Here is a 72,089-nt window from a genome sequence, read left to right as displayed (position 1 = left end):
CTTTCTCACCGGGTGCGCGTATACAAAAGGGAAATTTTTCAGCCAGAAAGACGAAGCCCAAAAGAGACAACCATGCATGTAGATGTTTCGCGTTGTCAGCTACCGGATTAGGAAATCATAAGCAAAACAAGGTACTTGAATCATTTCACAAAAAGGGTATATATAGTTGTGTATTTAAGAATGCAAGGTCTGGAGCCAGACTGCCTGGGTCCATAACACAGCTCTGTCGCTTACTAGCTCTGTGATCTTAGACAATTACCAACCCCCCCCCCGTACGTCAGTGTCCTCCTCCATAAAATGGGGTAATTGTACTCCCTACTTCACAGTTACTTGCATTCAGTGAGTAAAAACACAAAAGCCCCCAGAACAGTAACTAGCACACAGCACATGATCCTTGTACATTAGCTATCATTATTGCTACAGTTGTCGCTATCATTCTTCATTCAAATTTTGCAATGTTATCATTACAACAGCAAAGAGCCCTCCCTACGATTTGTAGGTTTTGAAAAGCAAAGGGCAGGGGCACCTGGGTGGCGCAGTCGGTTAAGCGTCCGACTTCAGCCAGGTCACGATCTCGCGGTCCGTGAGTTCGAGGCCCGCATCGGGCTCTGGGCTGATGGCTCAGAGCCTGGAGCCTGTTTCCGATTCTGTGTCTCCCTCTCTCTCTGCTCCTCCCCCGTTCATGCTCTGTCTCTCTCTGTCCCAAAAATAAATAAATGTTGAAAAAAAAAAAATTAAAAAAAAAAAAAAAAAAAAGAAAAGCAAAGGGCAATTTTACTGCAAGTGTCTAACCGATTTGAAGTTATTTCCAACTATGCAAACAGTCGATGGGAGAGGGAGAGGGGTGCCAAACTTCCCTTTAGTTCGTAGTGGTTCCAGATTTGAGAGCGGGCGCCCACAAGTCTTTGCAAGAGTAGGTGACCCAAATCATCTGGGGAGTTCGGTTTTTGTTTTCTTTGTGCATCAACGCGATCTTGTTTCTCTCTTCTTTTGAGCATGGGTGGGGTGCAGGGGGGGGGAAGAGACGGCGGTTGAACAAACGGCAGAAACTCGAGTTTCAGTACCCATTTAACGCGATCACCCCTTAACTGTGTAGGCGCAAACATTTTTACATTTTAATTCCAGTATAATTAAGAGACAGGGTTCTATTAGTTTCAGGTGTACAACAGAGCGATTCAACCATTCTACGCGTTGCTCAGTGCTCATCACGATAAGTGTGTTCTTCGGGAAGCACATGTTTTGAAATCAGTATTTGCCTAAGGAAACCATTCACGAGATAGGAAGGCGTTAAAGCTTCCTGAAAACATTCTAACCCCACCTACTGTGCATAATGTGCTCAGTCATTGGAAATGTATTGCCGGCAAAGCAGATGATGTGGTGACGGGGACAAGTAGACTCTGCTGTCACACAAGCCTGGATACATTCCTTTGCCCAACATTTTACCGAACGTGATAAACATAGTGCTGTTACTATGCCTGTTTTATGGGTGACCCTTGCTGCCTTATATCAGTGTGGCTCTTCTCAAGCTGCCAGTGTCAGCAGAGTGGGATCTCTCCTCCAGGATTTCAGGGTCAGGCCATCCCAAACTCGGGTCAACATATTTAATTAATGAGAGTACAGCAGATGCTAGTTTTAAGGATTCTATCCCGAGGTCTTAGCCGATTCACTGCTATGCCTCACACACCATAAGCATTTGCTGAATGAAGCCCCAAATTGAACATGAGGGTGTAACATAGCATTGCCCCTGTGAAGACAAGGCTACCTAGGGGCGCCTGGGTGGCTCAGTCGGTTAGGCCTCTGACTTCGGCTCCGGTCATGATCTCGTGGTTCGTGGGTTTGAGCCCCACATCGGGCTCTCTGCTGACGGCTGGGAACCTGGAGCCTGCTTCGGATCCTGTGTCTCAGTCTCTCTCTGCCCCTGTCTGCCTTCTCAAAAATAAGCATTTTTTAAAAATCGAAAGGAAAAAAAAAAGACAGGACTATCTCAAGTGCTCTGGATCCACCAAATGTTCAGGCATAAAAAGGCTGTGTTGTTTGGTCCAGGGTTGCTCAGTCCACTGCTAAAGGTGATTCAAACAGGGTTAAGGGTAGGAATTGGGTCCAAACAAGCAAGTCTAGTTAGAAAACATTTTCGTTGCATGCACACGGGTTGTGTTAAGCTTTGAATTCCGATTCCCAGCACGACCGATGATAATACCTTTAAAAATAAACTGAAAATTGGCTTGTTTAATTGTGCCGAGTGATTCAAACTCCAAGAAGTGTCAAAACGTGGGCCCCAGGAGGAATGATCCGATAGACAGCCTAAAAACAGACTGAAACTAACATAACGTTGTACGGGAACTGTGCTTGCATAAAAACTGAACATCGAAACAGAGACAAACATCTATCCTACTCTAGAGAGTATCCTACTCTACTCTCTTCTGCTGCAGCACCCGTTTTGCCCCGTCATTACAGCAGGAAGCAATGAGCAAAGATTGTTCCGTACGCCACAGGGCTCAGTGTCCCTCCTGCGGATTAGACACCTTCTTTGAACAGGGATTTAACTGCACAACATAACTTTAAAGAAAGATCACCCGTAATGTTACATACCTTTTGAGTAAAACTTGAGTGAATTATATTTAAACCTCCTAAATTAGAGTTTGTCAAGACACCAGACCCCGACATTTCAAGAGCAATGTGGTAGTGAAACACCAAGATGCTTGATGGGTACAGGTTAACTGACAGGATCATGTGCTTGTCTTGTCCGCGGCCCCAAACTATATGGCATTCCCATTGTTACATTTCCCCCATCTACCGGGAAGAGGTGGGTTCCTGGGATGCAAACAGTCTTGATGATATTAAGGCTGAGATGGCCCTTTGGGGTTTGTAGGCATCTTAATTATAGTGCATTTGTTTTATAATTTTAACTGAGGTTACTGGATAAACATTTGTAACGCATCCTCATTATTAGGCTAAGGAAAGAAATCTATTTCTGCCAACAGAGAGCATATAAATCTTCGCTACCTTTTTGGTCCCCACTAGTTTACATTTAGAACATCACACCTTTTCTGAAAAGCTGTTGGAGACATATGCTTTCGTTATTGTCCTTCAGTGATTTATCACTTAACTCTGAAACAGGCAATATATCCAACTTACCCCCTAACTGGTGTCCTATTCCAATTATCATTAATTAGGTCAAAATATGTTACTTTTACACAAAGCATGATTTTTAAAATCTTACGCTTTGAACCACCAGTGAATATTTGTACATTTCTTTAGCTAATATTTATTGAAAACCCATTATGTGCCCAACACTGTTACTCAGTGGTATTTTTTTTTAATTTTTTTTTCAACGTTTATTTATTTTTGGGACAGAGAGAGACAGAGCATGAACGGGGGAGGGGCAGAGAGAGAGGGAGACACAGAATCGGAAACAGGCTCCATGCTCTGAGCCATCAGCCCAGAGCCTGACACGGGGCTCGAACTCACGGACCGCGAGATCGTGACCTGGCTGAAGTCGGACGCTTAACCGACTGTGCCACCCAGGCGCCCCTATTTTTTTAATTTTTTTTAATGTTTATTTTTGAGAGAGACAGACAGACAGACAGACAGAGACAGAGCGCAAGCAGAGAAGGGGCAGAGAAAGAGGGAGACACAGAATCCGAAGCAGGCTCCAGGCTCTGAGCTGTCAGCACAGACCCTGATGCGGGGCTCAAACTCATGAACTGCGAGATCATGACCTAAGCCCAAGTTGGATGCTTAACCGACTGAGCCACAAAGGTGCCCCATCAGTGGTATTTTTTAAGCTTCCCAAATAGATCTCAAACTTCTCATATGAAAAATTTATTCTCAAAGACAGAGAGAGAGAGAGAGAGAGAGAGAGAGAGAGAGAGAGAGAATTTGTGAGAAAAGCCCCAGGGTCAGAAGGTAAATATATAAGATTGTGGCTTTTTATACCAGCTCTGTCAATGATCCGCGTGTGACCCACAAGTCATGTATCTCTCTGTGCCTCTGTTTCTTCACCTGCAACAGAGTAGTAGTAATTTTTTCTTGACCTGATTCAGCTGTTAGGAGAAAGAGCTAATAAAAATTGTTGTGAAGTACCATGAATATTGAAAAGTGCATCATCATCATGATTAATAATAACGTATAAAGCTCAAATATTGAAATGACTCTCTGGCATCATTCCAAATCAAGAAATATAAGCTCTGGCCTTGCATAGTAATGAAGAGAAACAGTGTGAGATACCCTTATTGTACCAGTTCAAATGAACACAGTGATGAATATCTTTAATTACAGTGTATTCTGTAACAGTGTGTGTGTGTGCGTGCCTGTGCACGCATGAGTGTGTGTGTGTGTGTGTGTGTGTGTGTGTTAAACTAAATGTATTGCAGTCCTCTCAATAATATATCCAGGGTTCAAACAGAACCATTCCAAAACCAGGCAGACATTTGTATATCTGTACCTAACCTTAGAATGGGATGCTCATTTTGATAGAGGACGCAAGCAGCTAGCGGTCCTCTGTTAAAGAAAGTTGGCTCTGATTTCATAGATCTCAAAACCTGTCATCCTCACGTTAGCTGACTATCTGGCACCTAATGAGAAAAACAAATTGCTTTTACTTTCCACAAAATACATTTGCATTTCGAACTTTTTTTTGTGACTCGTAAAAGGTTTATAAAGCATCCACTCAAACCCTTCTACCTGCATTTTTCACCTAAAAGGGTCTTTATGAAATCTTACGGTAAATTTAATAACCCTCTTCAATAAACATGAGCTTTTATGAGTATGACATACCTAAATAGACTCAATGGTCTGGGAATAAAATCTGCATCAGTAATATTTTCAGTGCTGTAATATCTTCCATATTAAGCCATGTACCGAGTCGACTCCTCCATAAGAAAAAAAAAAAATTAGTCTCCAAGTTTAAGAAAGCAAGTGGTCACTGAACACTTGGGTGACTCATTAAGTTCGATGTGAAATGTCCTGATGTGTACAATATCGAGCTTCATAATATTCGAACATTAGCATCTTTCATTTCTTCCATTTTCGGCAAATGCACATTATAGAAATAACTTTAGAAACGGCCTTCGGTAATCATTCATACTGAGTTTTTCAGGAAAGGGGCCTTCACATGAAACGCTTGGGGATTTCAGCCGCCTCCGCGGGGAACTTCTGCTTGGGTGAGCTGCTGACGCGAGCCCTATTGCCCGCGGTATCTCATGGCTCCTTTCACCAGGTAAGCTACCAAATTAGGCATGAGGCTGGGACCCTCATTTCTCCTATTACTGGTGTGGATCAGTAAGGAAGACAGGAAAACGCTAGTGACTTTTTTATAGCTGCTATATAACACGAGAATGAAATGTCAGAGCCCTGGAAACTGCATCTCTCTTAGTCCTATCAAAACTCGTCCAGCTACTGCTGATACTGAGACTTGCCCCTCGCCTTCAACGTTGCCTTGTCAGCAGGTAGCAATTTAAAATTCAGCAATGCAGAGCAGTCCAAAGAGTCAAGGCATCCTGATTGGGATTCAGTAGTTACTGAACATCTACATGCGCTAAGGGCTTGGGCAAACCTTCAGGGCATCCCACCTTCACCGTCTTAAGGTAGCACACTTCCCACAATTAGACGTACTCTTGGGAAGTTGGATGTAAATTGTTTCCTCGATAATTAATTCATACTTATAACACACCAAGGGATTGCATTCTAAAATATGATGAACGCTTTCACACAACTTGTTTTCGAATTCTTAAATCACGTCTTTTTTCAATCAAGATTTACATATTTAAATTAAGCTTCGCTTAAAAGCAGAATAGATAGAGCTCGATGAAACCGAAACAAAACCACGGATTCTCGTTTTAGTGCTTATTTCTAGCTCCTCTTGCCCTCTCATAATTTCTTTTAAAGTTTACTTATTTATTTTGAGAGAGACAGAGACAGTATGCGTCGGGGAGGGGCAGAGAGAGGGGGGCAGAAAGAGGATCACAAGCAGCCTCCACGCCGGCAGCACAGAGCCTGAGGCAGGGCTCAAATTCAGGAAACCGCGAGATCAACGACTGAGCCAAAACCAAGAGTTGGATGCTTAACCCACTGAGCCACCCAGGTGCCCTCTCGTGGTTTTTTTTTTAAGCAGACTTTCTAGCCTGAAGCAAATGGAGAAAATATGTCCAACGGTCAAAAAATCTGTTTCCTCTGCTTTTTGAGTTCAGACGTCCTTTTTTCAAATCATTAGATGATAAGAAGCAGAATGTTGGAGCGGAAGAGCGAGGGGTCAACAAAAGACCACAGGAGGAAACGATTCAACTGTGCTTTCCGCCTCCGTACCACACTTATCCTTATCCTGGACTCCACAACTCTGGACACGAGCACTCAGAAACCAAGAGGGACCTTCTCCTTTCCTGCTTACTTCTTCCATCAATCACCTCAGGCTAGAAGCAGCAGAATTGCCTGGCCTGCATGCCCCTCCTGCTCAAGTTCCCGGTCCTCACCTCCTCCCTGGCTCTTGTCCGCCATTTTGGTGACCCTGGAGGCCAAAGCGACTTGTGAATTTTGTAGGACGCTTAGACAAAGCCGAGTTAGGCAATCTCAGAAAACACCCAGGCCTCACCTTGAAATCTTCCTCGCCCCCAGCCTCTTCTCGGCAGACAGGTGAAAACAAACAAAGGAAGCTTCCTTCAAAACAGAGTCGGGAATCCCTGAAGGGGGCGCTCTCACACACATGGCACTCCTTGCAGCAGGCATAACCAGTAGAAAGAAGATATGAATTATCATGCTTTTAAGAAAAAGAAGGAAGACCCCTCCCTGCCCCAGCAACAATGGGCTCACCACAGCTTGTGGCCAATGAGAAACTGCCCCAACTTCAAACTCTTGTTCTTAGCCAATGAACTGTTCTTCAAAGCAACCCTCCGCAGTTTCCTCCTCTCCTCCATCAGAGCAAGCCCCTCTCCTTTGTTCTCGGGGCCTGCCTATGGATCACCATAGTTTCCTTGCCCCACATTGCCTTTCCTCTGTTATTTCCCGAATAAACTCATTTTGCTAGTAAAATACCTTGCTATTGTATTTTTAAGGTTGATAACAGCAGCAACCAAGTGACAGTTGGTCCAAAGGCTGACAAAGAAAACAGAAATAAGTGAAAAAGGCTTCCCGTTAATCAAAAAAAATTAATCAACCGAATAGATCATTGTTTTAAAACTTGTTTGTAAGGCCTTCAGCCGTGCCTGCCACCCACAGAGCACTGGAGGGTATCTGCTGGGATCCTTGCCAGCCTGGACCGGGAACCCAATCTTAGTGCCAAAGAGCTCCCAGTGACCATGAAGACTCTTCCTAAGGCCTGCATAGCTGTACCTGCTAAATGTTCAATTCCCAAGAATCAGCGAAGCCTACTGCTCCAAATTGCTGCATTTTAAAACTACCAAATAAAATGAATGGGGTGATGATACAGAGAAAAGGAAACATTTAAGGATAATGAGCACAGAGCACAGAGCTTCATCCTACGCAGGGGGGAGAAAGGTCAGTAAACGTAGCACACAAATAATAGTCCTTGCAAATCATCTCCTAATTAATCCTCATCCAGCCAAAATGTACTAGTTTAACCTTTTCATTCTGGGTTTCTCACAATATTTACAAACCACTGCCTCTCAACAGGAACGGAAAACACATCCATTCTGGAAGCTTTGGGACTGAGCGTGCCCCTAAATGTGCTCCAACAGGACAGGGGGAAAGGCGCCTGGCACTGCCCCTCCTCCTGCTGAGAACAGTGGAGTCCGATCACGCCATCGGAAGCCACAGTCCAATCACTTAGGACTGTTGTCTCCATTTTCAGTGCCAGAGTTCCATGTGCTTCGTGGCAAAGCATTTTGGGTTTTGTTTTGTTTTCAAATCACAGAAATATAATTGATCCTTCTAAAACAATGGAGCTGGCCTCAATAAAAATAAAAAAAAAACAAAACACAGATCTCTCCCTTAAATCCTCCCCAAGAGTGTAATTGGTGATTAATTAGAAAACTTCGCCAAAAGGCATTTTAATCCATAAGGTAAGTCCACAGCATGGGGATGCTGAGAATACAGAACATTCCAGAAGGTGCGGGGGCAGAATTTCCCAAGCAGTTTTTCCAAATACATAATTTCTCAAGAGAAGCATACTGGTAAGCAACTTATAGCTTTGAAAACCTCAATTTGGGGGCGCCTGGGTGGCGCAGTGGGTTAGGCTTCCGACTTCAGCCAGGTCACGATCTCGCGGTCCGTGAGTTCGAGCCCCGCGTCAGGCTCTGGGCTGATGGCTTGGAGCCTGTTTCCGATTCCGTGTCTCCCTCTCTCTCTGCCCCTCCCCCGTTCATGCTCTGTCTCTCTCTGTCTCAAAAATAAAAAATAAAAAAAAAACGTTAAAAAAAAAAAAAAAAGAAAAGAAAACCTCAATTTGGAAATGCGGCGAGAAAGTGCAACACGCGGGGCACCTACTTAATACCGTCCTTTGAAACCCCTGTAGTGCTGAACTGGCCCCACTATGAACCAAAATTGCGGAAAAATAAAGCAGTAACCTCAGCTTTTACATCACACCCCCATCATTCCAGGGCCACTCCAGCCAGCACACAGCCCTTACCCACAGGGTCTGTCGCCTCCAAACACTGTCACCTGAAGAATCAGAGAGCCGTGGAAGATCAGAGTGTGGGGGTGGAGGGGTAGGGAGGGGAGGGGCTCAGACCCCAGCCCGATGATCATCACTGCGGCGTTGACCGGAAGAATTACAGCAAATAACATTTACTAAATGCTTACTGTATGCCAGGCATTTTTAAGTTCATTATACCTTTCATCACTGATGATGAAACCCCGCTGCGACAACCCCTCAAGGTCAGTGCCATTGCCATACCAGTAATATAGACGAGGGAGCTGAGGCCCAGAAAGATTCAATAATTCACCCGAGGTCACACAGAGTTCGTAAAATAGGAGTTTGTTGCAAAGAAGCAGGCGGCATTGAATACTTTGAAGAAGGTAGAGGAGATTGCCTGGGGCTGTGGAAGGGAAAGGGGGATCCTACCCCGCGAGCAGGAAGTGTGGTTTTCCAATCCCGGCCAGTAAGTAGGGTTTGCACATTCACCGGACCGCCTTCTGTCCAGGGTTACAGCATGCCGGGGCTGCCTCCATCTTCCCTCGACATCGCCCTTTCTCGAATGGTGGGTGACGATTACAAGTGTTACGCAGGCGTCCTGCTACTACAGATTTATTTAAATTTAATTCAACAAATATTTACTGAGCATTTAGGCAAGGTGCTGCACCCGAGACCACAGGCGGCAGACCGTTTGTTCCTGCCCGGCCAGAGTTTAAAATAGAAGGAAAAATGAACAGCTCCCACATCCCAGACACTTGTCCCGGTGGGACCCTGAACTTGACCCATGTGTGGCAAACTGGCTTCTAACTGCACTTCCCACACACCTTCGCCTGAAGAGGAGGGAAGGGCTACGTTGCGGCAGACCTTGGCACTGGAGAAGCCATGAAGATTGACAGAGAGCTGGCAGGAAGCCTGGGGCAGGAATTAAAAAGGGTCCCAATCACCAATGTGCCTGTTGCTGGAGCTGAAGGCTTCCTTGCGTGGGCTTGGCTTTCTAGGCTGCGCGAGGGGCTGGGACTCAGATGTCAACTTTCTGGTCACGCAACAATGAAAATGAGGGGGGAAAACCCACCTCCATACTGAGCGCCTTTTACAACAGCACAAGGCTGCGGCCATGCTTTGGAGGATTAGGCCCTGTCACAGCAAATTGCTGCTGGGGAAATACCGCCATCCGTTACCGGATAAGCTCCCACCAGCGAAGTAACCCAAGAGGGCCCCGAATCCTCACTTTAGGGAGGCTAATTTGAGAGGAGGAAGAGACACGAGGTTATCAGCTGTCCTTGGGGAACAAATCAGAGCCTCAGAGCTGGGATTGGAGAATGGTTCTGATTTGCAGAGGTCTCTGCCTCCTGTGGTCAGGTTCTCAAAACGCAGAGCCCCGAGAGAAAGAACTAAGTAGGTTACTCATCTCTGGTCAAGACTCTAGCCTAGAACAAACCAGGGGCCAGGCATAGAGGCAGCACCCACCAAGTTGCCTTCAGGGTAGGGTCAGGTCATACACAGGCCAGAGGAGATTCCGTGACACCTGGCAGGTGACAAGCGACCGGTGCAAAACCGGGAGCACGCAGGGCTTCCCGGGATTGTGTGACGCAAAAGCCTCAATCTGTTTTGACGGAGAGGTTGAATGATTAGAAGTGTCAGTCCCTAACACGCCTGCCTGGAAACCAGCGATAGGGCCCTCGGTCCTCTGTGAGCCACCGAGGGCTTCCTCTGATGAAGGGAAGAAGCTCACGCCTCCACATGGGGGTGGAGGGGGCCCAGCATGTGGCCCCCGACAGTGGAAGGAAGGTGACAGCCTCTCCCGGTACCTGAGATGACAAGGCAGAGCCAGGAAGGAGTACCCCAAAAAGGGTCTCCGATTTTTAAAAAGTCTGCCCAGTCCCTTGGAATAAAGAAATACGAGCGAGACCTGGATGCCACAGATAAACCGTGTCTTCAGCGGTACCACGGGGAAAGGCATCTGGTCTTTGCCACCGGTTCCTGGCAGATGGTTTCTAAAACCTTTGGAATCTCTGGGGTCGTAAGAGAAGCTTTTGTATGCTGGAGATTGAGTTCGTCCCCAACGACCGGGGATGGAAACGATCATGCCCACTTAACGACACCTCTGTAAAAACCCCTAAACCGTGGAAGCTTCCGGGTTGGTGAGCACTTGGAGGCGCTGGGACGGTCCCGCACCCAGAGAGGGCTCAGAAGCTCCGCACCCCTTCCCGTATAACCTCGCCCTACACATCTCTTCCATCTGGATGTTCCAGACTTGTATCTTCGGCAGTCAAGCCGCAGCAGCAAGTAAAGCGCTTTCCTACATTCTGTGAACTGTTGCAGCCAAGAATCAAACCCAAAGAGGGAGTCGTGAGAAGCCCCCGATGTAGGGCCAATCAGAAGTACAGGGGGCAACCGGGACCAGGCTGATCAACTCCAGGCAGTTAGCACCAGAACTGAGTCAAATTGTAGGACACCCCCACTGGTGTCCGCGGAGGACTGGAGAGCCGCTTGGCATGGAAACCCCCCAACGCTTTTGTCGTCAGACGAGGCGCGAGTACAAACAGCTCAGCTCAGGACGTCTTTTTTTTGTTGTTTATTTATTTTTGAGACAGAGAGAGAGCATGAACGGGGGAGGGGCAGAGAGAGGGAGACACAGAATCAGAAGCAGGCTCCAGGCTCTGAGCGGTCAGCCCAGAGCCCGACGCGGGGCTCGAACTCACAGACCGCGAGATCGTGACCTGAGCTGAAGTCGGATGCTTAACCGACTGAGCCACCCAGGCGCCCAGGTCAGGACGTCTTCTTACATGTGCCGCAGAACGTGTGCGTGGTAAATTAGCAAGGGTGGAGATCTTTTTCTCATGGGAGAAGGTCAAAAGATAGTGAAAATGTTATCCTCCCGGCAACCTCTGCACACCTCAGAGGGGCCCCCCTGTTGCAAAATTCCTGATAAGATTGCTTGGGACGGAAGCTGCCAGGCGGCCCTTCCCCCCAACCCGCCGGCCTGTTCTAAACACGGAGGAGGGAGGTATTGCTCAAGAGACGGAGAGGAAAGATGAGAGAAGGAAGCCCGGAGGCAGTGGCACAGTGGATGGCAGGAGGTTCATTGGCCAAAGCCACCAAGTGCTTTGCGGGCGTTGATTGGGGAAGGGATTGCACCCACCGAGGCGTTGAATCAGCAGATGCGCTCAAATGCCAGAGCCAGAGATCGAAAGGTGGGGCTAGAAAGGGATGTTCGGGGGGAAGGGCAAGAAGGAAGGTGGCTTAGCCACCCATACGTGTAGCGCCCACAGCCCAGAAGCCTCGGGCTTTCTGGGGGACCTATGCCCTTGTCCTCTCCTTGCTCATAGAGATGCTGCATGTGCCCCATCATCCCTCTTCCCCTTTGCCCTTGAACTTCCCCTGCCTCACACTCCCTCCTCACGTTGCCCGTCAGGCTCCCCCAGCCCAATCAATGCTAGCTCACAGACCTCTCATTCCCCCTTTTTATGTGAAGCCGTTCACAGGGTCATCCCGACTTCCTTGCTCTTGTTAGAGAATTCCTCCATAGGCATTCAGATGCTGCATGACAATTGACAATATCTCACGCCACGCAAATGACCTGGTCTTCAGTGCAACCTACCCGCACAGGGGGATGTTCCGGTTTTACAGTTAGTGTGCATACGGAGCAGAACAATTTAAAATAAAGAATCGGAGGACTACATATTATAATTTGTCATTGTTAAAGAATGAAAGCGATTGGATAAGTAGACAGGACAAATACGTGCAAGATAATATTGACAGCATGTTGGCTAATCAAACACCCAATCATCTTACCTGCCACGAGTGAGAATTTGGTTAAACATTTTGATGATGTACAGAATAGCTTGTGGAGGGATTCGTTCCCAGGTAATTGGCAGGAACCGCAGCTCATTAAATTAGCTCTCATCTGACATGCCAAATGATACTCACAGTTGATCCGTTAGATCATCAGCAAGCAATTGTTTATCTCTTCCATGAGCCAGGATGACAAATAAGCAATTTTAGCCAAAAGGGTTAAGGCCAGTGCCAATCATTATTCACACGGCAATTTAACTGATTCTGTGGCAATCAATACCATGCGTTCAAAATGCAATACAGCAGTTTCTTCCACATTGTGGGACCCTTTATGCGAATATTCTGCCAGAATACAAACAAACAACACGCTAAATGAAGACAGGTCTCAAATGTAGTATTTGTCATCTGATTTGAAGGGACTGGGGTGATCAGCAAACCTAGAGGCATTCACATGGGGCAGTTGGGCAACACGGCAGGTACCTGAAGAGAGCTCCCACCCGGATTATTGGGGTAGCCCGTGAGAAATCATGAGAGATGGCAGGAGAAAAGTGGCAGAGGCTGGTTCAGTGCCCACACCGGGCTTCTCGACCTCATCAGGAGACCTGAGATAATGGTGGATAAAACAGCTCTCGGTGGCTACTCTTTGCTCTCTGTTTCCATTCACTTAAAATCAAGGGTCCACTTGAGATTAGCTGAGGAAGGGCTTCTGCATCACCGTGCCTTATTTGCCAATCACCATGGCTGGCCCTTGTCCCATAATAGAGGCTATTTCCTTCTCTGACCCACCTTTTCTCATCTTGCCTAAGTCTCCTGACATTGCGGCAAGATTCTCAATTGTTGGGACAGCGTCTCCCCTCGTGGAACAAATAGCCAAAATAGAGTAACAGGATAAGCTACCACGAATGAGGAGTTTAAAATCTCAGAGCCGGAGCCCGGAAACTCAGCCATCACCCTGCCACTCGGCGAGATAGGCACCAAGTGGGGTAAAAGCACTAAGATGGCCCCGTCTCCAATCTTGATTTCCCTCTCACTGGAACAGGCAGACTCATATCTGGTTTGTGAATGATGTGGGTGCTTTGCTTCTTCTTCTTACCTCGACTGGGAGTTGTGGTCACTTAGCCGTTCCACTCCTCATCTGGTATGAACGTTCAAGAAGCAGGAATTCAAGCCAATAGCAGCCTCCTCAGATGTCGTCTGTGCTGATAAAATATCCAGAGGAAGAGAGGATTGAAGCTGTTGCCCAACACGAGGCTTTAAGGTCATTTCACTGTTCCCAACCCTTGTGTTTTCCTTGGCCTCCCAATCAAGATAATCAAAATTTGGTCATAAATCTCCTTGGTTAAGAGCCCTCTTTATGATATGTTCCAGTAATCATTGTGCTAATCAAAAGCCCTGAGGACACATGGTACAATAGGTCTTTAAAGCAATATATGTAATTAATGTGGCCATAATATTTATAATCTATATTCATAATTAAAATAATAAATACTATACACAAAGCTCTTTCTCTGGGGTCTTGTCAGATACTCAGTGACAAAGGCCTGAACTGAGTTGGTGGTAATTCAGTGCTAGGAAAAAGCTTGGGGTCTGGCCAGATTCACATCGCGGGGAGAAGTTAGCGTGAGAAGGGAGAAAAGTCGAGAATCGGTCCCAAGTCTCTGGCCTGGATTACTTAATAGATGCACAGGTCAGGGAGAGAAGTTCAGCGCCTACTGAGTTTAAGATGCCTTTCGGGTGGAGAGATCCAATAACCAGTTCAACATTTGGGCCTAGAGTTCAAGAGGGATTCGAGTTGGAGGGACGGACTCAGAAGCCGACAGCACATGGTTAATGCCGGAGCCATTACCAGTGAGTGAGGCCTTGGGGGAGCATGTAAAGATAAAACAGGGTCAAAAGCAAACCTCTAGGAGTACTACATTTAAGGAGCCAGCCAGGGAAAAGCAGTCATCCAAAGGAGGCTGAAATGGGATGAGAGACTAGTGCTGGGGAAAACTCCAGAGTCATCCAGAATGGGTTCACAACTTTCTGCAAAAAAAAGTATCAGGCCCCCTACCATTAATAAATTTACCTCAATATGCAACGTAATCAGGCCTTAGCTACCCTATCCCCACCAACACCACCCTTTCTGCTCCTCCCTCTGTAAAAAACAAAACAAAAAAAAAAGGCGGTTCAAAAATGGATAATCATAGTCTTATGTTTCCATGAGTCAAATAAGAAGAATAAAAAGAAAAAGTTCTGGGGCGCCTGGGTGGCTCAGTCAGTTAAGCATCCAACTTTTGATTTCAACTCAGGTCATGATCTCACAGTTCCCGGGATGCAGACCTGTGTGGGGCTCTGCCCTGACAGCCCGCAGCCTGCTTGGGATTCTCTCTCTCTCCCTCTCGCTCTCTCTGCCCCTCCCCCACTCGCGCACTCTCTTTCGCTCTGTCGAACTAAATATACTTTTTAAAAAATTCCACTGACTCTGGAAAAATGGAAAGTATTGAAAAATTCAAAGCATTAATTTCCAGGAAGTAATGAAAGTAAAAGTCACTTGCAACAGGCTGGGAGATTAGAAAGAGGAGAGGGGGAGAAAGCAGAGGGGAGGTTTTTGCTGTTCGTTTCTGTTTTTCGGGTCAGAGACCTAAGCATGTTTATAGTCTGTAGGGAAGATGCCGGTGGGGGCGGGGGGGGGGGGGGTCCTTTTAGAAATAAAGGACAGAGAGATAGATGAGAAAATGAGAGAGAGGTGATAGATGATAGATGATGATAGATGATTGATAGATGATAGATAATAGATAGATAGATAGATAGATGATAGATAATAGATGATAGATAGATACATAGATACATAGATAGATAGATACATAGATAGATAGATAGATGATAGATAGAGATTTAAAAAGAAACAATGGAAGAGGAGCAAAAGCCAGGGATTAACCTTGGAAGGGAAAAGGGCTCCCACATCATGAGCAGCTCCAGGCAAGTAAATATGATTGATAGAACCATAGAGCGATAGGAGAGGAGTTATCCATGCTGCGAGGACTGAGAAAGAGAGAGTGGATCTGGGAGGATGCAAATATTGCCTCCTGGTTCAAAGGGGCCTAGTCCTGCGGGACATCGTACATTTACGGTGACACCAATTCGGGCAACTCCATGAGTACAGCAGTCTGGGATGCGGGAGCAGGGATGACACATGGTCAGCTTGAGCCACACCGGGGGTTCACAAAGCATAGTTTGAAAAAGAACGTGGAAGCACGAACAGAGAGAATATGAGCAGGAGAGAAGGGAGCTATCTAACAAGCAGCACTGCTACCATTCTTGCTACGCTGTTTCTGCTTTGCACCGGATACATCCTCGCAAGCTAGAACTCCAGCAAGTTCCCTTTCTCTGTAAGCCGCTGCCCCTGCTGCTTGCCTCCTCTTAGCCCTTCTCTCCACATTCCCTGTCTACATGCCATCAACCCTCTTCTGTGTTCCAGCAGTGACGGGGATTCTATGAACCACCCTGGCTTTTTGTACCGGGCTATGTCAACCAGAAAAAGTCTCCCCCACTGTGTAGAAATCATTGGCTAGAACACTTCCTGCATCGCGCAACCCAGCATCTGTCCGGCTGCAGCCACCTGGGTGTTGCTGTTGAGCTGTTTCAATCCCACCCCGTGTGGACCAGACATACAAATGAGAGCAGACCATCCGCGGAACCCTTAACAAATGTCTAATGGGTGCTCAACCTTGTGCCAACTGTGGGATTAGCAAGGGAGCCTCCAGAGACCGATTATTTCCTCCTAGGCTTGGCCGTAATCCAGCCTCTACCTGATTCTCTGCTCACCCAGCAACCTTTGAATACAAATTCAGTTTCTCAACTATCTTAATAATAAGAAAAGAGGGCCCTGGATAATGAACACAAAATCAGCCACTTGAAGGGCAGCCCCCATTGTGAAATAAAAAATTGGCATTCTGGTTTATACGTAATTTTTTAAGCAGAGCATCACAACCATTTATGAAAGCTACCACGTGACACAGGATATCTGTTCTCTCCCCACCTTTCTCCCCACAGTTGAACATTTGGGGGCCCAGCGTCCTGAGCACAGATTGGAGACCGATATTCCAAAGCTCTGGCACAGGAATGAGACATCCCTTGTCCAAAGACTGTGTGCATGGAAATGGTTTGAGGAGGTAATAAGGGAAGAGAATGTACTCTAAAAAAAAAAATATCTCAGGGACAGAGCATATGAAAACCCCAAGGACAACATCCAATGAATGTCTATACTGAGGCAGAGGGGAAAAAAATCAGGTATGAAGTAAAAGAGGCAGAACACAGGCAACCTAGACAGGAGACCAGGAGAAGAGACAAAACCTAACACAGAGCCCAGAGCCAATGAGAAAACAGCTTCTGGACCTTTCCTTTCAGTCTGTCACCTGTAGTTGGGGTCGTGGGGGCAAGGGTCATATAACGCAAGGATGTAGCCTAGTTATCAGATGCTTTAGGTATGTATCTTATCTCTAATTTTTGCAACCTTAAAAGGTAAAAACAACAACAACAACCTCTTACCTGTTTCCATTGTAGAAATGACAAAATTGAAACTAAGTGCTTAAGTGACAGAGCCATGATTCATATTCTCATCCTCTGTCTGCTTTAATACTGCACTGTAACCACAATGCCAAGCTGCCTATGGCTTCTTTAAAGTACATCTGTCCCCCACAGCCTGAAAAATTCTCTATAGACTGAAACCTGTCTGCGTCTCTGTGAACCTGAAAAGTTGAGGCCAACACCCTAGACGGCTGTGATTCCACCCAGATGCTCTCTCCCTATGAGGCATAGCCACAGGAGGACATCTCTGCCATCAAGCGACCCCCAGCGGCTTTTCTAGGTATGTCACCATGTTTTCTCTGACTACCACAAAATGCAGAAACTCTGGCGTAGGATAACATATAAATGAATTCAAAACCACGAGAGCTCATTCAAACCATTATCTTTAATTGGATCCGTGATATTGGCTGCTTCCCTAATTCTTAGCTCTTCGATATGTGACCAATAAGGTATAAATGAATCAATATCAATACATCCCCAATAGTAGAAAATAAATCGAGATGCCAAATAAGCCGTGGTAGATATAATCATCTTTTTATATAGTACAATACATTATTATCATCATGTATTATCACTATTATTATTATGCATTACTGTCTAATGCATTAGGGTGGAAAGAATCATCGAATCTCATTGAGAAGTATACTGGCAAAAATCAAAAACGAAATCTTCGTCTTTCATTGGTATTAACTAACAACTAATTTTGGTAAAGATCCTGGCTTTTCAATGGAAAAAAAAATTAGTCTGTGAAAGTTATTCTAATAAAAAAAAATTATGAAGTTTAGGGATAGTTCTGCAATTGTAAACCAACAGTCAATGTTGTATGTAATTGTGAAACATTAGAGCATTTTTTTTTTATTGACAATGGACAGAAGAGAACCATTTAGAGTTTTTAAGAAGTGTGATGTAGAGGGGCGCCTGGGTGGCGCAGTCGGTTAAGCGTCTGACTTCAGCCAGGTCACGATCTCGCGGTCTGGGAGTTCGAACCCCGCGTCAGGCTCTGGGCTGATGGCTCAGAGCCTGGAGCCTGTTTCCGATTCTGTGTCTCCCTCTCTCTTTGCCCCTCCCCCGTTCGTGCTCTGTCTCTCTCTGTCCCAAAAATAAATAAAAGTTGAAAAAAAAAAATTAAAAAAAAAAAAAAAAAGAAGTGTGATGTAGAGGGGCGGCTGGGTGGCTCAGTCGCGTAAGCGACCAGCTTTGGCTCAGGTCATGGTCTCCCAGTTTGTGAGTTCGAGCCCCGCGGCAGGCTCTGGGCTGACAGCTCAGAGCCTGGAGCCTGCTTTCGATTCTGAGTCTCCCTCTCTCTCTGTGCCTCCCCGCTTGCTCTCTCTCTCTCTCTCTCAAAAATAAACATTAAAAAAAAAAAAGAAGTGTGATGCAGAGATCAAAATTGAGGCCTTCATAATTTGAATGTTGCAGTACCATAAAGTATGAACGAAAATGGAGACGGGAATGGAGGCAAGGATGCCAATTCTGAATTTAAGTTCAGCGATTTCCGGCTGTGAAGATCAAGTCGTTGCCACAAACAGCCCTCAGCCCCACCTCACGACCGCTACCACTATGACCTCAAAACAAAATAACACAAGATCAAAGAAGAAGAGTCACTCTTTAAAAGACATTGTTGGGGCACCTGGGTGGCGCAGTCGGTTAAGCGTCCGACTTCAGCCAGGTCACGATCTCGCGGTCCGTGAGTTCGAGCCCCGCGTCAGGCTCTGGGCTGATGGCTCAGAGCCTGGAGCCTGTTTCCGATTCTGTGTCTCCCTCTCTCTCTGCCCCTCGCCCGTTCATGCTCTGTCTCTCTCTGTCCCAAAAATAAATAAACGTTGAAAAAAAAAAAATTTAAAAGACATTGTTACACTTGAAACCAAGGTACATATCTCCATGGATGAGAAACAAGAGGCAAAAACTAAACTCATGAAGGGGTGTGAAGCCTGAAGGGTTCCCAGCCATTGAAGAAAACCAGGGCCGGGATGGGGCTGCCAGGCCCAAGAATGCAGCCGGAAGCCCTGGGACCAGACGGGCAAGATCTCAGAGCAACATCGGTAAGCTGCTCACACAACGTGAGACCTGGTTCTGGGCTAGTCTCCAGGAGACGGCTACGGAATCATTTAATAAAAAAGGATGAGCTCAGGAAGAAAACAGACACAACTAAAATCCAGAAATTTCCACCCAAAAGGGGATCGCAAAGGAAAATTTCAAAGCACATTAAGGCAACTTCGCCCCCTCCAAAACAGCCAACGCGCTCAAAGCGCAAAAGAATTATTCACTTTTATTTTGGAAATGGAAACAAGGGACTAGTTGTAAAGAACATTTAAGATCCTCAGGAATGTTTTATTTTAGAACAGTGGGACGTTATAAAATAAGAACAAGGAGCTCTCCTTCAAGCGCAGGAATATTTCTCAAAGATTTAGAAATCCCCAAAATGAATATAGTTGTTGCAACTTTACACAAGTCCTCAGCAGATGGGTAAATTTAACTGGTCATCGTTAAAACCGGAACTGGTGCATTTGTCTGGAAAACTAGCGCAGCAAATGAGGCTGAAGTTTGACAAATGCCCGAAGCCGGGTGATGGCGACAGAAATGCAAAAACCAAAAAAAAAACGTTCTGGAAACAGAAATAGGCTACCTTGCTGTGAGGTGGTGTTCGCTAAGATCTAACTCTGTCTCCCCACTGAAATAGCCAAAAGTCAGCTGGGATGATGACCATTTGAAATTCTTCTACTTGTGGGGCTCCGTCAATGCCACTGGAATACAGAAGAGGGGTGAAGAGTCAAGGATTAGGTCCTCAGTTCTGTCCATCACCCACCAACCAAAATAAAGTAAGTTTCCAGTACAATTCTTCATCATTCATGTCTGTAACGATAAGAAATCTTTATTTTAGGAGCAAGGGAGTTCATCAGAATTCTCCTGATTATCTCATTGTTTGCCCCGTAAGTCTGGTCGAATAAATTTGCAAATAAATCGTTTGTCATAAAATATTTATTACATATTTCTACATGTACCCTATATTATGTATTTAGCCCATAGATATTACCCTAGTATTTTCTCTTATAAAAATTTCTTAAATAGCCTTCGTTATGTCAATAAAGTGATTACAGAATGATGCACGTTGAGACTATAAAAATCCCTTTGAAAAGACTAACAAAATTACAGTTTATTTGGAAGGTGAAATTTTTAAGTAAGGTTGTGATGGAGAAAATAAGTGTATTTGTGTTAAAACAAAATTGAAAAACACCTTGAATGGCCTTGAAAAAATAATTTATAGTATTTATGTTAAAACAGAATTTAAAAATTTTTTTTTCAACATTTATTTATTTTTGGGACAGAGAGAGACAGAGCATGAACAGGGGAGGGGCAGAGAGAGAGGGAGACACAGAATCAGAAACAGGCTCCAGGCTCCGAGCCATCAGCCCAGAGCCCGACGCGGGGCTCGAACTCACGGATCGCGAGATCGAGACCTGGCTGAAGTCGGACGCTCAACCGACTGCGCCACCCAGGCGCCCCTAAAACAGAATTTTAAAACGTGGTTGAATTACCTTGAAAAAATAATATAACACATGATCTTAAAGAGAAACATTTTTCCAGCTCTACCATTAAACGTGTCCAAGAGGAGCAGCAGTGTTTTTGCCGGCCACCAACTCAACCTTATGGATGGCTGGGGTACTCAGACTTTAGTCTCTAATATTTTTCTTTACTACAGAGAATCAAAGCGCCTTTCGAGGTGGTGATTCTGTATCCCGAGGCAGAAGAAAATGAGGACAGGCTTGGAGCATCCTGTTGCTGCCAGTGAGTAGTCGGGGACGTTCCCAAGGGCATTGGTGCTGAAAAGATAGAAGGGATAGTCTTCAAAGGCCCCCCCTAGGGCCATCACTGGGTGAACAGTCTGAGACGAGGGCCGACAGAGAGAGCAGGAGCCCAAGAGTCAGATGGCTCTCTGACACTGAACAGGGGACTCTTTGGGAGCAGGTGTCTGTCCGGCCTTCCAAAGAACTCGTGAAAGCATCCCATATCACCTGCACAACAGGGCCAGCATTTGGATGGCTGGTCAATCAGAGAAAGAGGAAGAACCGGGGGGAGGGACGGGATCAGTCTGGAGAAGTGCGCGGATGCAAACAGCAACTACCACAACAAAGATTCTGAGCCCTGGAGGCACAAGGAAATGGTTTATCTTGTTCCTCCTTGCCCCTGCGCCAGAGTAGTAAGTACAGAGAAGAGAAAGAGGTGTATGAAGGAGCAAATTGTATCACACACACACACACACACACACACACACGCACACACACTCCAAGCTGTTGGAGTCCCAAGGCTAATCTGTACTGAAGGAAGGTGAATGCTTTCGATCAAATAAGAGATTAAAGTTTTTAAATGAAAGGGGCCCAATTTTAATAACCGAAATGAGTCTCTTTTATAATTAAAAGTGACTGAGAAGGTTGAGAACCAGTGGGAGCGGTTATCAAGGCAGCTTACCATGCAGGAAATAGAAAGATAAAGCCCATGATAGTAGGGATTAGAGTACAGAGCCCTGTGATGGCAGTTTGTATCCCAACAAATTGAAATTCTTCAGTCATACCACTTAAGTATGATGCGTCATTTGAACACTAAGAAAGTGTGAGTCAAAGACATTTGCCTCCAATCACAAAAAAATCTTCGGACAACCCATAAAGCATAACCCATGATTGAATAGCCTCCCATATTTAATGGTCATTTTTAGACAGGTTTTTTTTTTTAATAATTAAAGAGGCTAATTGTGTCTGCTTTCCTGTGCCGTTTGAGGTAGGTTGCTTACTAGAAACTGCAATATTTTAAAAATATATGCAAAATACCTTCATCTATAGTTAAGATAATAGGTAGAAATTAAAATGCACACACACATATGTAGCTTGTAGAATGTATCCCTAAAACTATCAGCCATCTTCCTGCACGCAGGTGTCAACACACTCCATCCTCCCACCCCCAACCTCAAGATGGTCTCAAGTCCAATAAGTTGTCTTAGAATATTGTCTTAGACGTGTCCAGTTCGGCTCAGCGCCCGGCTGGTCCATTTCCTTTTACGAACAATGTGCTGATCCTCCTTTACCCGTGCTCCTTTGACGGTAGAATGTGGATAACAGCGCCCTGGCTCTGTTTTAACATCAATTGTAATATTGTGATTTTGCTTTTGTTGCTTCCTTCCAAGGCATTTTGAGCCTTGATAAATCATAATTGATAGACATTAACCTCACATAACTAACGCAGACTGGCTTACTTAGAATTTTTCTACTAACCACAGATTCACTTGGGAAGCTCTTTGGAAATATATTTTAATTTATTAAAATATACCCTGCTGTACTGGCAGCAGGGTAGATGCTCGAATTTTACAAATATAAGTGCATCCTTTAATTATGAGAAATTATCACGGGTTTCATATATCGGATATATAATTAATAGGTGCGTTTAAAATTCTCTGTTTACAAAAAGCTTAATGCCCTGAGGGAATAGGAGGTAAATGATTGAGCTTGGCAGGAAAACTTGAAAAAGAACGAAGGCTCCTGATTCCTGTGGCTCCCTCTATTCTGTTAGAATGGCTAGCCACACGGAGAGTCTGGTTTGACTTTTAAGTCCCTCCTGTACAACGTGGAAGCCTGAGCAAGTCTCACACCGACCTCAAGCTTCGGTATCATCATCGAAGTAGCCTATTTCACAGTGCTTTTCTAAGGATCAAGGAAGTGACGGTGTTCCAGAATTATAAGAGATTATTATCGTCATAATCACTGTATATAACATATTCCTCCCGCCGATTTCTTAGCTACCGGAAGGTCTCTCGAAAGAAACTTCAATCTGGAAAACTGTTGTCACCATTTATTATACACTATGCGCCAGGTATTGTGCTAAATGCGCCGTCTCCTTGGTTCCCTCCACACCCCATTTTACAGCTGAAGAAACCAAGTTCCGGAAAGGGAAGTGACTTGTTTACAGTCACACAGCTGGTGCTCTGTGGAGTGGGGATTGTGCTGGTATCCGTGTCCTCCGGAGCTGACGCCCTAAACCATCTAAACGTCCCGGGGTGACTCCCTCCTAATATTGACCAGCCCCTCTCAGCATATGCACACTCCTCGGTCATGATTAAGACCAAACTACTCAGGGAATTCTAAACCTAGAAAGGGTACAATCTATCCAGGGCAGAGTCCATCCCCTTGCTAGGCTACCCACCCCCAGCAGTGAACGTGGTGGGCTGGAAGGAGTCACCATCCCACTAGCTAGACTCTGAGCTTTGGGGTGGGCAGGGGGACGTCGCCCTCTTGTTCACCACACAATCCCCCCGCGGATGGCCACGTCCTTTTGGTAAATATTTCATGTTATTGCCAAATTCCTGAAAAGCATGCGCGCCGGCGGAGAAAAATTCTGGTCTGGCTACTCTTCACATTACTAACAGAAGAAGTCAAGTCTGGAAGACGCGATGGAACAAAACGGACTGGGTTGCCTGCGAGCTCAGGAGCCTTAGAATGGAGGCCTTCCCACAGCTCTTTGGTCCCAGCAGCCTGTGTTTTACGGATGTTTAAGACACACCAGGGGGATGGAATCAATGAAGGGCCCCTTCCTCTGGGAGGCAAGGATATGAGCAAGAGAGGGGGGAGTGAGAGAAGCCATTTCTCTTCCTTGTCCTAAGTGACCAGTGCAGCAAAAGACTCTGTGTCATGGGACACGCTGGGGGAAAACATTGATTGCAGAACCCAGATGCCAAAGTGAAGAAGAAATAGAGCCCTTCCGGCAGCCGCATCTGGCTTTTTGGCAAGCTTTCCACACTGTGGCACCGATTCCCCCTGCACCTGCTCCTTAATTGTTTCACTGGTTACCGGTGAGCTAAGTTTTACCCACCTTGACCACGAACTGCTCAGGACTTGGATCCATGTGCCACCGTTATGTCTGTTTTCAAGCTGCCGTGAACCTTTGCATAGAAATCAATATCAAAAAAAAAAACAAAAAAAAAAAACCCTTTTCGCTGTAGGAGTTAAAAAAAAAAAAAAAGAAGAAGGAATTCTCTATTCTGGACCACTGGCAGCTAAGTACCCTGATCACGTACACATATAATGATTTTGAAAATCGAGATAAAACTCTATCTGGTCCTAAAGCAAGCACTCTCTTCCTGTAAATGAGCACAGGGTTCAAATGGTTAATCCAGTGGCTGCACAGTTAGGTAGGCCCTTAGGAAATTTAGTCTACGAGGAGTCTTCGTTAAAACCCTCACCTTTAGCAGAGCTTTTCTGCACATCAGAAAAGTGAGATATGTTTCGTGGCTTTCCCTCTACACATTTTTACGCTACACCTTTCAGCAAAAGCTTTTACAATGATATTAAACATTAACTCTGTATGGGTTAATCCCAAGACACAGCATCAGCCTTAAGGTTAATAGTCCTTTTAATTAAAGGATAAGTCAGTTATTGAACACAGAAGCTAATCACAAAAGGATTACCACTGAAAATGAACATAGTCTGTGCAATTAGTCTGATAATTAAGACTTAAGTACTGGACGGAGATCAAAGTGCTTGTAATATGCAATAAAGTTCCTAGAGTTGTAAGGATATTCAAAATGTTAGCTTGTGCTTTATTGCACCTTCCATTCATCGTGTACCCATGATAGCAGCAAACACATTTCCCCGATGGATGTCAGCATGGGTAGCTACAACAGCTGTTACTACATAAGCCTGGTGTTTCTCACAATATGATTACTCTGTCAACGACGGCCGTAAAAGGTGGCATCTGCATTCATCAAACAGAGTTATCAATAAATGTAAAACCATACAACAATTAGAGATCTCAAAGGAAGAACAAATCCAACTAGAAAAAAAATGTCAACCACACTCTTTAATTACGAAGATTGTTAATCAATAAAATGCCTTCATAACTTTTAATTAAAATTTTATTTGAGCTGGATGTTTGGAGAATCTGATTCTTTGTTTTCATTACATTTAACAGTTGCGCTACAAAAATCCTGGTGGCATCTGTGAGCGGCCATCCCCTGGGGGACACTTTGTATCTGTAATTGCATATCGTCACCTACAGAGGGTGTTAAGAATCCTTGTTAAAAATAAAGGAAATAGTTAGGAGACATCTCACAGTAGCCATTATTATGGAGCAAATTACTAGGTAGAGCAATCCAGAAGCTGTCAAGAAAGGTTAGCAAACAGGGGTGTGAGGAAATCAACCATTCGGCAATGCATCATGAACCGAAAACTAGGTCTGAAGTCAGACCAAAGCAAAAAAGGTCCCGGTTTTAGGAAGTAAAGACATTGCCTTTGTTTATAACAATGAATAAAGATTATAAGAGGCTACTGATGAAGGATGAAAAGAGGAGATGATAAAAATCGAGTGCTTTGATCACACGGATACTCAGGCAAGATACAATGAGAACAACAAGTTAGAATTCCAAAGCTTTGTGCTGTATACATTATGTTTACTTTAACTTTAATTTGTGTTCCTAAGAGTGTGTGTAATTTATATATCACCAGCCCCGAGTGTTGACTGGTGAATTCCCATATCTTCACGTCAGTCTCTTCAACCTGCACGTAGGCCTCGCCGTTAACAATTCTAAATGGTCTCTTTTTTTATTTCTAGAAAAAGAAAATGGGTCTTGAATTTTTTTCTCAGTTGAGTTTCCACGTGACTTGGATCTCATTCGGCTCTCAATTCCAGCCTACATAAATAAATGAGATGGCCTGTTGCTCATTTCATTGCCGAAATAATTAGCCGTCTCTCCTTTCACACTTTTGAGTGCTGATGAGATATAGAATTCGGTGCTCAGGGCTTTACTCCTGGGCTTCCCTTTCCTCAGCCTCAGCTGGGTTTCCTGGATTCCCATCTGAGTAGGAATGGTTGTGAACTATAGCCAGTCAATACACCCAGTGCTCCGCAGGCCGCCATCTCTCCGATTCAGAGCTCAAAGCGGATAGACTGCAACCTCTGTAGGCGCCAAGGGAAGGCTGCCCCAAGATGGGTCACCTTGCCCAGAAGATTATTTTGAGTTAAAAGCCATCAAAACCCAGCAGGTTTAGGAAAAGCTCTTTACTTCCCCCTCACCTGCCTAAACACACATGAGAAAAGAGCCTGTACCAAGAAGGGAGCTCTTAGAAGCGACTCCATTTTACCTAAGAAACCTTTGTTTTCCAAACACCGCCTCTCACCTTCCTGTTAATGGCCTCCCTCCCCTTTCTATCCCCACCCCTAGCTTTCTCCTTAGTTCAGGATGCTCTATATACCTCATTTTGCCTATCTTTGGAGATTCATTTCTGTACGGATTTCCCGTACACCTGAAATTAAATTTTATTTTCTCCCGTCCGTCTATCTCACATAAATGTAATTCTTAATCCAGATAGAAGAGTCTTGGACAGAGAAAATTTTCTTCCTCTCCAACCTCCATGTTTTTCTTCTCTCAGGAAATGTTAAAGAGCAATCAGCAGAGCACCACTTGAAAGATCAGCCAAGGAGGGCTGTTTTTGACCAACAGGTCCCTGGCCCACCTTTGGTTCCAGCCACTGACAATCCACTGTAACTGAGGCACAGGGGTCCAAGAGCACCTGACTCCAGAGATCCCAACCGGATCAAATTCGGCCACTTGCTGCCGACAAAACTGAAAGGCAGAGAGATGAGTGGAGGTAAAACAAGAAAAGAATTTATTTTAGCAAGACCAACACCAGGAAGACAGTGCCCTAGCATCTCGAAGCCTGTGTCCGAAGTGCTGAAAATTCTTCTAGGCGTGTAGAAGGAAAAGGTGGGACATAGATCAGTGGGCACATGCAGACAGGCAGTAAAGGTCAGCTCGGTCGTTGTCTTGGGGTCAATCACACAGGGTCTTGGGGGTGTCAGGACGCTCCTTTTTTTTTTTAAAGATTTTGTTTTTAAGTCATCTCCACACCCAATGTGGGGCTCGCTCTTACAACCACAAAATTGAGTTTCACGCTACCGACTGAGCGTAGTGTGACGTAGTGTGACGCCTGAGCCAGGTGTCCCAGGACAGTCCTTATTGCGTGAGGGGGTACTTTTGCTTCCCTTCTTGGGATGATTTGGTTACAGGGTCTTTTGCCTGAGGTAATAGATAAGCTGGAAAGAAGAACATAATCAATGGGGTCAGAACGGAAATAGCTGAAGTTCTCTTACACTCGTGAAATCAGGGTCACATCTTAGAGAACGAAGAGGAAAATAATAATACTTCCTTAAATAATGCTTACCAGATGTCAGACACCATCCTGAGCGCTTTATAGATATTAACTCACGTAATCCTCACAGAAACTCTAGGAAGTCAATTATTATTATCACACCAAGAGGTTAGGTCACTTGCCCATGTCACATAGCACATAAATGACAGAGCTGGAACCATGAGCCCAGGCGGTCTGGCTTCAGAGTCTATGTCCTTAACCCCTGTCCTATGCTACTTTTAAGAAAAAAAGCACTTAAAAAACTAAAAAATCATTTAAAAATAAAAATTAAAAAATTAAATAAAATTTAAAAAAAATTTTTTTTAATAACAAACTTTAGGGGCACCTGGGTGGCTCTGTCAGTTAAACATCTGACTCTGGATTTTGGCTCAGGTCATGATCTCACAGTTGTGAAATCGAGCTTGGGATTCTCTCTTTATCTGTCTCTATCTGCCCCTACCCTGCTTGCATGCATGCATATTCTCTCTCTCTCTCTCTCTTCCTCTCTCAAAATCAATAAATAAACTTAAAAATAAATAAAATTAAATAAAATTTAAAAATTAAAAAAGAAAGAAAAAGAAAGAAGAAGAAAGAGAAAGAAGGAAGGAAGGAAGGAAGAAAGGAAGGAAGGAAATAGCACTTAATGTGCATCTATTTTATGTCAAGTGTATGCTAAATGTTTTATTTCTGTTTGCATAATTCTGCAAAGTGAGTGTTACGGATGAGGAAATTAAGACTCAAAGTGGAGAACTGAACCTGCCCAAAGTCACACAGTAAGTAGTGGTGCCTGGATTCAAATCCAGTTCAGTTAGAACTCTAAAAACTCATATGTTGTTGGAGTAAGAAATACTCACTGGATTTTAATTCTGCTAACATTCAATGATGAATAAAAAAGTGGGCTGGGGCACCTGGCTGGCTCGGTCAGTAGAGCATGCAACTCTTTTTTTTTTTTATATTTTTTTTAAGTTTATTTATTTTTGAGACAGAGAGAGACAGACCATGAACGGGGGAGGGACAGAGAGAGAGGGAGACACAGAATCGGAAGCAGGCTCCAGGCTCTGAGCCATCAGCCCAGAGCCCGACACGGGGCTCGAACTCACAGACTGTGAGATGGTGACCTGAGCTGAAGTCGGACGCTTAACCGACTGAGCCACCCAGGCGCCCCGAGCATGCAACTCTTGATTGTGACTTCAAGCCCAACATTGGGCATAGAGCTTACTTTAGAAAAAAAAAAGAAAAATATTTTTAAAGAGCAGCTTTAAAGCATAATAAAATAAAATAAAATAAAATAAAATAAAATAAAATAAATAGCGGGAAACATGAAAAAGGCAAAAGAGGAAGAGGCTACATGTATGTGCTACACTCTTTCTCTCCTAGCAAGGTGAGTAAATTAGCTCTAAGACAAATAGAAGATCAGACAACATGTGGAAATTTTCCCAAAGTATGAATGGTTATCAAACAGGGTTTGAATACAGCAGGGTAGATCTAACTGGAGGAGAGTACATTCTAGTAATGAGAACTTTTGTTTCTAAGGGAATCTGAGATCTAGAAGGGCAGAAGGCAGGTAAATAACATAAAAGTTTACATCAAGATGCTCCACAGAGCATGAAGGATCGCCCTTAACCCTGGCAGATGTCCGTGTTTTCACCATTCTCCTCAAGGATAAATATTAGGGTGGCAACCCAGGTTGGGGACAATGCAGTAGAGGTCGATAGGGGGTTAGGGGTGATGCTAAAGTGAGAAAATCAGGGTCTGATACCTATTTGAAAAAACCACAATACCTTGCATAACAGTAAACTCTAACAAACATTCCAGACTGGATGATGGACCTCCTCCCTCTCTCTCTTAGCTTGGAGATAGTCATTCCAACCTCTCCATAAACAGTCTCAGTACCCGTTTTCAACCTACCAATGACTGCACTTTCCCATCTTTTTCACCTTCAGCATTTGGCTTTTTCCTGTTTTTCACTCCTGTCGTTCTTAGAAGTTGTTAGACGTTTCCCCCTCAAATGGTCAACACGTTAGGATGGGCAACAACTTCGCGTAAAATCATCGAAATGTAAATTTCAGGTATTACAGTAGGACCCTTGTTTTCTTTCCCAATGCTTGGTACGGCCTAGTGTGAGTATGTCACAGACAGCAGTCAGAAACGTCAAGGGAAACGGTGCATATTTATGAAAAATGCTTTCGGCATACTTAGTATTTTGTTTCTACCTATAAACAAAGCGGGGAGATACCCAGCACAAGTAATTTTAACCACTTAATCTCATCCGCTGCATATAAATAGTAGTCCTATTTGGACACCAAAGAGATGTTTCAAACCTTAAATGATATGTAAAAAGCATTGCGGACCCCCGAGTGTTACTTAATTTCTACATTTTGAGATGATTGAAAATGAACATGATTGAAATATGAAAGTCGTATTTTTTAAAACTTTCATTTTGCAAAGGTTAATTGACAAGCAGTTTGAGCATAGAGCACAAGCTGCAAGGAAGTTTCCAATTACCAGAACTGGGACATAGACTTGGGAGAATGTATGAAATATATAAATCTTAAAATGCTAACAGAACTTCCATTTACTAGACAGAGGCATGAGCAGCCTAGATTTGAAGACATTATAGCTCGCTTTATAAAGCTGTAACTATCTCTATGATGGTAAAATAAAATAAATATCCCGATTTTAATGGCAGGAAGAAATTCTTTAAAATTTTTCCATAAGAATCATCAATGACTAATAAAATAAGACCCCGTTTTCTATTCGTGAAAACGTGGGTGCGGTAGCATGCCTGTGAATCTCTATCTATTCAGATGTAGACACAGATATGTAAATTCACTGCCAAAGAGATTAGCAAAATGCTAGGAGGATGGCAATGTGGGGGAGAGTCTATCTTGTTGCAATTTTTAAATTTCTCAATCCATCAGTTAAATGTAGATTCGGGGCACAGACTCGTATTTCCTTGTCAAATAAATTATGTCTTACATCAAAGACCACACAGATTCCTACTTAACAAAACAGGAGAATGTCTGAATGGACCATAAATGTGAAATATGAAAGAGAGCAAAATGAGACAGCCAATAAAATAAAAGATTTGTTAGTCAGCTAAAAACTATCTACAAAATGGTACTACAGACAATCAGAACTGGTGATTAAAGAAATATTCTTTTAAACTGACGCTAATTTTTTTTTCCATGAGAAATGAGCTCTGATAATAATAGAAAATGGTAAAATTGCCATGCATAAAAAGTTTTTAATTAGATAGCAAGGACTGAGAGGGTGCACACATCTTTTCTGCTTGGATATGTATGTACATACAATAAGAGATGTATATACAGATCCTAGGTGAAATGAACAAGAAATGCCCCAGATCTTTAAGAAATAAGCCAGGTACTGGGGCGCCTGGGTGGCGCAGTCGGTTGAGCGTCCGACTTCAGCCAGGTCACGATCTCGCGGTCCGTGAGTTCGAGCCCCGCGTCAGGCTCTGGGCTGATGGCTCGGAGCCTGGAGCCTGTTTCCGATTCTGTGTCTCCCTCTCTCTCTGCCCCTCCCCCGTTCATGCTCTGCCTCTCTCTGTCCCAAAAATAAACGTTGAAAAAAAAATTTAAAAGAAAAAAAAAAAAAAGAAATAAGCCAGGTACTAAATTAGTATATAGTTGTAAACTCCTGGGTCAATAATGTTTGTTTTATCAACTTGACATTTTTCCCTTGCCAGGTAATTTCGAGCAATTAATTCGTATTCGCAGGTATGTTTTCTACTCTGGTTTTCCCCCAAAGAGGACATCGAAAAACCTGTTCCCGTCTAGAAGCCACTCTTAAAAGATGTTGTTTGGTATGATAATTTTGGTGAACGAAATTGTTAGCAGTCCTTAGACTGGAACTGTCTTGAAATGTCACAGAATGTAACAGATTAGAAGATAAATAAGTTATTTTTAACTTTTCTTTAAAAGATCTTCTTGCCATACTGAGTTTCTTAGAGAGGTCCGACTTGCAAAGGGTTTCAGAGGATTTGGCCGAAGAGTTAAACGAGAAAACGCAGAGCGAGTGCTTGGCACAGTATCTCGCTCTTGGGGAGCGCTCAGATAGCAGGAGCCCTATGTAACTGGTTGGATTCAATACACCCTTCAGAGAAATGAGTCTTTTTTGGTCCAGGGCTCCATCATGTAGGTGTCAGTTTGCTAAAGCTACCACAAAATGCCACAGCGTAGGTGGCTTAAGCAACAGGAATTTATTTTCTTACAGTTCTGGAGCCTGGAAGTCAACCATCAACGTGTCAGCGGGATTGGTTTCTCCAGAGGCCTCTTTGCTTGGCTTACAGACGGCCACTTTTGTGTTGCGTCCCCACATGACCTTTCCTCTGTGCACTAGCATCCCTGGTGCGTCTTTGTGTGATTTTCTCTTCTTTTTTTTTTTTTTTTTTTTAACGTTTATTTATTTTGAGACAGAGAGAGAGCATGAACAGGGGAGGGGCAGAGAGAGAGGGAGACACAGAATCCGAGACAGGCTCCAGGCTCTGAGCGGTCAGCACAGAGCCCGACGGCGGGGCTCGAACCCACGAACCGCAAGATCATGACCTGAGCGGAAGTCGGCCGCCTTACCCTACTGAGCCACCCGGGCGCCCCGCGATTTTCTCTTATGAGGACACCTGTCCGATTGGATTAGGGCTCATCTTAAAGGACTCGTGTGAACTGAATCACCACTTTAAAGACACTATCTTCGAATGCAGTCATATTCTGAGGCAGAGGATTAGGGGCTCAATGTACGAATGGGCAGAGCAATGCAGTTCAGTCCATGACAATATAACAAGACCGACTGTAGACACCTCCCAACGCGGGAGGAAGCTGTTGGGATCCAAAGTGCCCAGAGAGGTGGGAGCTATAACCAGCAAGTACAGAGCCAAAGGGCGGATGTGAGTGGAACTCCGGCACCCTCTCTCACACGGTCTTCCCGTCCTGGTACCGTTTGCCTTCTCTTCCGCACCAGCATCAAAGCATCTTAGCCCTGAGTCACATGCTGATTTCTTTGGGCTAACACTTTGTGAAAGCAAGCAAAAGGCTTAGTGCTCAGGGGAGCTGCCTTGTACCTCCTAGTTATGCCAAAAGAATTAATTGAATGGGTGGAGTGTGGTAAGTAGTTAAGATTCCCCACCACAGGTTAAAGCACCTGCTCAAGATTCTTTATTAGCCTCACCGGTTTCCCTTTTTTTTTTTTTTTTTTTTTTTTTTTTTTTTTTTTTTGACAGTGGCTCTGTGCTCCTATGGATGAGGAAAAACCAAGTCAGGGGGCCGAGGGGAGTGACTATTCCAAATAAGGTTTGGGGCAGGGAGGCTTCGGGGCTGGGGCAGGGAGTGCCCTGTATTTAAAGGGACCTAAAGATGGGGCGCCTGGTTGGCGCAGTCGGTTAAGCGTCCGACTTCAGCCAGGTCACGATCTCGCGGTCCGGGAGTTCGAGCCCCGCGTCGGGCTCTGGGCTGATGGCTCGGAGCCTGGAGCCTGTTTCCGACTCTGTGTCTCCCTCTCTCTCTGCCCCTCCCCCGTTCATGCTCTGTCTCTCTCTGTCCCAAAAATAAATAAACGTTGGAAAAAAAAAATTTAAAGGGACCTAAAGAAACTTCAAAAAACAGACACTTATCTTAGCATAAGCAATGCTATTTTATCCCCATCTCATCCTGGGCAAATGATAACTGCAATTTGCGAAACTGTATTCATGTGCTATTCAGGAAAGAGTCCTCTTTCCTTAACAGGATGTTGGTGTGAAGAAAGGCTGTCGTGGCATAAAATCATTTCCGCGGAATATGTAATTAGCTACAGCATGAACTTCAAGGAAAGGTAGGAAACAGACGTCCCCTCCCGGTTCCCCTTCTCTCCAAGTTATAGGAAGGAGGGGGTGTGAATCTGAGAGCGTCTGTAATTTAAGCCTTGGCGTAATGCCTAGTACAGTGCTGTAACTGTGTTCAATAAATAGATGTTGTCAACTGACAACCCCATTGTAGAATAACATTTGTTTCTTCAGCCAAATTCACTGTATCTGCAGAGTTCCATTGTTCTTTGGGGCTCTCTCTTCCTTAAAATGATGGATCGCCAAGTAATAAAAGTGCTTTCACCTCGATCTCCACCTCTCTCACCCCCCTGTAGTTCTTTTATTGCTAGGCCCCATGTCAGGTGATCCATCCACCCATCTCTGATTGGCTTCCTGGTGCCCAGCAGCCCAGAGCCATTCTGGTTTTCAAATATTGGCAAGTCTCTCATTATAATCATTGAGATTTATCAATTAGAGGAAATGTGGATTGTGTTTTAATTGTTCAGAAACAACAGCATTCTGACTTGCGTGAGCCAGGAAAGTCTCCCCTGAGCAAAGATGCCCCAGCTGTGAAAAATTAAGAGGCAAACTCAGCCATAAAATCAGAAAGCTAAGAGTGATAGACAGCCTGAGGGGTTACCATCTTTTTTTGCCTAAATCCCCAAACCAGAGACCTAAGACTGAAAGGGGTTAGTCTTTTTTTTTTTTTTCAACGTTTATTTATTTTTGGGACAGAGAGAGACAGAGCATGAACGGGGAAGGGGCAGAGAGAGAGGGAGACACAGAATCGGAAACAGGCTCCAGGCTCTGAGCCATCAGCCCAGAGCCTGACGCGGGGCTCGAACTCCCGGACCGCGAGATCGTGACCTGGCTGAAGTCGGACGCTTAACCGATTGCGCCACCCAGGCGCCCCGGTTAGTTAGTCTTTAAAAATACTTGGAGGAGGGGCACCTGAGTGGCTCAATCGACTGAGCATTCGATGCTTGTTTTTGGCTCAGTTCGTGATCCCAGGGTGGGATCCAACCCCGTGTCAGGATCCGTGCTGATCATGGAGCCTACTTAGGATTTTCTCTCTCTCTGTCTCTCTCTCTCTCAAATAAAAACTAAATAAAATAAAAACACCTAGGACATCGATGGTTTTGGCAAATAGCACTTTTATCCAAAATAGGAGATGAGTGGCTTCTCTTATGTCTCTATACACTATTATTCTGGTGCTTTCTGTGACCCACGTTCCTCTCCATCTATAAATCAGAACCTAAGCTACACGCAGCACCCGAGGAAGAGGCACTCAAAGAATAACACGTTAACATTTGTCCTCTCTACATAATCACAAGTAGTGTGAATATTCTTCAAGCTAGAACCAGAAAGATATTGTGCCGAAAGCTTCTTGAAGAACTTTACAGTTCAGAGTCACGTTTAATTGCTGAGATGGGACCTGCGTGGCCATTGGGTAAATATACCACATCTTCTTTACCCGTTCACCTAGCGCTGAACACTTAGGTTCCTTCCATATGGTGGTTTTTGTAAATACTCGTAGGAGGGCTGACTGCACTGATTCCGTCTTTGGCCCTTCATCTTGTTCACACCCCAGCAAGGACTTCCCTCAGGGCTGTGAATTTCAGGCCCCATGGAGGTGAATACATGTCCTGGTGAGAATGTGGAGGGCTTGTTCTGATCGTCCCTAAAGTGGTACACAGAAGGCACCAGTTTAGATAAGTAGTGGAGATGACTGGCCCACAGAAGGGTTTACTTTAGATAACTAGTAGAGCTCTTTGGGCTCACAGATGGTACCACCTTAGATAACTACCTTGTGACCTCACCACCCGTGCGCTTCGCTCCATAAAACCTGACAATTAAGGTACGGACAGGGTGAAGAAAGGCCCAGAGAAGAGCTGCCGAGAAGGGTCTCCGCGGACCTGGATCATTGTCTACTGTCAGTAAGTTATCCTGAACAAATCTCTGTAAACGGTATGGAGTGGCTTGCTTCCTTTTTCAGTCTAAAGTGCCTTCCTAGTCTGGAGGAGACGTTACTGACCCTCCTTCACCTTCTAACAATAACGCTGCGATTAACGCAGAGGTGCATATGTCTTTTCAAATTAGTGTTTTTGTTTCCTTCAGGTAATTCCCAGAAGGAGAATTCCTGGATCATATGGTATTTCTGTTGTTTAATTTTTTGAAGAACCTCCGTACTGTTTTCCAGAGTGGTCGCACCAGTTTATATTCCTACCAACAGTGTACAAGTGTTCCCTATTCTCCACATCCTCCCCAACACTTGTGACTTCTTGTCTTTTTTTTTTTATGTTAGCCCTTCTGACCCATGTGAAGTAATATGTGGTTTTGATTTGCATTTCCCTGATGATCGGTGATGTGGAGCATCTTTTCGTGCATCTGTTGGCTATCTCTATGTCCTCTGGAAAAATGTCTATTCAGATCCTCTGCCCATTTTTATTTTTTTTTTCGACGTTTATTTATTTTTGGGACAGAGAGAGACAGAGCATGAACGGGGGAGGGGCAGAGAGAGAGGGAGACACAGAATCGGAAACAGGCTCCAGGCTCCGAGCCATCAGCCCAGAGCCTGACGCGGGGCTCGAACTCACGGACGGCGAGATCGTGACCTGGCTGAAGTCGGACGCTTAACTGACTGCGCCACCCAGGCGCCCCTCCTCTGCCCATTTTTAAATCAGATTGTTTTTTGGTGCTAAGTTGTATGAGTTCTTACATATTTTGGATATTAACCCTTTTTCAGAAATATTTGCAAATATCTTCTCCCATTTAGCAGGATGCCTTTTTGTTTGATTGATGGCTTTCTTCACTGTGCAAAGAGTCTTTTTAGTTTGAGGTAGTCCCATTGTTTATTTTTGCTCTTATTTCCCTTCCCTGGGAAATAGATCCAAAAAAGATGTTCCTAAGGTTGATGTTTACCCCATTACTGCCTATGTCTTCTTTTTGGAGTTTTATGGTTTCAGGTATCACATTTAGGTCTTTAATTCATTTTGAGTTTGTTTTTGTGCATAGCATATGAAAGTGGTCCAGTCACATTCTTTTGCATGTAGCTGTCTGGTTTTCCCAATACAATTTATTGAAGAGATTATGTTTTCCCCGTTGTATATTTTTCCCTCCTTTGTCATGAATTAACTGATTAACTGACAGTATAAGCATGGGCTTGCTTCTGGGCTCTCTATTCTGTTCCATTGATTTATGTGTCTATTTTTGTGTCCATACCATACTGTTTTGATAACCATAGCTTTGTAGTATAGTTTGAAATCTGGCGTTGTGATACCTCCAGCTTTGTTCTTTTTTCTCAAGATTGCTTTGGCTGTTCAGGGTCTTTGGTCGTTCCATACAAATGTAAGCATTATTTTAGTTCTGTGAGAAATACGATTGGTTTCAATAGGGATTGCATTGAATCTATAGATTGCTTTGGGTAGTGTGGGCATTTTAACAATATTAATTTTTCCAATCAGTAAGCATGGTATATTTTTCCTTTTCTGTGTGTGTCATCTTCAATTATTTTTATCAATGTTTTATAGTTTTCAGAGTATATGTCTTTCAACTCCTAAGTTAAATTTATTCCTAGGGATTTTATTCTTTTTGATACAGTTGTAAAGAGGACTATTTCCTTAATTACTTTTTTTTTGCTAGTTTGTTATTAGTGTGTACAAGCTCAGCAGATGTCTGTATATTAATTTTGTGTCTTGAAACTTTACTGAATTCATTTATTCTAATATATTTTTGGTGAAGTCTTTAGGGATTTCTATGTATAGTATCATGTCATCTGCAAATAGTGACAAATTTACTTCTTCCTCACCAATTTGGATGCCTTTTCTTACCTGATTATATTGCTATGGCTAGGACTTCCGGTACTATATTGAATAAAAGTGATGATAGTGGATAGATATCTTTGTCTTTTTCCTGATCTTAGAGGAAAAGCCTTCAGCTTTTCACCATTGAAAATGATATAGCTATGGATTAATTCATACTACTTTTTCCAGCAGTAATTCTGTGTCAAATAAATGAGAATTCGGCTACCTTATTTGTCAAAGTATTGAAGCCTATACTTGGAAACTCATAGGATGTAAAGTGTCCTAAAATCGATAGGTTATGAATACTTTGGCAGTAATATTTAATAATCCAATGTGTAAATTTATATTTCCTGCACCAATAAGAAGTATTTACAAATCTATTTAACCAAAAAGCAAGGTTGTAGATGATATCTTTGTAGGACAAGACAGCACATAAATAAATAGGTTAGAGAAATTTCTGTAGAAACCTCCCTTTTAATTTACTTTAACAAAATAAGGGTTGAACTTTCTCCCTTTATATTTTACTAAGAAACATGATGTGTAAGGCTTTTATCTGCAACAATTTATCTAAAGACTTTCCAGCATTACTTACAAAGAAAAACCACAAATACCCATTTTTGTACCGAGTAAATTCCATCTTTACATACTTTGCCTTTGTTTTTCAATGCAATGAGCACGAATGACAGATGTCTTAACTTGGCAAAGTCCAAGTCACTTCTTGAATCTGTAACAAGCTAACTCCGAAACCCATTCCAAGTTTTTCTCCTGCCCCAAAAGGAGAAGCCAAACGGCCGCCATTACACTGTCATGGCAATTTTCTCGGATCAAGTGTTTAAGGGGCTAAGCTACTAGTCACGTGACTTTATTTTGAAAGCTTCAGCAAAGACCTATTTTTCACCTTGAGGTGAGTGACACTTAAAAGGTTGGAGAAGAGCAGTCTGAGTAAAGGCCAGTCATTGTAGAGTCATGGGTTTTAGAGTTGGGAGGGCTGGAGGAGCTATCTCTTCTTTTTCCACCAACCCTGTGCTCACTGGCACCTCTGTCCAAGCATCCAGCTTGCTGAAGCCAGGAAGCCTTTGTTCTATCACTAGGGTTGCTCCTTGAGAAGAGGATGTCTTCATTCTTTTCTTAGCCGGGTGCCTCACTTGCCTTTTCAAACACATTCAATAAATGTTGGGTGAGTCAATAACATGGCTCAGTCCTCTCTTGTTACAGACAATAAAAAAGAAACCAATGGAAGAATGACAACTTGTACTAGCGCCACACACAATTGATTAGAATGGGAACGAGGTAAACCCAGATCTTTCAACGTTCGTGCTGTGGAAATCTCAGTCGGCTAGTCGAACCAAGAGTAGGACCAAAGTGCGGAAGATAGGTTGTGACTCATGATAACGGATTTGTATAGCTTTTTATGAACATGTTGATCTTGATATTGTAAACATCATTTATTGTCTTACTCCATGGAGATCTCTAACATAGAAGTCTAGTGATTCAGAGCATGGTGGATTGGAATTCCGGGTCTGACACCAGCCGTGTGGCCTTGCTAAATTCCTTGGGCTGATCTTCAGATCAATGGGCTCTGTAATGTGGATGGAAAAGTAGCTACCTCTTGATGGTCACAAGGACCAGACAGAATAATACATTAAGAGCATAGAGCTCAGGGCCTGCCACATGATCATCAACACAGCAACAATTGAAAGGGCTTCATAGCAGGGATACATTAAACCCTTGAATGAATGAAAAAACAGAACCCGCTCAAAATATATTTAAAACATGTATACATATTAATGTCTTGTAACTTAGGCACATTTTATATTTTTAAATACTTCTATATGTACAGTATATAGACAGAAAGGGAAACTATTCTGGAAAAAAAAGTGCAAAACAGAACGATGATTGTTTCTGGGTAGTGGAATTTTTATCTGTATTTGTATATATTTTCTACAGCAAGCATCAATAGCTGTGTAAAAGAAATTTTAATGTATTTTTAAACATGAATATTGACTTTTATCTGGTTCCAAGTATTTTGTAAAGTAAGTCCTAAAATTACTATATTTTCACACATGAGTTACTGATAATGCCAAAATTATTGGAATTTCCCCCCCCCCCAATGCTGAGGTTTTTGTTTTTAATTATTTTTACAGGTATTTGTTTATTCTACTTCCCACCATGCACCAGGTACTATTCCAAGAGATTTATAAATATCAACTTCAAAAAGAGCAATAATAACCTATTTGGGGAGAAAAGTAGCTAAGGGTAGGGCAGGCATATCTAGATTAAAATCGTTTTCAAGGATAGTCTAAGTTCTGTCTTTTAAAACCAGATTAATGAAAAATGCAGGGAAAATAAATTCCTGAAAAAACTCTTTTATTCACATTTATACAATAGCCACAAATATTATCTAGCTATGTATATTCCGTTAAGAAGTTAATAATTATTTTCTAAGTAATTTGGGCATGGTTTTCTAAGGCATAACGTTATATGGAAATCACACCAAAAAACCAACGATGTACGTCACATAACAGGCACCTAACATCTACTATTTTCTCTCTAGCCAAAGCCACAAATCGCTATTGTCTAAGTGAAATTCAAGTACATGATTGCAAACGTAATAATAAGATCGGAAGCTCGTTCTCATTATCTCCCCACCATAACCCTTCGCTGCGTGCACAATGTCCCCACGAAGCCAGCAGACAAGACTGGGTAGCTGTGGAGGTCACAGAGGGGGCAGAGCGGTGGGTAAGACTCAAGCCGGTAGTCAATATGATATACCTCTAGAATCCGTATAATCACCCTGAATAACACGGGAACATCATGGTAATATATGACGGGCTATCATTTTCCCTTGCTCTTCCTCATGTAGCTGTGATGACCATAACTCAACAACAAATTTGTCACCGAACCTTCAAAGAAGTGAGGGGGGTTGGGGGGGGGAGCGGGGAATCAACGAGCTTGCCTATGTCTGTTCTGGGAACATATGATTTTGTTCTAATATAAATCCAAATATATTCACAACCATATTTGCTTCATGTGTAGAAATGGCTACTCTTAAACGTGGTGCCTTTGGAGCACTGATGTTTACCATGCTGTCACCTGAATGTCGAGCAATAATAGCAAGGGGGCCTTGGCGGAGTAAGGCTGAAACCTCTTAGGAACAGGAAGAGCCATTCTTAGTCTTCCCGGGCTGGGCGCTGCAGAAAAGGCCCTGAGAAAGTCCATGGCCACAGCCCCACCCGGGAGAGTGATTGTTTCCCAGCCGGCTCCCCTATTCCCTTAGCACCGGAAGATGTGCTTCTGTTAAAACGTCACATTTGAAGTTTTAACCCGTAAGCTTTCTGGTTAATGAAACGACAGAGCCAGCCTCATTTTTCCTAGTGCTGCCTTCCCGACACCCCTGGACCCGGGCTGACTTTGGGAAGAGCCTTGCGTGTGCAGTAGCTAACATCTGCGCGGGTAACTATTTTCACACCCAGAAGAAGGCAGCGGAGAATCACGAAACCATCTCCTTCTGCGGGTAAAACAAAGGAGCTCCTCCAACTCCATCCGAAAAAGCAGAAGTCCCGAGGGAACTTCCTAAATTTCTTTAGCAACCTCACGCCTGCTAGGAGACCTGCCGAAGTTCCAAGGCCCCTGGGTCTGCAGGAGGGAGGGGCTCTGAAAATCGAACATTGATGCTAAACAGAAAATACGAGCTGAATGCGTGTTTAGAATTCACCACGCCCGCTACCCGCCCCCTTCGCCCTGTTACTGATAAGGAAACAAAGGTCCAGAAAATGATCCCGAGGCAGACGCGGTGAGCTTGGGGCAGAGCCAGGATTAGGAGCCTACTTGGCTTCCGTGGGAGCGTGCTGCTCTTCCGGGGCTCAGCCTGCAGACGCACGGTTCAGTGTTCTTTCTACAACAGGCGGTGTTGCAACGGGGAACTGGGAGCCGCTGAAAGCGTGTTGAGCAAAGAGATGGCATGGTCCTCTCTGTGTTTTACAAGACGGATCGGATAGCCCCACATGTAAACTGGATTAAAAGATCAGCATTAATATAGCACAGACCAACTCCACGTAGATGGGAACGGGAACCAAGGGAATAGAGTGGAGGGGGCAAGGTGCAAGAGTTCTTTCAAACCTGCTTGTCTTGTCTGCAGGCTGCATGAAAAACAGAGCCAGTCATTACGCCCGGTTCCTGCTACAGTGCCTGGTGCTCTAGAGGAGGGACACAATAACTGCCGTGAAGCGAACAGATGAATTAAAGAGCTAGCAAAGACAGCAGTCTGTGACTGACTGGATAAAAGGAAGGAAAGGAGGGGCGCCTGGGTGGCTCAGTCGGTTAAGCAACTGACTTCGGCTCAGGTCATGATCTCACGGTTTGCGAGTTCCAGCCCCGCGGCGGGCTCTGTGCTGCCGGCTTGGAGCCTGGAGCCTTGCTTCCGACTCTGTGTCTCCCTCTCTCTCTCTGCCCCTCCCCCGCTCGCGGTCTGTCTCCCTCTCAAGAAATGGATAAATGTTAAAAAATGAAAAAAAAGGAGAGGAGTAAAAGATTACCTCCACGGTTATGGGTTACATAGCCGAGAGAATGTTGTGGAAGTTGGAGGAGAAATTGTTGGATAGAGCATCGGGGAGGAAATGGAGTATTGGGGTCAGGCAGGGTGGACCTGAACAGGGCTTTCCTGAATCGCTGGCCTGGAGGTGATTGGTGCACAGATGAGTGTGCCCTCGAATTCTGGGAATGGAAAGGGTTGAAGACATCAGTGGGGTTAATCTGTGCGTGTAGGGAGCACCTAGGTGGTCTTCCTGTCCCCTAGTTCTCCACACGTGGTTGATAGAACCATGGCGTTGGCATCTGGCAAAGACAAGGGGCCAGATCTTCAGTCCCCAGTTCGACCCTCAGCATGAGATTTTCAAACAAGAAGGCCCAAATGTGTGCTTACCTTATAAGTGGAAAGATTTCAGCTTGAGCTTTGAACCGGTCCGGAAATTTACAATCAAGGAAACTTAAAAAAAAAAAAAAAAAACAAAGAAAAGAAAAGGGGGAGGGTTATTTTAGACTTTGTGTAAGTTGTTGAGTCTCTCAGTGAGAGATATTTAAATTTTGAAATACGTACCAGGTTGGGGGACGTAGTGGAAGCATGATAATCTTTTCAGTGACTGGACCAGGGGACAGACAAGCCCTGAACCCCCACCACCACCCCGCACCTCCAGGAAGAGCTGGGGACTTGTGTGCATCCTTTCTGCAGGAGCCCCGGGGTGGAGTCACCCACACACGCATGCTGCACCTGCTGCAGCCCCAGAAGCCTCTTCCGGTGTACCCCACAGCTCTTCTGCACCCTCCATCCACCTGGCCGACGAAACAGAGCCCAGACTTTTGAAACGGGCCTTTTATATTCATGGTTACTCCTTTCTTTAGGTGGTAGAATCCTAGAACCATAAAAATCAAAACTCATAGACTGTTAGATCTGAACATGACCTTAGAGAGGAGCTAGTTAAATCCCCTGGAGGAAACCGGGAACCGAGTCCGATCTTCCGTCCAAGGACGGAAGGGCTAGGTTTTCAGTCACGGCTGACACTGTAGGATCTGAGGCTGAGAGTGAGGCTGTGTGTGGGACTTGGTGCTCCTGCTGTAGAAGGTGCAGTCAAGAGGATGGCGTGGGGCAAAGGGGCTTGAGAACCACATTCTCACGCTGTCAGGCACAAGAGCAAAGGTTCCAAGTAGGAGGTGGGACCTATAGAAATGAAAGAAGGGAACTGGACAGTCAGTGGGGGGGGGGGGGGTTGGAGAGGCAGGGAAAGTGCTTACAGACTCTTGGGGGTGAGGGCTTCTCCCCACAGTAACCTGGCTCTGCCATGAGGGCTATCCCTTGAAGAGAGATTTCTCCAACATTCTTACGGGGCTAGAGTTAATTCCCATCACTGGTGGAAATAAGGGTTTCGGCATAAAGGGGAAGAATACAATAAGATCGCAAGGATTAGCTATGTGTACGCAACGATGCGTGTATTATAAAGAATAGTAACGTTGCCAAAAAGAAAATTAAAGCTGTCAACTTGTGTTGGGTGACCTGACCTTCGCTCACTGACCTCTCTATCCACCTACGTTGAAAAAAAAAAATCATTCATGTATTCATTAGTGCACTACTTCCTCAGCAAATAGGTATCGTGTGCCTAATGTGTTGGATGCTAGGTATACAACAGTTCACAAAATCGCATGGATTTTTTAAAGACTAGTGGCGATCTACTACTAACATGACCTTCCCTCCTTCCAGCATTTACTCTCTCTTTTGCTAAAAGCGGTTCTACTTTCAGGGGAGAAGAGTCCTTTCTCCTGAGCTGAGAGTGTCTCTTTGGGGGACGAGAAGGCAAAAATAAAAAGGCTTCCATTACTGTACCACGTTGTATCACAGGCATTTCCTGGATATTCTCCCTCTAAGTGAGCAAGACTTTATAATCTGTCCCTTGGGATTATTCAAAAATTATCACCCTGGCTTATCTTTGCTTCCAACAGGAGTTGTTTGTGATATCTTTATGTTCTTGTGCTTTGACGTTAGCGTTTACATGCTCCAGAGTAACTTTTCTCAGCCTCGATCCATACCAACTTCTTCCAACCCTTAACTAACCCGCGGACGGCGACGCGGCATTAACTTATTCTCCACCTGATCTCAGATATGACGAGCAGGCAGTATTGTGTTTCTGCAAAAGGCATTTTCTCCTAACTGAAAGGAGAAGAAAGCTAACTCCAGCTTCCTGTGGGCCAGGCCTCTCGTGAATTCTGAGAGGGAGAAAGAGGTTAATTGTGAACAGGTCCATGCATGTGTCACTTACGACTCACCCCTGGATCCCTTCGGTCCCACACCCTTTCAGCAGCAGTTTTAGCACACTGAGACCAGACGGAGGTTTTTATGGCTCTCTTCAATAAGATACAGGGTGAGTTTAAAGAAGGCAATCTTTAAGATTTATCTCTGTGTTCTGGAATAAGAGTTCAATAATTCCTTTAATCCGTGTTGCCATCTCCCTTGGCCTTTTGCTTTACTTTGGTCTTTTAACATCTCACCTTATTTTAATAGCAATTGTCAGGATCCACAGACTAGTTCAACCCAACAAGTACTCTAGGAGCACCAACCTCATACGAGCAAGGCAAGGCCAAGCGCTCATACGTCATAACGATACCATATTTCACAGGCAAATGAACTGTTTTCAGTAACCATAATTTATCTTTCAAAAAATCTCTGACACTAAGTCAAAAGGGTTAATTGGATAAATTTTTCTTAAGAGGGAATTAGGGTCTTGTAACACCTTTAGGGTCTTTAACATTAGTCGAAGCAGTGGGCACAAACTCACAAACATACTGTAGAAATAATTTAGTGAACAGGATCCGTAGAGGTAAAAGCCAAATTAAAAAAAAAAAAATTTTTTTTAATGTTGGTTTATTTTTGAGAGAGAGAAACCGAGCTCGAGCAGGGGAGAGGCAGAGAGAGGGAGACACAGAATCCGAAGCAGGCTCGAGGCTCTGAGCTGTCAGCACAGAACCTCACGCGGGGCTCAAACCCACAAACCGCAAGATCACATGACCTGAGCCACCCAGACGCCCCCGCCCCACCTTAAAAATTTTTTTTTAATGTTATAAAAGCTAAATTTTAAGTAGAATTCACGGATCCCAAATTTCTTTAAACTATATCTATATCCAAGCACTCAAAGTGTTGGATATATCTATATCCAAGACTCGAGTGTTTAGTCTTCAAAACACTTAGTTCTTTGTGAGAATTATCATTGATTTTCTACTTCTAAAGGTACTACACATACTCCATCTCTAGGACATTTTGGATTAGGGCAACAGCACAACATTTCTTGAAATTTCACAAAAACTGTTATACCTATCCCATCTCCAGATGAACATGAAAGAAAGCTGAACATTTTTTCACTTGAAAACACTGTGACTCTTTACCATCCTGGAAGCAAGCGGACAGAACCATTTGTCCTCATTTCAAAAACTTTCCCCAAACCTCGGACCTCTACGCATCATGTGGCTCATCCTACATCTGAAATAATAGCCGTCTTGAGAATCACGTACTTAATGTAACTTTGCAGCTCGGAGGCATCTTAGAAATCCGTTAGTTCATAGTCTCTGAAACTTCCGTCTCAAAAAACTCCACGTACTGTAACATGTTAATAGGTGTTTCAGGGAACAGTTTCTGTGTGCAAGTAAAATTTGGACAGTCCCCTCTGGAGGCCCACAGTGCATGTTAGCATATTAAAGCCTTGGCAGACCCATAGTAACAACGACAACAAAAACTATTTGTATGGAGGCGGGTGGGGGGGCTTTCATATTTTATTCTCTAAATATTTATTACTTTATGCAAAAATATATGGCACGCTAACTGAAAAAGAAATGACAATCTAGATCTCAGAAAGGTAGAGAAATGTGGCGCCTGGATGGCTTGGTCGGTTAAGCGTCTGACTTCGGCTCAGGTCGTAATCTCACGGTCCGTAGGTTCGAGCCCCGCGTCGGGTTCTGTGCTGACAGCTCAGAGCCTGGAGCCTGTTTCAGATTCTGTGTCTCCCTCTCTCTCTGCCCCTCCCCTGTTCATGCTCTGTCTCTCTCTGTCTCAAAAATAAATTAAAAAATGTTAAAAAAAAAATTAAAAAAAAAAAAGAAAAGTAGAGAAAGAGAAGAGAAATGGGGAGAGATTTGATCCAGCCCCAGTGAGGAATGGAATTTAAGGATGAAGAGGTATGTCTGAAGAGCATTTTTATAAAGTTTTGTAATCTGAAGTGCTGTATATGTCTTGCCGGTGTCCTTAAGAACCACATTACTTGTCAGGGCAAGAGAAGGAAGGGAGGGAGGGAGGGAGGGGAGAGGGAGAGGGAGGGTGAGAAGGAGGAAGGGAGGGAGGAAAGGAAGGACAGAAGCCAGAGAAGAGAGAAAGGAACTGTTTAACTTTGTAAAACCTTGTGTTGTGTGCTGGCAAATGTTTAACAACTTTGGGGAAGGGGACGGGCCTGATTTGCAGCATGTATCCATTTCCGTGGTGTAAATTCTCACCATGGCCAATTTCAGACATGCCAACATGACATCCACTGGCTCACAAGCTTCTGGCCCCAACATACCACACTAGTGTTTCTTGGGACAGAGTTCGGAAATGTTGAGCTGGGCCGGTGGGGGGGGGGGGGGGGCGGTGGAGGGTGGGTGCTGGGTGGCTTAGCCGGTTAAGCATCTGACTCTTGACCTCAGCCTAGGTCATGATCCCACAGTTAAGGAGTTCAAGCCCCAGGTCAGGCTCCGTGCTGACAGTGTGGAGCCTGCTTAGGATTCTCACTCCCTCTCTCTCTGCCCCTCCCCTGCTCGATCTCTCCGCACCCTCTGTCTCTCTCTCAAAAATAAATACACTTAAAAAAAAAAAAAAGGAAATTTTGAACTGGTGTATCTTCCTTCCTTCCCAATCCTCTCTCCTACAAATATATGTTTTAAAGATGAGCAAGGTAGAGATGCCTGGGTGGCTCAGTCGGTTAAATGTCCAACTCTTGGTTTGGGCTCAGGTCATGATCTCACGGTTCATAAGTTCAAGCCCCACATAGGGCTCTGCAGTGACACTGCAGAGCCTGCTTGGGATTCTCTCTCTCTCTCTGCCCCACTCATCCTGTCTCTCTCTCTCAAAATAAATACATAAACTTAAAAAAAAAAAAAAAAAAGATGAGCAAGCTAAGGCCTAGAGAGGTTATGTGAGTGTCAAAGTCAGACAGCTAATCATCTTTACTAGTATCCAAACTCTAATTTCTAAATTCAACAATTCCTTCCTAACATAAAAATGTTAACTATGTGAAAAGGAAGTATATGGTACCATAGAGCCCAGTGAGAAGGAAGACCCTTACCTCAGACATATGACTTGATTATCTTTTGGCTGCTCAGCTACTCTGCCTGTAGATGGAATAATTTAGATAATACGTGCTTATTACCAATAAATACCTCCTAATAGTAATAAAATATGCAGGTTCGCTTCTTCATAAATATTTTGAAATCCTCAGTCAAAAGAGGTTATATGACCATTTAAAAGTTATTCTGGGGGCACCTGGATAGCTCAGTCGGTTAAGCGTCTGACTTCAGCTCAGGTCATGATCGCACAGTTCGTGGGTTCAAGCCCCGCGTCGGGCTCTGTGCTGACAGCTCAGAGCCTGGAGCCTGTTTCAGATTCTGTGTCTCCCTCTCTCTCTGCCCCTCCCCTGTTCACGCTCTGTCTCTGTCTCAAGAATAAGTAAACATTTAGGGGCGCCTGGGTGGCTTGGTCGGTTAAGCGTCTGACTTCGGCTCAGGTCATGATCTCGCGGTCCATGGGTTTGAGCCCCGCATCGGGCTCTGTGCCGACAGCTCAGAGCCTGGAGCCTGTTTCAGATTCTGTGTCTCCCTCTCTCTGTGACCCTCCCCCGTTCATGCTCTGTCTCTCTCTGTCTCAAAAATAAATAAAACGTTAAAAAATTAAAAAAAAAATAAGTAAACATTTAAAAAAATCTTTTCTAAGTTATTCTGAAGTCATTCATGTTTCATTCAAATCTTGAAATCTTGTAGATCTGAGCCTTAGACTAGAGGTTATTCTCTGAGGTCAGAGGAAATTACCATACTCAGGAACAAAGGAAAGTTACCTCTCGTTTATTTCAGTATTTTTGTTGTTCAAACTTTTCTCTCAAACCACAACTCACTTTATATTTTTCTACCTGCCTCATCATATTTTCAGAAGAAGGGTTTGTTGAGGGGCGCCGGGGTGGCGCAGTCAGTTAAGCGTCCGACTTCAGCCAGGTCACGATCTCGCGGTCCATGAGTTCGAGCCCCGCGTCGGGCTCTGGGCTGATGGCTCGGAGCCTGGAGCCTGTTTCCGATTCTGTGTCTCCCTCTCTCTCTGCCCCTCCCCCGTTCATGCTCTGTCTCTCTCTGTCCCAAAAATAAATAAACGTTAAAAAAAAAAAAAGAAAAAAAAAGGGTTTGTTGAGATAAATGCTTTTAATTTTTTTAACGTTTATGTATTTTTGATGAGATACATGCTTTTAAAATATAGAATTGTTTTTGATACGTATTTATACACATATATAAATAAATTTGATTTTGTAGAAGGTGATGCTACTTCCTTGGGCTCAAAGACTAGAACACAAATTTGTTTGTATTGAGAGTCATTATGCGGCAGAAACATCCCTGTGAGGCCCTTCCATGAAAGGATCTGTTACGTAAATCCCAGGGTCTTCTTGGACTGGCTTCCACCGATCTTAGACAAGTCTCTTATAACCTTGATCTTCTTATTATAAAAAGAATGGGATAATAGCAATCGAGACTTTATGGGGTAGTTGGTCTCAACCACAGAGATGTTGAGAACTGATCATTAAGTTTGTGAATTTCACTCTGACTTTTGGCCATTTTACAACATTTTGACTCTTTCGCCAGAAGCTTGGTGAGAAAAAGAAGTTGAGTTAAAATTCATTTCCTTTCATTTTTATCTGTGGATGAAAATCATTCCAATTCTCCTTGTGTCTGATTAGACATGGGTTCCAAGAGGCGATAACAGTGATTAGCTGACAGCTTAGAATAATGGATTTGTGTTGTCACTATATCTACTTAATAAGCAGCATCCGTGAAAGGACAGTTTTATCAACAAAGACTTAACAAAATTCAATAAGCCACAGATACAAGATGAAAAGAAAAGAAGGAACTTAATCAATAGTGGGAGGAATTAAAGGGTAAACGGAACTGTCTGCCGACTGACTGGGCCACTTCCCTGGCTGCATCTGGCTGGGCCACTTTTTACACCCCCAAAGAATGAGATAATAACACTCTTCTACGATCCCTTGCATAATGACGCATCTCTGATCTTTCCAAGATTCTAACGAAATTCTGCAAACTTTCAGAGTTTTTAGCTTGAAATTTTCCTCTATCGTCAAGTTTCTCTGTGGCTGCAAAATGATTGGTTCCTTGGACAAGGCATACGAATCCTTCAGGAAGATGATTTCCCGAGAGTTACCTATTCCTAATACCTAAAGAATACTCTGAACAAAACAGATAACTGCAAGTACAGATCAGTCCCCCTAGGATTAGTATTCTGTGATCCTCACTGCTCCATCCAAGTGGACTTAAGTTTGTCAAGCAGCTTGTGTGAGTGCAACGGTAAGAGATTTTGGTGAAAATCCTGAAAATGAAACAGGAACCCATGGGGGAGGGGAAGGAAAATCCTGAAAATGATACTCTAGGAAGATAAGAAAAAATTGTCATTCATATTTTAAAAGAATTTTTACTATTTACCTAGTATTTTTCCCCATGTTGTCTCATTTAATCCCCACAATCCCTATAAGGTGTATTGTCCCCATTTTATGGATCAAGTAGTTGAAGTTTCAAGAAGTTGCCTTATCCAGGTTAGTGGAAGCCCGTTAGGGAAGTTTGGGGTTCCAATACCAAATTCGTGCACTTCCATTACAGCGCAGTAACTCTTAGAAATGAACTTCACGGGGCGCCTGGGTGGCTCAGTCGGTTAAGCGTCCGACTTCAGCTCAGGTCACGATCTCACGGTCCGTGAGTTCGAGCCCCGCGTCGGGCTCTGGGCTGATGGCTCGGAGCCTGGAGCCTGCTTCCGATTCTGTGTCTCCCTCTCTCTCTGACCCTCCCCGGTTCATGCTCTGTCTCTCTCTCTCAAAAATAAATAAATGTTAATAAATAAATAAATAAATAAATAAATAAATAAATAAATATAAAAAAGAAAAAGAAAAAAAAAGAAATGAACTTCACTTTTGCTCTTACTATTCAGTTCATTGCTGATGTCAGTCAGTCCCCAATCCTAGGTAACCAGCAAAGGTCAAGTAAATATGTGCCGGTGCCTTTTAACAATAGGGCTTTGACCTACAGATTCCGTGGGAATGAGGCATCTAGCAGAGCACTTCCTCTATAATTGGACACTGCAAGATGGAAATTCTGGCTTCAATGCTTACTTGGGCAAGTTACCTAACATCGAAGAACCTCAGTTTCCTCAACTGTACAATGGGGATAATGATAGCATCTATTTTACAGCATTGTTGTGAGAATTAAGTGGGGTTAAATTAAAAAAAGCACTTACCATACAGTAAGCTCTCAATAAAAGCTAGTTTCAAAGAAATAGATTTGTGTGACTGTATGGTCCCCTGTGTTGACTAAAGGAATCCATCAGGGGCGTCTAGGTGGCCCAGTCAATTAAGCATCTGACTCTTGGTTTCAGCTCGGGTTATGATCTCACAGTTCATGGGTTCAAGCCCCTCATCGGGCTCTCCGTTGACAGTGCATAGCCTGCTTGGGATTCTCTCTCTCCCTCTTTTTCCGCCCCTCCCCAACTCATGCGTGCTGGCTCTCCCTCTCTACCTCCCTCTCTCAAAATAAATAAATCAACTTAAAAAAAAAAAAAAAAAAAAGGAACCCATCAGACTTAAAAACTTTGCCCAGCCAGCAGAGGTAACAAATTAAATACATATGGAAATTCCATTGCCAGTATCATCTCTCACATTAAAAACACTATTGGTAAATAATATGGGCCATGTACCGAAGTGTAAACTTTAGCACATGAGATCTGAATTTAAGCGTATGCTCTGTAACACTCCAAAAGATTCTGTGATTCCATACTAATTTGGTACTAGCACTAAAATGAGTTCACCAAAGACAATTACTTAGTGATCTGTTCTTTTTCCCCTTTCATCTCTTAATATGTACCCAGTCTAAAACTAGAATTTCTGTGTGCAACTCAAGGCACACACAGCATGTTCACATACGGCCCATCACTTGGGGCTTAACTGTTCACTCCTGTCTGCAGAAATGTAAAGGCCACCCCAGGCCACCAACTTAATTATATCCAGGATGCGCACCAGAGGTGAAAAGCCTCCTAGAACTGTTTTTCAATCATCATCTCTCCAACTGAGCTGGACCAGTGACACTAAAGCCAGCAATTAAAAGCCTCAAGTTTAGAAATCCATTCAGTTTCCCAAGTCCCCAAATGGCAAAGGTTAAGTGAATTATGTGGAGATAATTCGCCAAGGTCCCGAGGGAGGGTTCAGCTAACTTCAGATTATTGGCTGTTTCAGTCTTATGTTTCCCTTCCCAACTGATATGCTTCATGCAGTGGTGCTGCCAATGTAAATACCAGAAAAATAAGAGTTGCAGATGGAGAGAATAAAAAAAAAAAAACCTTCAATGTGTTTTCTAGGGGGAAAAGCCATGTGATGAGCACATTTCGTGTTTGTAACACCGAAGGTTTTTCCCTTCCTTTATTTTCAAGGATAATTGTGAGGAAATTTACACTCGCCTCATAGTAAAAAATATTTGGGAGCTTTACTGTGTTGCTTTGGTACTTAAATTGGAGCACGTCGCCAGGCATCTTACTGCGGGAGACCATTATGGGACCCGCAACTCTCCTCCAGGCTGAATTAGAACCACCCGTTACACCTCGAGTTGTGTGGTAACACCTCCACGGTGTTTCCAATTAACTTTGTAAGTTTTTAATCAGTGACAAATGCATCTTTGTAAATTCAATTTACCTTTTATTGCAGCACCATAAACCGTCTTGCAGCATTCCGGTACTTTGTGAGCATTTTACTTGCTACTGACATAAGACAGCTGTTGGACCTACAACAAAGGCTAAGGTTTATGAGTTACCTGAATTAGGATGTAGGTGAAGTAATTAAACCCCAAAGAGAAAGAGGGGGGAAACAGATAGCCCTCTGCAATCCGCACACACCGACACACAGGCAGGAACTCCCGAAGCAACTCAGAAGCTGGAACATTCAGGATTAAATCCCCAGAAACTCCCTTCTTTTACTGTGAATTTTAACTCACGATATGTTGAAAGAGGTACGTAAGTGAAAACGCTCAGGCACATTTTATTAATAAATCTATACTGCTATTTGTTTTTTTTCCCTTTAATCAGATTCAAATGCATCCTGTTAAAGAGCCACGGGTGATTAGATCATAAATCTGAATGACCTTGAAGATGATGAAGGAAATGCTTCTCTGTAAAGCGATCATCATGCTGCCAGTTTCATCATTTACACATTTTTACAGGTGCAGGGAAAATGTTTAATTTCAGATAGCTTGCAAGAATCACTCAGAATAAAATATTCCTTTATAAGATCCCCAGATAATAAAGCAAATGAACTAACTGCACTCCTCAAGAATATGTATTTTTTTTTGTTTCTATTTTTGCTCCTCAAATAAGAAAAGGGCAAAAAATTAGGGGGAGGATTATAATTGCGTGACCTCAACCATAAGCTTACTCTAGGATTCTAGCTTCGGTTTCATTGTGTTTAAATATTGCTAATGACACATTAACTCATTGCCCCTTGCTGCAAATTATTAACTAATTGTGAGTAATATGGTCGTGAGACGTATCTTTTGTTACATATTTAATCAAAAGTCTGCATTTTTATAAAGGCAGCAAATTTATGGATGACATTTATGGTTTTTGCCTTAAACACTGAAGAATTCTTTTGTCTTATTTTTGGATTTATCGCTCAACCATGAGACATTTGACATTCAAGAGGTACACCTGCATCTTGCTATTATCATATCAAAAATATTGTAAATGTTGTAATTTGTCAGAAGTGTTTAGACACTGGTATTATTCCAGTCCACTAATTGATTCATTTATTCATCACTTACTCATTAAGTGCTTAATATCTGCCTAGGATAAATAGTGACTGAAAATGTAGCCCTTCTCCTGCAGATCAAGGATTATAAACGCAAGAAAAATTTCAGACCCAAGTATATCTATGTGTTGTTTATTTCAGATACTTATTTAGACTTTATTTGCCTTTCAGATGTTTTTAAAAATCAGCTGTGACCTAAAACTTCTCACTGAATCTGTACATTGTTACCATTTCTAAAACCATGGACTTGGCTTTCTTTGACCTTTTCTGAAGGGCATACTCTTTAAATACTGTTTTGATTCTTCTGTATCATAGATGCTTTCGATGGCTTATGAATTCTTCATAATACATATACAAACTGGTCCAAATATAGCTTTGATTTCATTACCCTATTTTCCCCATTCTTTATTACTTGCCTTAAAGAAATAAGAAATAAGAAAGCTATATAGCTACTTTGGAATGTAGGGATTCGACATGAAAAGCACCCTTTTAAGTTGCTGTAAACTGATCATTAGTTTCTCATCATTTCTTCTCGGTGCTCAGAAATATATGACCAGATATAGAAGAGGAGTTTCAGCAGGTAGTATCGAGTGTATGTTCTTTACCCCAAAGTCTGATCTCCACCCTGTCGAAGTAACACTCCGATGGCAGTCCTGTGACTGCAAGACAAAAGGGCCCAGTGAGTGACCCAGGGCCTTGGCACAGTACTCGTTAGATGGGGAGGCCTTCCGAGGGTTTTTACCAAGCCTTCCCCATGCTCGGCTCTTGGCCTAACCCTAACAAAATCAGCCCTCAGACGTTCCCAAACAGGTAGGGAGGGACAGAGGGGTGGTCCCCCAGAACTCGGGTTTTCATGATCATTTCCCGAGACGACGTCTGACTCCCCATTGTCGCACCAGAACGCGCCTTAAAAATGAGGCAAATCAGAGGCGAGAATCAAAAGCTTTGGAGAAGTGCTCTGGGGTAGTGACTAAGCGGTGAAAAGCTGCCACTGGTTGAGGGCTTGAAATACGCGGGCATGGAGTTTGTCACAACCACCCCCCATGGCGGAAGGGGAAGCAGAGGCTTAGGAATCTCCCTGGAGCCAGCAAAACTTTGGAGCTGGAATGCATAGCCATGTTGGCCATGAATTCATTTCGCGGGTCCGGGTGAGTGTGAGCACCCACGCTGTGAACCGCTACACCACCTTGCCTGTCAGGTGCTAAAATGTCATACTATCTCTGAAGCCTAAATCTTTACTCTTTGAAACTTTAAATCTATGAGTTACATCTTGAGTGACAAAATTTACACCCCCCAGAAACCCATCCTGATGTGAAAACTAAACAATTACCGCTACATTTCAATGCTGTTTCCTTCTCCTTCATGCTGCCAAGCCATATCTGATGGAGGCTATTCCCACTGTTGTATGTATACAATGGAATTAAAGATCGCCTCTGGAACAGCCCAGAGTCTGCCCTATTTTATTGCAAAACATGCCTCCATTTTAGACAAGTAGACTAATTGATTGTTCTGCCCCCTAACTGGATTGTTTCCATTTAAACCATCTTATCGCCAAAGCCACTTTACCATAATTTATGTTTAGGTTTTTAAATAAAAGGCTTCTAAGGTCTCTTGCACACGAAGGATTTTAGGCGTTGTATGGGAAATGCAAATTGTTTCCGTTAAAATTAATCTAAAACATGATTTGTAGGTATTCCGTATTCTTTGGTAATCTAAAACTCCAGCTCTTGAAGTCATTAATTAGAGAATCATTGAAAATTATCACTTTGGATCCTGGTCAGGGGAACTTTTAGAAATGAATGAACATTGGAGGCTTCCAAATTCCACATTGCGCACTGTGTTTTGTCCACACCTAAAGGAAAGATTTAAAACAAATTCCTCGGGTCCTGCCAGGCATTCTCAGGCATTCTCAGCACACTCACACGTAGTATCAGCCGCAACAGCTCAATCAATAGCGAAGAGTAATGTAATAATTGCCGCAGCATTTTCTGTAATTCCTCATTGTGGTAGCAACAGCATTTCAATAATATTCAGAGAGACTATTTATGGTGCTTAAGGTAAGAGGTTTCTGCCATGTGTAGAATAACAAAAAATTCAGTGCTACTGTTTAACCCTTAATGAGAAACATTCTTAAGGAGAGAAGCAGTTAAGCACTTAAATTATCTGTGTCAGGCAATAGTCAGAGGACGTTGAGCCACAGGACATTTGAACAGGCAAAATAGTACTTGATGACCATTAATTACTAGAGGACCAGTTGAAGAAAATGTGGTATACCCACACAATAGAAGATTTTACAATTGTTAAAACAAAAAAATGAGGGCACTCAGTATGTACTGGTATGAAAAGTTCTTCAAGGTATTCCGTGGAGTGGACAAAGCAAAACACAGGATAGTATATATAGGAGGCTATCTTTTATGTATAATAGGAAAAAAATTAAGGATATGCATTTGTGTTCACTTCTATATGCATAAGGAAACTGTGAAAGCCGTAGTTAATAACATTAAGGGACGCCTGGGTGGCTCAGTCGGTTTCGTGTCCAACTTCAGCTCGGGTTACAATCGCGCAGTTCATGGGTTGGAGCCCCGCGTTGCCCGGCTCCGTGCTGACAGCTCGGAGCCTGGAGCCTGCTTCGGAGTCTGTGTCTCCCTCTCTCTCTGTCCCTCCCCCGCTCGCACTCTGTCTCTCTTTCTCTCAAAAATAAGTAAACTTTTAAAAATAAATAAAACTAATAACATTGTTATCTGGGTGTGTGCATGGTGGGGTGGGGGTACTGGGGTGGATAGAGGACACGAATGAGTAGAAGATGCTTATATATATATATATATATATATATATATATGCATATATAATTTCAAAGCATGTGAACATATTCAATAAATTAAATGTGGTTTAAGTGATGGTTGTACTGTTAGCAGGGAACTAGTTTAATAAGTACGGTACATTCGTAGGGTGGAATATTATGTGGCCATAAAACAGAATAAGGAAGCTTTTTATCTCCTGATTTAGAAAGATCTCTCAGATGTGTTATTGTGTTTAAAAGAAAATCCAAATACAGAACACTGTCCTTATGATGCTACGATCTCTATGGAAGGAGGAGGAGTATTTGCATACATGTAATCAATTAGCTCTGAAAAGACACACAAGAGATGAATAATGGTGATTGCTTGTGTCGAGGGAAACAACGGTGTGGTGTGGCTGGAGGCGGGAGGGGAGACTTTTCACTGAACAGCCTTTTTAGGCTTTTCTCTTAAGCGCTTGAAGCTATTATCCTTCTCAGAAAAATAAAATTCAAGCATTTAATTTTTAAAAACAGTATTTAGCTGTAATTACAGCTTTTTCCTAAAGAAAGAGAAGAAATGAATTCATTAAATTGATCTTGGAACTAGAGAAAGGAAGAAAGCCAAGCTCTCATTTATCAAGCTATCTAATTTGTCAAACTACTAATCCGACCGCTATCAAAGGACTAATATTTCTCCTCACTTTTCTCTAGACTAATTTGACTGCGGCGCACTGTCTTTGATTCAAATGCAGCTTAATAAAATTAACTGGATTCATTTTTTTCTAGACACGTAAAGAAATGTCATGTTTGTCTCCCATCTACCCCACCGCCCACTCCAGGCAGGGAGGACTAAATGGATTGAGACTGCGTAATTTAAATTTTACCTGGCTCATCATCACTTCCAAATAATTTATGCATTTTAAGCAACTGCTTTTCTTCTCCTATGTGTCAATCATGCCAATTAGCAACACCTCAACGAAACTAGCCTGTAATAAATCAATTTTTACGCTAAGCATTTCACGGGGTTATCTTTCCCTGTGCAGATTTTAACAGCTGTAAAGCACCCACGCTTCCACATTGGAAAGTAGTGGAGAGATCATGAGCTTAGAGTCAAACAAATCTGGGGTTTAGTCTTGGCTCTGACATTTATAAACTACATATCCTTGGGAAAGTCATTTAACCTCTTTAACCTTCAGTCTTCCTTACCTGCAAAATGGGGATGACAATGCCGATTCCCAGGGTTGTCATTTAAAAAGGCATATTAGGGGCGCCTGGGCGGCACAGTCGGTTAAGCGTCCGACTTCAGCTCAGGTCACGATCTCGCGGTCCGGGAGTTCGAGCCCCACGTCGGGCTCTGTGCTGACAGCTCAGAGCCTGGAGCCTGTTTCCGATTCTGTGTCTCCCTCTCTCTCTGCCCCTCGCCCGTTCATGCTCTGTCTCTCTCTGTCCCGAAAATAAATTAAAAAAAATTGAAAAAAAAAAATTTTTTTTAAATAAAAAGGCATATTAGGGGCGCCTGGGTGACTCGGTTGGTTAAGCGTCCAACTTCAACTCGGGTCACGATCTCACGGGTTCATGGATTCAAGCCCCGTGTCGGGTTCTGTGCCGACAGCTCAGAGCCTGGAGCCTGCTTCGGATTCTGGGTCTCCCTCTCTCCCTGCCCCTCCCCCACTCACACTCTGTCTCTCTCTCTCAAGAATAAATAAATATTAAAAAAAAAAAAATACCTGATGCTAGGGTGGCCAACGATCCTGGTTTGTCTGGGACTGTTTCCTTGAGCCCTACAGTTCCTACATGCTGGGAAACCCCTCAGTCCAGGGCAGGTCAGGACAGCTAGGCATCCTATTCGGTACAAAAGGAATATTCAGTGTGAATTAAAATCTTGAACACAGAGGGGCGCCTGGGTGTCTCAGTCAGTTGAGCATTGGATTCTTGGTTTTGGCTCAGGTCATTATCTCATAGTCATGAGATGGAACCCCACATTGGGCTGTGTGCTGAGTGTGGAGCCTGCTTGGGATTCTCTGTCTCCCTCTCTCTCTCAGCCCCTTCCCTGCTCTCTCTCGCTCTCTCTCTCGCTCTCTCTCTGTCTCAAGATAAATAAGCATTTTATTTAAAATCTTGAGTACACAGACTAGGGAAGGCAGTAGCGTCTATATAGGTTATTTTGTTTCTTGGGGGACTTCCGCGAGCAGGAGACAAAAAAGTCAGTTCTGCAACTTTTAGACAATAGAAACACAAGACAGGCAGGGAAAGGTGAGTCGTGACTTGATTTGGAAGCCAGATGGCCTGAGTTTTAGTTCTGGTTCTGTTGAAGACCAACTACGTGGTTGGCTTCAGTGCTGCTGGGCTTTGGTTTGCGTTCACCATCTCTAAACGAGAGCCTTAGACCAGCTCTCTCTGAGCTCTAAAAGTCTAATTTAGGAACAGTCGGAAATTGTCAACAGCTAGGAAAGTATCTGAACACCACCAAAAGGAGATGATGAATCTCACCGTCCCTTGTCTTGTCAGCCACGCCGATGCTTGAGCACATATCAAGCATTATCTACTAAGCTGAGAACTTTCTGCCAAGTAGGAACAAGGTGACTAAGATCCAGCCCTTGCCCTGCACACACACAGGACCAAGTGAGAGTTATTTTTGCCAGAATCTGAGAAAACTCTGGCAAGAAGTTGGCTACCAGGGTCTGAAGGGTGGGGGAAACATGAATGGGCAGTAGATGGCAAGATACTGAGGGCAGAGGCGACGGCCTGAATGGAGGGGAGAATGCTCGTCTAGAATCCTACTGCGGACACACTGCAAAGAGAGCTCATGAGGTTTGGTGAGAGCACAGAATAAATATCCCAGAGAGCTATTTCACTAGGGTCATTACCATACCACCCAGACTACCAAGTGGGAAAGAATGTAGGGGCCTTGGGTAACGAGGGGGAGGAGAAAGATGAAAACCTGAAATGGAATCAGAGCAAGGCCCAGGAAAGGTTTTCTTTAGGAGAGAGGGGGAGGTTTGAACACGTCTGCAAATGTATGAAAAAGTTGCCCACTGAGAGAACTTACATGGAAAAGTTCGCTTGAGGGGCGCCTGGGTGGCGCAGTCGGTTAAGCGTCCGACTTCAGCCAGGTCACGATCTCGCGGTCCGTGAGTTCGAGCCCCGCGTCGGGCTCTGGGCTGATGGCTCGGAGCCTGGAGCCTGTTTCCGATTCTGTGTCTCCCTCTCTCTCTGCCCCTCCCCCGTTCGTGCTCTGTCTCTCTCTGTCCCAAAAATAAATAAAAAACGTTGAAAAAAAATTAAAAAAAAAAAAAAAAGGAAAAGTTCGCTTGGGAAAGGAGCAACGGTTTTCTTCTTTCCTCCCTTTCGCATGGAATGAAAGAAAATGTCAGGGAAAATAAGAGGTGGTAGAATTTGGGTTCCACGGTCTCAATCAACAGAATGAAATAACTGTCAACGCCACCATGCCCCCTCTTTAGTTAATTTAATTATCACCTCTATGTGGTGAATTATCTTTGTGCTTACATAACAGGACAGTGGTGTTCAATTAACAGGAAAATTAATTTAATGTTTCGGTTAACTGAAGGTTGACTGAAGATTTCAAACAGAAATTCTGCCTTGTCCCGACTTCTGTTTTTTTTTGGATCTTATAAAAACCTATTAGTCTACTCTTCTCTCTTGGCAATTAAAGTATAAAAATGGACTGAAAAAGATAGGCTTTATTAAATTTTAATTTAAAATTTATTAATTGGGGCGCCTGGGTGGCTCAGTCGGTTGAGCGTCCGACTTCGGCTCAGGTCATGATCTCACGGTCTGTGAGTTCGAGCCCCGCGTCGGGCTCTGGGCTGACCGCTCAGAGCCTGCAGCCTGTTTCAGATTCTGTGTCTCCCTCTCTCTCTGCCCCTTCCCTGCTTGTGTTCCGTCTCTCTCTGTGTGTCAAAAATAAATAATCATTAAAAAACCATTTTTTCAAAGTTTTTGAACATCATTTTATTGAGGATAGTTCACATACCATGTAATTCACCTACTTAAAGTATACAATTATTTTTCATATAGTCACAGATATGGGCAGCCATTACCACAGTCAGTTTTAGGGCATTTTTATTACCTCAAGAAGAAATCCTATACCCTTTAGCTATCATCTTCCAACTCCTTACCCAACATCCATTCTCACCAGCCCTACACAACCACCACTATACTTTCTATCTGTATAAATTTCCCCATTCTGGGTATTCCGCATGAATGGGATCATGTGATACGTGGTCTTTTGTAACTAACTTCTTAGCGTAATGTTTTCAAAGTGTATCCGTATTGTCGCATGTATCCATACTGCTTTACTTTTTATAGCTGAATAATATTCTATTGTATGGATACACCACATTTTGTTTATCCGTTCTTCAGTTGATGGACAGTTGGGTTGTTTCCACTTCGGGCTACTGTGAATAATGCTGCTGCAAGCATTTGTGTACAAGTTTCGGGGTGGACATATGTTTTCCTTTCTCTCGGGTATATACCTAGGAATGGAATCGGTTGGTCACAGGGCTAGAAACGTAAATCCCTGCTGAAAAGAGTTGAGACGCATTTAAGTCTCTTACTATGCATCTCCAAGTTGCTTTTCAAAAGTTTTTGCATTAAATTTTAATTTTCTGATGGAAGATCTTGCTGTTATTCATGGTCCGTCAGTTCTCAGGAGCAAGGATGTACCACAGTAGAAGTCGAGGACAGTGTTGCCTAATAGAAATACCATACAGCCCATATCGGTCATTTTAAATCGTCTAGTAGCCACATAGCTTTAAAGTAACGAGAAACAGGTGAAACTAATTTTAAGGATATATTTTCCTGAACTCAACATATCCAAAATAGTGTCTTATCTTGCCAAACTGTAATCCCTATAAAAAAATTATCGCTGAGATATTTTCTCTTCCTCTTATTCCACATTCAGTGTCTGAAGTCTAACATCTGTTTTAGACTTCACATCTCCATTTGAACAAGCCACATTTCCCATGCTCGGTAGCTGCTGTAGCGGACAGTACAGGTCTAGGAATTTGGCTGACTACATCTTCTTTGGAAGGTGGCAGGCAGTTTTTGAAACATATCCTCATGGATTTCCCTGTGTTATCTTCCTCTTTTTTAATAAAAAATGCAGCAAGAACAAAATTTAACTGACAATTCCTCCTGGATAGAGAATGGTGAACTAAGTACTTACTGCTTTCACACAATGTATAATGGGTGAAAAAAAAAAAAGGACAGCTTTAAAAGAGCCACTCTTGGGGCGCCTGGGTGGCTCAGTTGGTTAAGCGGCTGACTTCGGCCCAGGTCATGATCTCGCGGGTCCGTGAGTTCGAGCCCCGCGTCGGGTTCTGTGCTGACAGCTCAGAGCCTGGAGCCTGTTTCAGATTCTGTGTCTCCCTCTCTCTGACCCTCCCCCGTTCATGCTTTGTCTCTCTCTGTCTCAAAAACAAATAAACGTTAAAAAAAATTTTTTTTTAATTTTTTTAAATAAATAAATAAAAGAGCCACTCTTTTATTCCAGCTTACTTGAACAGACCCTGGAGCTATTTTTATTTCTAGAATCTATGTTGCTGAATGCTAAACACCTGTGCTTAACGTTCTCCCAAATTGGTAAATAATTTCCTTTGTTGCAGTCTTTACTGATGAACAGGAAAGAAAAGAAGCAAGAAATAGATTTCACTGTGCTATGCTGGTGAAAACCACGTTTTTCAATTTATTCTTCTCACAATAAAAAACGATTTAATCTGAGATCCTATCTAATCCCAGGACACAACACTCCTCTGTTGTGTGGCAACTTCCTGCCATGCATAATTATTTTCCAAAAGCGTATCAGGTCAGAGATGAAGCAGAGACTGAAGGAAAGCGTCCATGGTGATCTTAGGCAGATTTTTTTTTTTTACTTGTAGGAATCAGTTGGATAGTTACTACCACCTGGCACTGCTAATGAGTCTAGATGGGAAAACAAAGCTGCAAAGCGTTCCACGCAAACTGCACTGTGGTCCAGTTCTGGGGAGTCATTTGGGGTCTGTTGAGCATCTGAAGATACATCTGAAGGTGTTTGCCTATTGTAAAAATCGAAAGCTTTTGTTCTTTAGTTTTAAAAGAAACATGGTGCCTAGAAATAATTAGCAGTTGATTCGTTTGTGTTTCTATAACCTAACTATTTTACTGTATTCGTAGAATAACTTTTAAAGCTAAATATATCTTATGCATTCAAAGCAGTTTATTTATAATATTCTTGGAGGAAAGAGACCATCTCTTCCAAGAAGGTATTTCCACTACTAATTCAAATTGCTCGTAAGCAACCTAAATAAAGAGACAATATAGTGCAGTCATTGAGAGCAGGGAGTCTGATGTCAGAGCTCTAGGTTCAAATATGAACTCCACTGATTATCCAGGTAATTTTTCTGTGCATAAGATCTCTCTCCTGAAATTAGGAACAATGAGAGCTATTTTAAGGTTCAAGTGAGATAATGCATATATGTTTCTTAGCAAAATGCCCATCACTTCTCTGTGTTGTGGGCTTTGGTGGGTTGTTGTGGGGTTTTTTGTTGTTATTATTTTTACACACATCTTATAGATTCCAAGATATCACAGCATAGAGAATAACCAATAAAAAGCCCAAGGAATAGCAAATAATCAAACGCCAATTATTATGCAACATGACTGCTATGCCATATAAGAAGAAAGCATGGCTCTCCCACATGTTGTGAGAACTAGGAAAAAAGGACTGGAGAAATGGGAAGAGGAAGTAGCGGGAAACATGAACTTAATTAGCAAGAAGATGCTCTACTAACACGCTCCACATGTTGTTAACTAATTCACTATGTATTTATTGAGCGCTAACTCTGTGCAAAATATTGTGCTGGGTACTGGGGTTACAAAGATGAGATATGTTACCTGTCTTCAATAATCTTAAAGCCCAACAGAATGTCGTCTTTGTTATTGTATGTACCACCTGTGTCGTTCTTGGCTTGCTGGTCAACCCTGACCTCTCGCTTGTGAGCAGAAATGCTATCTTATTCACATCTATATCTCTGCATTGTGCACAGTTCCTGGCTCATAATAGGTACTCTGTAAACGTTTGCTGAGATAACTTCTTTAGCATGAAGAGGGGAATTGATCACTATTGTATTTACAACTGTAATAGCACGTTCTGTGACCCATGCTTGTAAATGTCTTGATTCCAAGAAAGGTGGACTTTTGATATTAGGTTGTCAGTTACACCACTGTTAAAGTATCATTATTACAATGAGAGTCGCTATGTAGTATCCAAATGCAATTATTGCAGTCTCAGCCTCCAGTAGATTTCTTCAGTCCCAGGTACATAGGATACACAATTGCATTGCACTGTTGTGTCTAATTAGGGGAAATAAGCAATGAAAATGTGCTCTCTGATAGTTTTTTGTTTCCTTGAAGTTTGGAAAACCTTTCGTTTTTCAATGAGATAACTATAAATAAGCTTTTTGTTGAATCATAAATGCTGGGATTTCATCATTCTTTTCCATTCAGATTACTTTATTCTATTCTTCTATTTTAAAAAATTAAGTTTAGATAATGAAATAAGTTTAAAGGAGGAAAAACCGATTACATACTGTGTATGTGTGTTCCAGTTCTCATGTGGAGGTCACGTAGACAATGAGCACAATTGCTAATACCGTTGCTGTGCACTTGATAAAATTCTATTTTGAGGAGTGCATCCCTTCTGGTGTGAAGTCCTGTGAAGTAAATTGCGCATTAGGATATTATTAACTTTGTTAGATTGAGGAAGTTTGCAGCTGATGCTTTGGTAGGGTGAGTGGAGGCAGGCTATAGATACTCCTAGTCTGTTGAAGCTCCTTATAATTGGTAGTCTGGAATCAAATACTAATCTACAGCCTAATCCGAGCATGATGACTTTCATTAATCTGTGATGGGTTTTTATTTCTTTATTATGAGCTAACTGTGTAAATTCAAAAGAATTAACAGAGCCATCTTGGCACGATTTAATTCTCAGGCTCCCTCTGCTGGTAGTGAAAGACAATCAATTTACAGGGAACTTAAGAATGAGGGTAATATCACTATTTCCACAATTTTGCCTTTTACGCTAAAGTTAAATTTATTGTTGGATACTTATGTCATAAAAGCAAACTTTTTGGTTTACAGCTAGCCGGTTTTCCCACTACAGATTAAACGATATCTTTGTGGTTGAATTAATTAGTCTTTTCATCACAGAAAATTGAACTATTTTGTATTTAAAATAAATATTTGCCAGAGTTATACAGAGTAATTTATAATATCACTTATACAAATGATTACTAACAGCTTTCATAAACAGAAACAGAACACTTAATAGAGACATACTGAAGATTTAGCAGCTACCCAAACTACTTTATCCTGTCCTATATAAATCCTGTAGAACAAAAATATACACCCTGCATGCCATCCAATAAAGCACTTTCTGGGCCATAATATCTCAACATAATACATAAAAAGACATAACAATTCAAAACAATATATATTCACCTTGCAGTCCTCTGATTCTGAATATTTGTGTCCACAGTGCCATTTTAACTTTGCAAAGCACTTTCACATTTCTCCTACATTGCATCCCGAAAACCCTTGAGACAGTGCAGGTACTATTGTCCCTACTTAACAGGCAAAGTAACTGAGGTCAGAGAAGTTAAATGATGGGCTCCAAATTACACACTAGTTAGCGGAAAAGAGCCTTCGGCTCTTCCAAAAGGTCTGCAGGCCTCTCTCTCTTGAGAGCTATTTAATAAAAAGGCATCAAGAAAATTATTTAAATCATCTAGCTTTTTATTAACCATGTTGTCTTGAATTGCCTATCCATATTTATGCTTCACAGTCCCCTATTCGGGTCACCTTTTAATGAACACAAATCTTCTGAGAGCTGCAGACAGTTTTCAACCAAGGGTCTTGGCAAAGAAATAGGAAGAAACTGTCAAGGTGGGGACCACTCTAGCAATATCCATCAGGTTGGTACCGGGAGCGTGGGCTGTGTTCTCATGACCCAGAGTTCCAAGATCTTTGGGGAAGTGACAAGAGTTATGCCATTGTATGGCAATGTAAACTGGGTTCTAATTGGGTCGACCTCAAGATAAAAACAAATGAATACTCCAATGCCCAGGAGTCATCCAAGCCTATAAAGCGGAGTCTTTCAAAACCAAATCACGGACTTAGCTTTTTTTTTTTTCCCATGCATAAGTGAACAACCTTTGAGCAAAATTTAATGACAGAGTTGAGACCAAAGATTCTGGCCTAACTAACAATCCTCAGTGAAATAGGTTTGATGGTTTCAGTTGAGTGCATATCATGAAAGCACTCTGGCACAATTGATAGGATGTTCATGAGGAGGTAATATACAGATCCACAGATTAAATTACTTTTCACCCCAAGAGATATTTATAGGGGTGATCTATCAAGGTTACAGAGAAGAGCAGTAACATGACAGTAGAATGCTCAACCTAAGCTTATATGCTGGAACATAAAGACACCTGCAATTTTATCTTTGTTAACTACTGCAATTGACAACTTTTCATTTAAAAAAAAAAACGTTTTGGTACAGAAATCAGTTCTAAAGATTTATACTTGTTCTTCAAGTTGAATAAAAATGCAAAAATATATCTACTTTATTATAGAAAAGATACTACCTACATCTCAAAAAAGGATCTATAAAATTACTGTTTCCGTGACAAAAAAAAAAGTCAATTTATTTTAGTATAGAATAGATGCTAGTTGTATCTTAAAATAAGAAATAAAGGCCAGAAATACGAAATGATTGCGTTTTCACGGCTATTAAATCCATTCAATTGCAAAAAAGAATAATTTTCTAAATAGAAATTTTAGCAAGCATTTTGCCTCTAGAAAGTCTACTATGAAATCAACTCAATTTCAACTACTTTTCAGTGTTAGGTAATACAGACAGATAGAATTGTCATCTTCTACTCACAAATTCTACTTCAATAACTCTTAATTGGAATGAAATCTGTTCCACCTGACCTTTGGATACACACACATACAAAACCGTGTTATTTCCTGGATCTTGTCAACAATTGAGAAAATAGACCTAACTGTGCTTTCAAAAGTATAGTAACACTTTATCTCATATATCTGATCACCTCATTCTTCAGAATACAACCACGGAACCCGAAGAAAACCAAAAAGACATCTGAGAAATAAAAATAAATCAGTCCACAAAGTGCATCCACTTTATTCGTGGGAAAGTTACTTAGCATCCCTTTTATAGTCTATTTCCTCTTATTTTGATATACATTCCAACAAGCTTGGTCACCCTGGGAAGAAAAGTGTTGCTAGGGTGGGCATACTGACATTAAGCACAGCATTTTACGTATACCAGATACAAACATTAATTACCACTCTAGTCCAGAGAAAGAAAGAATTATAAAGTAAAACACACACACACACACGCACACGCACACACACACACACACACACACACACACAAATTCATGTCTAGTCTAGTCATTATATCAGAGAACAAGATTAAGATGTACACTTTATAATTTCTAATGCAGAGTAATCCAAAGAGCCTATATTGCCTGCTAACTCTACCACTTGGCTTAGACAGGGCTATCACAAACCCAGAGAGAGAGAGACAGAGAGACCCTGAGAAGGTTTACTCTAGGGAAGGGAGGCTAAGTCTCTTCTCCACACCTCAGTGCAAACCTAGCTTCAGAGGCCCAGACGAGGGTCTGGTCAGGAGACAAGCAGCCAGTAGTCACTTCTCCACGCAAGGCCACGTCTACACAGCCTAGGCTATAGGTTCTTCTGCTCTACCTGTACTTTGACATGGGAAGGCTGTGTCCCCACCTCTCCGGGGTAGCATCCACAAGGGATGGGAGGGAAGGAAGATTTTGTCCTTTCGATATTGAGGCAGTCTGACAAAAGCAAGAAATGGAGCCTCAGGGTTACCTGCTTGGTGACCAGTTGTCCTCCCAAAGTGATAAATCATGGCTAAAACAGGAAGCCACATCAAATACATTCTGCCCATCAACCTTTCAATACGGCGTAGTACCATTTTTCTCTCCCTAAATATAACCTTGATTTGGTGAAGTCGTAGTTCTTGTGGTTCTTTGGTTCTCTCTTGAAATGTTGAGCCCAACAAAAATGGGAATATTCTACAAAGACAGTGTCACGGGAGAAATTTCTAATTTTGAGTGGATAGCTTTGAGAATCTTTAAGTACACATTTGAAAACGTCTACTGATTATTTAGAGAGTCTCAAAGTGATCATTTGAAACCAGGTCTCAGTCTTCTTAAAGAAGATCCTTTGCTGCAAGTCCTTGAACTTTTAGTATCCGCTGATTAGAAAGCTACATAGTGATGACAAGCCACTGCCAGGTTAACAATTAATTTTATTTTAAATTAACTTGCACTTAATCAGTCATAACATCTCATATATTTGGAAGGTAGCAGGAGATACAAATTCAAAATGAATCCACATACCTTTCACAGTAATTCCAAGGGCTTCTACAAAACAAGATCCATGGGTTGGAAACTATTCCTTTAGAATAACTAAGCTTATGGAAGTATTATGTAACTAAAGAAACATCTGATCATTTTGAATGTGGGCAGGTCTTAAGTTGGCAAGAATCTGGGGGAAAAAAGATCAAGTCAAGCGTCCTCCCCATATTTTTAGATCATGTACATTTTTTTTTTTTTAGAGAATGTGTGCACATGTGCTCAAGAGTGGGGACAGAGGGGAGAGCAGAGGAAGAGAGAGAGAGAATCTCAAGCAGGCTCCACTCAGCACAGAGCCCGACACGGGGCTCGATCCCACAACTCTGGTATCATGACCTGAGCCGAAATCAAGAGTTGGTGGCTCAACCAGCTGAGCCACCCACACACCCCAGATCTGTTGAATATGAACAGAATAAAGAAACTGAAAAAATGAATAGTTGGCTGGCATTAACATGAAAAAGCCATTACATTTCACCGCAAGAAGGGATGTCAATAAAAACGTACCCTTGTATGAGGAAAATGCTTGGGTTTTTTTTTTTCCTTTTTATAGTTTATTCTAGAAAAAAAAAAAAAGACAAGACAAGACAGAAACACATAGGATGACTAGGTAGTAGAATTGTCTAGTTGTATAGAAACGTATAGAAAACTGGCTAAGCACCCCGTTTTCAGAGCCAGATGAACCGAATTTGACACTAGGTCTCAGCCCTAACCAACTGTAGGATCTTGAGTTTCTTCGCACCTAGTTTTCCTGTGTAAAATAAGAAAAGTACCTACATTAGAGGAAATGGTGATAAAGGTTCAACCAAGTACTCGGTGCATAGTAAGACCTCAAAAAAATCATGGCAATTATTATTAGTGAATTTTGCCTGTAAACGAGTACACAAGTGAGATTTATCTTTAAAAAGCTAAAGGGGGGGCACCTGGGTGGCGCAGTCGGTTGGGCGTCCGACTTCAGCCAGGTCACGATCTCGCGGTCTGGGAGTTCGAGCCCTGCGTCGGGCTCTGGGCTGATTGATGGCTCGGAGCCTGGAGCCTGTTTCCGATTCTGTGTCTCCCTCTCTCTCTGCCCCTCCCCCGTTCATGCGCTGTCTCTCTCTGTCCCAAAAATAAATAAACGTTGAAAAAAAAAATTTTTTTTAAAAGCTAAAGGGGCGCCTGGGTGGTTCAGTCGGTTAAGCGACCGACTTCGGCTCAGGTCATGATCTCACAGTTCATGGTTTCGAGCCCCGCATGGGCTCTGTGCTGACAGCTCAGAGCCTGGAGCCTGCTTCGGATTCTGTGTCTCCCTCTCTCTCTGACCCTTCCCCACTCGTGCTCTGTCTCTCAAAAACAAATAAACGTTAAAAAAATTAAATTATAGAAAGCTACTATTTTTTTTTTAAGTATACATAAAGAGAGAACAAATTGCAAACAGACCCAAAAGCTAGATCTCCAAAATGCAAAGAGAGTCCAGGTAGGTGGGTATCCTTACTCTGTTTAAGTCAACTTCAGGAGATGAGACAAGGAGAGAAGGAATTTTTATCACTGTTTATTTTGTGCCTTGGCCCTTTGCTGAGGCCACAGGTACTAAATGGTATCTATACTCTTGGTATTCTGGAACCACTTGCAGAAGAATTAAACAATTCTCGTGCTTAAAAAAACAAAAACAAAAAGCCTGTAGATCTAAGAGAATGTCTGAGATAGGTGTGGATTATGACAGAGACATAGCTTTTCAGAACTTCTTATTGTTTGAGTAAAATTTATAGGTTTCATCTGTGAGAAGAAACCAGGTTTCCATGAGTAAACAGGCATATGTATCCCACTGCTGGGTTTAGAGATTGCTTATTGTCAAAAAGGATCTCAGATGGGCTCATATGCTGATACCGCACTTTTTCTTTAATAGAACATCAATTTTTTTTCCCACCACTGCTTCAAAAGAACAACTGAAAAAAATACAAATCACCAATATGTTGTGGCTTTAAGTTGGGAGACTGAATTTCCATGTCCCATTTTTGCATTACTCTGAATATTATGTACTTCATTTACCTTGACAATAAATTAGGTGTTACAATCTATTTCTTCATATTTGGTGGGGAGGCGATCTCAACTTAGAATTTCCTTTTTTCTTGAAACTTATTAAAATACCTAGGAACCAGGGGCGCCTGGGTGGCTCAGTCGGTTGAGTGTCCAACTTCGGCTCAGGTCATGATCTCGCGGTCTGTGAGTTCGAGCCCCGCGTCGGGCTCTGTGCTGTCAGCCCGGACAGAGCCTGGAGCCTGCTTCGGATTCTGCGTCTCCCTTTGTCTCTGCCCCTCCCCCACTCATGCTCGCTCACTCTCTCTCTCTGTCAAAGATAAATGAACATTAAAAAAAAAATTTTTTAAATACTTAGGAGCCAAACACTTAGCTTCGTTTGAAATAAGGATTGTGACATCAAGAAAGTATCTTTGGCCCTTCGGCGATTTTCTTGAAGTCTGCAGAAAATCATCCTGAGAGCACTTGAAGGATAGGGAGGGGATAGTTCAATTACAGTTGGGAAGTCCTGTGAGGAAGAGCTGCACGTAATTCTCACAGTTCTCATTACCTCTGGCTTTCTGCCTTAGCAACTGCCACGTACTACCTCAAGCGTGTAAATGTTCTATGCAGAATGTGGTGGGTTGTTTTTTTTTTTTTTTTTGTCACAGCCTTTGGGCTCCTGGGGCACAGACAGGACTAAGAGAAAGTTAGCATAAGACATTTGGGACCCAGTTCCCTAACTTCTCAAAATATTGAGGTTTTCATCGTAAGATGTATGGTGAATCCAAATCTAAATGTACTACATGACAATTGGTGGGGTGAATCATACAACGGTTCTGTGAAGGACATAAATACTGTTGACACCTTCACCTGGGTCTATGTGATGGGTTGTTTGCAATATGATGTTCAAGAATTCATACAGAGTCACCTATCAAGTTCCTCTTTGCTTTCCTGAAGTCATGTAAGATCCGAGTGTCGTTCTATCAAATTATCGGTTTCCTGTTCAGTCCCCTCTCATTCTTAAATCCACTCATCCATTCTACAAGCACTTATTGAGCTCTTACTGTATGCCAGATACTAAATATACAAAGGCATGTACTCCCTGCCCTTGGGTAGCTTACAATCTGTGGGAGAGACCAATGATAAGCCCATGAACATGCAACTACAGATTGTGGAATACAAGCAACTAGGAGGCAGTGATAGTCGAACTAGAGGTCCCATGTAGGGTACCATTCAAGCTACAATCTGTAAGGTGAGAAGTGCCCAGAGTTTTCTAGGAAGTCAGAGCGGTAGGAAAGTGCTCAAGGATTCCTGGGTGTTCCCAGAAGGCTAGTGTGGCTGAGACAGAACAGGTGAGGAGCAGTGTGGGCGCAATCACAGTGGAGAGGGTCTGGGGCCAGATCACACAGGGCTTGTTAATTTGGGTTTTCTGAAGTGCAATGAGAAGCCTTTGAAAGGTCTTAAGCAAGGGAGTGACATGTGTTTAAAAGACTGCTCTCTACTTGCTGTGTGCTAAATGGACTGACGGGGGCTAATACTGGAAGTGGGAAGACAAGTAAAGTGCTATTTGCAATTGGCCATGCTATTGGAGTAGACTTCTGTTCATTTTGACTCTAAAAGAAGCTATAAATGCAGATGGAGGGTTAACTCCAAGGCAAGCAAGCACTGTGCTGCTAACCAAACTGTAATATTTATAAGCTTTTTCCAATTTTTTTTAATTTCCCTGAGCATTGGATTTTCTGGAGAAAGTTGCCGACCTTGAAGAGTTACATGAAATGACAAAATTAATGAATGTGAAGCATCAACATCATGCGTAGCACAGAGTAGGTGCTTAAAATATTATATTGTTATCATTTTCCACAAAACGGTACCTTCTTATGACCCATAAATTCTCCATTTTTAAAAATTGTCACTATTCCCATTTATAAACTTGTTAAGACATAGAAATTACCATGTTTGAATGGGTCTCTGTCTTCTTTCTTGCTTTTTCTTTTGCATCCTGGAGTAGAGGCTGATTTGCAAGAAAATGAATAGTCTACTTAACATATGGAAATCAACCAAGTCCTTAAAAATTCAAAGTATATTCAATGCCATCCTAGTCGTAGTTTTCTTTATTTCTGGTTAACATATAAGACACAAGGATATTCTCATCTTTGTATATATACGAATGGAGAAAAAACATTTCAAATATGAATTTGAATCCTATTCAAAATTCTGCTTCCAGTTTCAATTATTCACTAAATCTGAATTATGTTTTATGAGTTAGTATTTGTCATTTAATAACAGTACATTTGAATTTTACATAGTGAAATTATAGATTCAATATTAGGTGTCAAGTAATATTTCCATTCCTTAATATTTATAATTAAGATATTGGTGTGTCCACTTTCTTACACCACAAAAATAAACTCAGAATGATTAAGGACCTAAATGTGAAACCTGAAGCATAAAGATCTTGAAAAAGCACACACAGTAATTTCTCTGACACCAGCCATAACAACATCTTTCTAGATGTCTCCTGAAGCAGTGGAAACAAAAACAAAAATAAACTATTGAGATTTTAGCAAAATTAAAAGCTTCTACACAGCCAAAGAAAGAACCATACTGTGGGGAAAGATACTGGCCAATGGCATATCCAATACAGGATTAGTATCCAAAATATATAAAGAACTTATATAACACATCACCAAAAAACCCCAAAAAATCCAATTAAAAAATGGACAGAAGTCATGAACAGACATTTCTCCAAAGAAGACAGAGATGGCCAACAGACACATGAAAAGATGCTCAACATCACTCATCATCAGGGAAATGCAAATCAAAACCCCCATGATACACCACCTCACACCTGTTAGAATGGCTAAAATCAATAACACAAGAAACAAGTATTGGTGAAGATGGGAAGAAAAAGGAACTCTTGTGCACCATTGCAAACTGGTGCAGTCACTGTGGTTCCTCAAAAATCGAGAATAGAATCACCAAGGTCACCTGGGTGGCTCAGTCACTTAAGCGTCCAACTCTTGATCTCGGCTCAGGTCGCAATTTTGCGGTTCGTGGGTTCGAGCCCCACATTGGGCTCTGCACTGAGAGCACAGAGCCTGCTTGGGATTCTTTCTCACTCCTTCTCTCTGGCTGCCCCTCCTCAGCTTGCACACCTGCTTGCTATCTCTCTCTCTCAAAATAAATAAATAAACTTAAAAAAAAAAAAAAGAATAGAATCACCATATGATCCCGTAATTCTACTACTGGGTATTTACCCAAAGAATATGAAAACACTAATTGGAAAAGATATATGCACCCCTATGTTTATTGCAGCATTGTTTACAAATTATGGAAGCAGCCCAAGTGTCCGCTGACTGATGAATGGATAAAGAAGATGTGGTATATATACACAGTGGAATATTGTTCAGCCATAAAGATGAATGAAATCTTGCCATTCATGACGACATGGATGAACCTAGAGAGTGTAATGCTGAATGAATTAAGTCAGTCAGAGAAAAACAAATACTG

At 42.7% G+C, this 72,089-nt stretch overlaps 2 long non-coding RNA genes across 2 annotated transcripts; both read left to right on the top strand.

Moving 5' to 3' along the window:
- The first annotated feature begins 16,179 nt into the window (after positions 1-16,179).
- On the top strand, positions 16,180-22,184 carry LOC123379399. The gene is made up of 3 exons (XR_006583781.1): positions 16,180-16,533; positions 17,063-17,228; positions 20,649-22,184. It is a non-coding gene; the product is annotated as an uncharacterized LOC123379399 (long non-coding RNA).
- Positions 22,185-33,887: 11,703 nt separating this feature from the next.
- LOC123379178 lies at positions 33,888-52,054 on the top strand. Its single transcript, XR_006583323.1, has 3 exons — positions 33,888-34,848; positions 48,582-48,837; positions 51,611-52,054. It is a non-coding gene; the product is annotated as an uncharacterized LOC123379178 (long non-coding RNA).
- The last annotated feature ends 20,035 nt before the right edge of the window (positions 52,055-72,089 follow it).

Source organism: Felis catus, chromosome C1 (genome assembly GCF_018350175.1).
Source record: "Felis catus isolate Fca126 chromosome C1, F.catus_Fca126_mat1.0, whole genome shotgun sequence".
Lineage (NCBI taxonomy): Eukaryota > Metazoa > Chordata > Mammalia > Carnivora > Felidae > Felis > Felis catus.
Note: the sequence above shows the minus strand (reverse complement) of the source record. Positions and strands in the feature narration are given on the sequence as shown.